The sequence below is a fragment of the Palaemon carinicauda genome, chromosome 10 (genome assembly GCF_036898095.1).
Source record: "Palaemon carinicauda isolate YSFRI2023 chromosome 10, ASM3689809v2, whole genome shotgun sequence".
NCBI lineage: Eukaryota > Metazoa > Arthropoda > Malacostraca > Decapoda > Palaemonidae > Palaemon > Palaemon carinicauda.
Window position 1 is genome coordinate 137,769,527 of NC_090734.1, and position 60,000 is coordinate 137,829,526.

Genomic DNA, 60,000 nt, shown 5'->3' on the forward strand with positions numbered 1-60,000 from the left:
TTTTTCTCCTTCAAGATGTTTTTTTTTTCTTTTTTTTTTTTTTTAAGAAATTTTTGATACCTAAATGAATCCAAGAGGAAACATCTCCATCACTGTCTTTATAGTTGGTGCTATAATATTTTAAGATCAGACTAAAAAATGTGATTATTCATCATCTCCTCCTACGCCTATTGACGCAAAGGGCCTCGGTTAGATTTCGCCAGTCGTCTCTATCTTGAGCTTTTAAATCAATACTTCTCCATTCATCATATACTTCACGCTTCATGGTCCCCAGCTATGGAGGCATGGGTCCTCCAACTCTTATTAGTTGTGATTATTAGAAGAGAGAAATCCATTCTATTGTCTTTAACGTTTAAATTCTTTGGAAATCTTCGATTCAACATCCTCTCGTTCCATTTATATTCCGATTAATTGACTGAAAAATATGTCCATTATTTGTCGTTATTGGGTCACCACAGTGTCCCATTAAGGTAATTTACACACTCAAGAGGGAATATAAATTATGTTCTCAAACTTAGGGTATGCTGTATACATTTGTACCGTGACCTTCACCGTTATTGGGCTTGCTACTCTTGTATGATGGCATGATCAAGAACGCTTTCCTCACTTATGTACTTATCTACATAACATTTAATTTAATTTAGATCTGTTTGAATATTGTTACTGTTCTTAAAAAAATATTTTAATTGTTCGTTACTTCTCTTGTAGTTTGTTTGTTTCCTTTTCTCACTGGACTATTTTTCCCTGTTGGAGCCCTTTGGTTTAGAGCATCCAGCTTTTCCAACTTGGGTTGTAGCTTGGATTACAATAATAATAATAATAATAATAATAATAATAATAATAATAATAATAATAATAATAATAATAATAATAATAATAACAATAATATTGTTATTTGTATTAGAATAAATTGTTTATTGTTATATACAGTATAATCAGAGCTATTTTCCTTCTTTGATCTTTTCTTTTTTTATACATTTGTGCAATCTATTCGATAAACATTCCTAGACGCGTTCATTGCCTTTCGAATAATACGAAATGTTGCATGGGTATTCTGAACATAGTAACACCAGCAATTCCTGGCACTGCAAACTGAAGAATCTCAAGATGTTGAAAAATAGTCGCATTTACATTGAACCTTCCGTTTATTTAATATATTGAGCTGTAGATTTAATAAAGTAACAAGTTTTGCCCAGTAAAATTAAAAGGAAAATAGTAATATTACAGAAATATGACACTGAGCAAGAATTTGGTGACATTCGGTACATTAATACAATATTTTTGCTTTATTTGCATGTAATCTATAGTGAGTTACAAGGTCAGTGACTAACAAGTAAAAATCGGATATCTTGTTCTCAGGACCCCTCCAAAAGCCTTAAAGCACTAAACAAGTGATCAACGATTCGTTAGATTAATAACGGCTTCATAATGGGATCTGTCGTCAGTAGGACAACTTGTTCGTAAAATCCCGTCATGATGCGTCACACAAAAACCCAAAGTTTCTGAGAAAGAGACGAAAAATAATGAGACAGAATGTCACTGAACTTCCCGCCACCAATTGCGCGCCAAAAGGGCCGCCACGGGGTGTCTACCCGTCAAGCTGTTCGCCACAAAACCCTGTCCAGGAAAATCAGTACGCATCCCTGGTTTCCTTAAAAATGGAAGACAAACATTTTCGCCGAAAATTTTTACATGGGCTCATGATTCTCAATTACTGAATACCGCTGATGAGGGAACAAGTGAATCTCCAAGGAAAGAGATTCATGGGTATATGTATTTGTTGAGAGGATGTCATCCTTGAAATAATCCACCGTAAAAGAAACCTTACTGTCGTCAGTCAGAAGGATGGGAATACTCTGAACTGGGGAGTAAATTAAACACCATTAGTCCGTATCAGTTGTGCCCATCTTCTCTTTTCTCATAAAATTGTGCAAAGATCGGAATGGCTGAAGAAACAGAAATCACGAGAAGCAGCAGGTATTTGGAAACGCTGGGAATAAAAGGCTTTTCTCTCTCATTCCTTCATTAATCAGGCGTAATGGGAATTTCTTGGGGGGCGGGGTGGTTGGTTTTGGGGTCATTTATGCCAAAGCTATTGAAATGTCATAATAGCATCCAAGTACAAATTTGGGTAATCACAAGAGACCATTATTTATGGCACAGTCGAGCTCCCATCCAGTAAGAGGGGAGAGGATGTATTGCAAGAATATTATTTTGTTTTTGTTCTGTAGTTGGGTTGCAGGAAAACATTTTTCAGCTCAATAATTTGGAGCTTTCTTTTCTTCTTTTTTTGTGAGGAAAGCCTTTCAATTCTTTTGAATTACTTTCAAGTCGTACTTCATACATTATTAATGACGTAGGGATTCCAGGGTATTTTTTAATTTGACACAGCAGCCAAATTATTTTGCGGTAATCGACGAATTTTCCTTTATAAATATAGCATTTGCAGTTCCTATATATTCTCCACAGATTATACTTATTTAATTAATCAAACAATATTTAAAATTAGTAACGGAATTCAATTATATCACAAAAAAAATACATTCGTTCAGAAAATTCTAATATTTGAATAAGTTGCTCTTTTGCAGTCTGAAATATTAGTTTAAATTCTGAAGTATCAAAGATTTGCTATGTACAAACATCTTTGCGGCCGCAATAAAAAAAAAAAAAAAAAAAAAAAAAAAAAAAAAAAAAAAAAAAAGATAGATAGATTAGAAGCAGCTTTTGGTCACTAGAAAGTATTAGGCGATAGTTTATTTGCCATTTCCTTATTTCCTTTCCTCACTGGACTGCTTTCCCTGTCGAAGCCCTTGGGCTTGTAGTATTCTTCTTTTCCAACCAGGATTGTAGTTTGGCTAATAATAATAATAATAATAATAATAATAATAATAATAATAATAATAATAATAATAATAATTAGGACTCGAGTTAAACAGTATTTCCCAATGTGAAAAAAGTCCCGATAGACAAAAATACTCAGCTATTGAGTAATCTTTGATTCTCATGCGGAATTTCTTTTATGCTATAGCCTAGTTCATTTTTTCGTTAAAGAACATAAACATTGGCATAAAGAGCTATGATGATTTTCTATACATGCTGCATAAGATTTTTCATAATTCTGACCATCCTTTACAGGCAGTACTGTCTTCCTCGTAATACTAGGTATGCAGTTAATTCTAATAGTCATGCCTTCTCCATCATAAGGCTGAATACTGCACAATATTCTAGAAGTTTTATTTCTGCTATGACCAGATTGTTGAACGATTTTCCTAATCAGGCCGTTGAATCGGTGGAACTTCAAGGGTTCAAACTTGCAGCGACTGTTTTTATGTTGAACTGGCTGGCATAAGTTTATCTTTATAGTTTACATATGAAATATCTTTTTCAATGTCGTTACGGTTCTCAGAATATTTTATTTTAATTGTTCATTACTTCTCTTGCAGTTTAATTGTTTTTCTTATTTCCATTCCTCACAGGGTTATTTTCACTGTTGGAGCCCTTGGGCTTATAACATCCTGCTTTTCCAACTAGGATTGCAGCTTAGCTAATAATGATAATAATAATAATAATAATAATAATAATAATAATAATAATTATAATAACAACAATAATAATAATAAAAAAATAATAATAATAATAAAATATCAACGTTAAAACACAATAACAAGTACTAATCATCGTATGATAATAAATAAACTATGGGATAATCAAATATAATAAAATAACAAAATAATTGAGGTTAAATATCATTACAGTTACGCTTATAAAATCGCCAACAACTAATAATTAAATGTACGGATTCAAATCATAATAAATCAACGCAAGGCATACTCATATGTATATGACAAGACCAAGGCAATGAAAGCAGCAAATAATTAATTTTGGAGGACAGGGTTGTCTAAGCAATCAAACACTCTCCTAAAATGGGCAGAGTTCTCCCTAACTATCAACATTTCTGACAAATAAAGGACATTACCTCTTTATAACTTGCAGCCAGCGTTCATATTATTCATCATTGCTGTGTAAACTCCTTTAAACTCTTATGCATGTTCACGTGTGTACATAAAATGTAAAACACACATAATGCATTATGTCGTATGGCGATGGTGAAGTGCAAAAATCTATATGTGAATGTAAGTGCAAACGAAATTGTTTGCAGTTGTGTATGAATGGCCGAATATGCGTGTGTATACATTCGCACAAATAAATTCGTACTATTTACTAGCTCTTTGGTTGCCTTATCAAAAAAATTCTACAATTTTTACAGATAAAACTAACCATTTTAATTAATATTTTCATACTTGGACCAAAATAACTCGGTGTATATTTCATTTAAGTAAGTTTTAATTAACAAAAGTGTTCATAAAAGATTTTTGCTGGAAGAATCGCAGGCCGTTTCAATAAATCTGTCGAGCAAATATTACGCCCTAGTTTCTTAGATAAACTATTGAAAAATTTTACCTACATTTTCTTTATGCTCAACATTTTCCTTTGAATTATTTGAAAGGTTTCACGTTTTTATTTCCAACCCTGGGCTATTCAGAATGGCAACAAACAACGCCGTAAAAAGCCCCCTTATCATCAAAACCCGCGACTACGAAAACTGGTTATCGCAATTCGTCTCTGAATACGACCTCAACCGATATAAATGGTAGTGCCATAGCCTCTGTACCATGGTCTTCCACTATCTTGAGTTAGAGATCTCTTCCTTGAGGGTACAATCGGGCACATTATTCTATCTTATTTCTCTTCCTCTTGTTTTGATAATTTCTTAGTTTATATAGGAAATATTCATTTAAATGTTGTTACAGTTCTTAGAATATTTTATTTTTCCCTGTTTCCTTTTCTCACTGGACTACTTTCCCTGTAGGCGTCCCTGGGCTTATAGCATCCTGCTTTTCCAACTAGGGTTGTAGCTTAGCAAGTAATAATAATAATAATAATATTAATAATAATAATGGAATATGATTCTTAGGCCATTTTCTTTTATCCATTTTTCCTCTGATGCAGAATTTCCAAGATTTAATAAAATAACTGATTCCAGTCTCCTTGCAAAGATACTGCGCTAAAAGTGATATTTTAATCTTGAACTTATAACTACTATATCTTTCTGTTGGGGTATGTATTCTTTGATTTCACTATCCACATAATTAGCAGATATTGCATTATTTCTGCTAAACTCCCTAAAATTATTCCAAAAATATCAATCTAATTTCATTCCCAATTTAACTTATTAATTATAATTATATTGTGTTTCGCAAGTGAGCTTGCATTACTACCCGTAAATGTTTTTTCTATATCTTAAAACTTGATAGATTTTTAACTTTCTTATTATTTCAACTCCTAATATTCCTTATGAAATTTCATAAAAGCGATTAACAAGAGAAAACTATACCGCATTTACATAAATCTTTCAAATATGAACTAAATCTTAAATATCATAATAACGATATCAATTAAATTTTGTAGTATAAACTAGATATGAAATTAAATGAATAAAAAGGAAAAAAAAAACAATAATGTTCAAAATGAGCGCAGTTGCCCGCCGAAGGTCGGCTATTGCGAATATTACGCGGGAATAAAATTTGAAGCAGCTTAACCTACGATTCAAAAGAAGCAAATAAATACAAACAGGAAATAACCGCGGTGGCAGGGTGCTATGGCCCACTACTACTACTACCACTATACAGTATAAATAAAGCGAAATGACAAAAGACACTACCAACCCTGTCCCCGGCCTCTCCCATTGATAGGGTACGCTGATATAACCTTAATTGGCCTTTCGCTGATCAGATAAAATGCCTCTTTTTTTAACTCTTGACAAAGATCTCTTTTTTGCATTTCGCCATGCATGTGCTACCATAACCATCAGCAGCTCGTCTTCATCGGTATTGCATAGTACTATTTAAACTCGACTGTTTTGCAAAGCTCTGTTGCTAGAAAATTACGATTTTAGGTCGAATCCTATTTAGGAAATGAGATAAGACTCGTAACCCCATTGAGAACCTGGACTGGGACAATGGAGGGCGGGAGAGGTCCTAAGACTGAAAGGGCTCCTCTTCCCCAAAAGGAGATTTCATTCTGCCCCAAACGAGATAGATGGGGCGATATTCAACGTATATGGCTATTATTGTATCACGCCAACAATGAAGGCTGGGGGCGCTAAAAGACTCACAGATGACTGAATTTTCTGTACAGAGAAGTACACTGGAAAGACCCTTTTTCTTCTTTTCCCTTTCATCTGTCTTCATCTTTTTTCTTTTTCCATCTTTTCTTAAATAACCAGCCATCTCTGGACGCTGGACAGCACAGACATAGTCTATGTTCTTCTGCAGGTCATCTCTCAATCATTTCATCCATTTCTATTCTGTTGCGGATAGAGTATATTAAATTGATTTTACTTTACCATTTTAATTTTCACAACTACCCAGTCATCTAGAAGCACTTTTTGGGTGCATCTCAATATCATTGAATAAACTTAATTTTCTCCCCACTGGTCTACGGTAAAACTAGTAGTGAATTGACTCCAAAAATAAGGTAACTGAAACAGAGGGAAATTTGCAGACGGCTGGTAATGGCCATGAACAAAGCTCTAGGTACTTTTTCATCAAAATACAGCCCTTATTTTATTAGCAACTTATGTCGTCTGTACCTACTGAATAAAAAAAAAATCATTATCAATCAGTAGCTGACTTGCGTTCTTCACCCAAAAACATTTCATTATTTACTTTAGTGTTTTCATTATTCAGATATTAAAAGCATTCAAAAGTGAATTGCAGATACACTCCTAAAAAATTAAGTAAATTGTATGAAGAGGAAAAAATGCGGACAGTCAAAGTCGGGCTGTTATTTTTCCATTCGACTGCATTTTGATTTAATTTGCTTGTGGGTTACAAATACCATTCGATTTGTGCGGTCTTTCAGGGATGCATTTGTTTTATTCTTCCTCACCGATCCATGAAATTCTCATCTTTTTACTCCGATGCTCATGTTATATTACCAGACAAAAGTGAAATGTTGATCGATAAATGATGTTCTCTTTCACAAAGACTTGCCGGAGAGGAAAGGAGCGTCTTTTAGTTTTGGGATGTCGCTCATGTTCTTCATTTGTTTTATTATGTCCTTTCATTAAAAAAAAGAAAAAAAAAACTTTTTTCATGGCCAGAGACGCACTTGTTTATAAAATATTTGGGTTGATGTGCTATCATAGCCAATATTGGCCAAACGACCGGTAATAACTAACGCAATTAAGTGGGAACCAATCAAACACGTAGCTCCATTGAACACTTTATTGAACATGTAAAACCATCAATAAAAATACAAAGAGCTGTTATCACAACTGGTTACAGGTTTGACCGGACAAAACTGCACCAGTAGACAGAACTGGTGGATCGTCCAGTTAAGTCACCAATGACGAAACCTGTCATATTGTGCCTCTCTCAAGTCACTACAATTTTATGCTTTCGATATTTGTCACTCATAAATGTCCTTTCCACTGGTTGGATTTTGCTCTATCCCTTCGAGGTATTCTGGAGCGGTCAGTTGTATACTTAATTCCAAATCGCTTAAAACCCCAAACCAAATCAAGTCCCTTTTCACCAGGATGCAAGACGTGATAGATTGTGCTTCATAACATTTTCCAAAGAATAAACTTGAGATTTTAAGTAAGAATTACCTCTTTCCCGGTTTCATTTGATATCAAAAGAATTCCTGATGCAAAGACTTAGGCAAAAAACAAATCAGCTTATTTTTTCCGCAGTAAAATTCTACTACTCTGCCTCTCACTTTCTTTGTATAATGAATATTTCTGCGTCAAGAATAAAGGAAAGAAGGTTCAAACAATACCTTTGGCAAACTATTCATTTCATCTTCAGCTGGAGGTAAATACTAATATTTCAACAATTCCTTTTATAAACGGGAAATTTTGCTTGCTATTCTTAAGTACTTGAGACCATATTTGAAACCTCTTTCAAAGTACTCAATCTTCGGTTTCTTTGTTCTGAAACTGAATGAAAGTTTTAAAATTTAGAACCACGCTTTACGGTATGCAAGCTTTAAAAAACAATAACATTAAAACAGACATATTTAACACTCATTTTACAACTGCTCTGAGTTAATAGTTGGATAAGGTCTACAAAATTTTCTGTAATAAACCCATCTCTCAAAAATAAGGTCTAAAAAGAAATAAAACAACAGGACTAGAACTACCCGGAGGTAAAGATCTGCGGATATAAGTGATTATCGTTGAGAACATAAGACAGAACTGATATATTCATACAATAATAAATTTTTTTTGACAATAAATGTACATAATTTGCTTCTAATAATAACGTCAGCTAAATTTTAACATACTTAAAATTATATTTTTATTTTATATCTCAGTGAAAATATGGGATCCTATTCGACAAATTTATTAACCCTTTTATCATAAAAACTAAATTGCTTTGATTTACGGTAATAGAATATTAGTTCTAGTTTCAGTAATATTACCGATTAAACTCATTTTTCATATTACCTAAAATAAGTTAATGATCAATAGATGTTTTAACCCAGAAATAGGCAGTCCTATACCCATCATATATATATATATATATATATATATATATATATATATATATATATATATATATATATATATATATATATATTATACATATATATAAACAGTATGTTAAATATCTATAATTTTCGTGATATAATGAAACCCAGTGATTTTTATTTTATCTTTTTTCTTGAACATTTTTATTCTTTTTATCTGGCACAGAGAGAGAGAGAGAGAGAGAGAGAGAGAGAGAGAGAGAGAGAGAGAGAGAGAGAGAGAGAGAGAGAGAGTCTACTTCATAAAGCAAGTAATATTTTTATTGAAGGCAAATATATAATGGTAGGTAAACACAACCGGCATCATAATGGTTTGTTTTCAGATTTTTGGACATACATAATTCAATACTTATGAAAGCATTCAGAAATAAAGTCATTCTAACTTTACACACAGTCTGAGCACGAGAATTCCATTTTTTGTCGTATTTGTTAGGTAAGTACAAAGCCACCAGCAAGGTAATTATCTAAGCTAAATTTGCCTTGATAGAATTCACCGATTTTTTAATTCCTTCCCTCTTTAACAGTCTCCTCTCATCTTTCTACCATTTTCACATTTTCCATAATTACGTTGCTGTCACATAATCGTTTCCAACCACTCAAATATATTTCACTCTATATGTAGACTTTTTAGTCTTTTGTACCTTCAATTAACGTCATTTTGCAGTTAAATTCGCTCACCTCAGCACTTCGTCCTCGACGTTTCATTGGGGTTGGCACGTAATTGAAATGAAACAGAGGTCACTGAATCAAATAAAAAATAGTGTTCCTACTTAACAAGGGATTCTATAAACGGGCTGATACTTCTAAAAGGACACATGATACATATCACCAAAGACTGGCCCTTCTTCGGACATAACCCCACGTGGTGATTATGACACACAATAAGTTATTTAGTATTTATTATTGTTATTATAATTATAATTATTGTTTTATCATAAGACGAAGACGGGACACACAGCGTTATGGAAGAGTGAGGGAACAGGGCTGAGGGGAAGGAAGCATTATTCATAACTACGGCGACATCGGATATCACTATATACACTATTTACAGTACATGCTCTAGCACGGTTGTTCAGGTCACTAAGAAAGTTGCAGCACATGCCACATGAGCTGAGAGAGAGAGAGAGAGAGAGAGAGAGAGAGAGAGAGAGAGAGAGAGAGAGAGAGAGACGGGGAAAGGAATTAAGTAAAGACATTAGGGAGGATTCAGTTTCTTTACATGAACAACGTATTTTGCTTGTCACAAAAGCCTTTCAACTGGTCATGTAGAAATGTGTAGTCTTTCCTTTATTTATCGCTCCATTCTGTTTACCTTTTTCCATTTAACAGTGCTGGATTGTCCATTAGTTCATTTGTCACAATATATACAATGAGGAGAGAGCACGATCGTCTTAATGCTGAAAAACAACATTCACCTTTTCCGTTTTTATTCAGACATCAAACCGAGAAAAAATAAATAGAACTGTTTCACCTTGAGTGCCCTTTAAATAAACTTTTTTTAATAAACTGAAGATAATACGACCAAAGGAATACCACCAAACAGATGTAACGATTGAAATTAAATTACAAAATTGGGAAGACCCCGTGAGAGGGATTCATTCACATTCATAAAAAACGTCTTTTATTTAATCGGCACTAGTGATCAGTTACCGACAATTGCGTTCATGTCAGTGATGAAAGTGTAGGTCACGATGAACGGGGATGATGATAAAAAAAAAGAACAGGAGGAACACGTAGGGATTGGGGAATGGAGAAGAGCGGAGTTGGAGTTGCTCGGGCGCGAGCTCGTTCATGAGGGTTAGTAGCAGTAGCACATGGAAGAGTTTCCTCTGCCCATCGTAGGGAGACGATATTATTTTTACTCCATCGACAGACGAACATATATATTTTTTATGCATTTCCCCTGTATCTCCCACATTCCAGGATGTGGTTCTATGAAGTCCAGCTTTGCCGATCAATACGGCTGGACCAACCAAATGGTATGTGTTGTCCCAATCTCCTGACGCTGACTTCGCCTTCGACTTTTGGAATTATTTCCAAATTAGAGCTCTATTCGGTGAAAAAGATATTTTATAATTCGTTCTCAGAAGAATTAGGATTTCTTTGCATAAGGCTCGAAGATAGAATTACATTCATAAGGTAAACAGCCAGCAGCGTATATCTAAGCCACAGTCAAAGAGATAGTATTCGGACGCGAACCCTCGAGCTGAAGGGCCCTTGAGGAGGCCGGTGTGCGCTCCATGGAAAAACAACATAGCCGTGACAGCACCATCACTACCACCACCGCCCCGGCCAACCAACAGCTACCACATGGGAGACAAATTCCAGCTTCCATTCCTTTTCTGGCCACTGTAGAGCCACTGGGCACTCACACTTCCACTAACGATGGGAAGGACGACGAGAAAATTTCATCTCAGCTTTTACTAATTACTGACGTTCCGATTTACAAGGCTAACAGTCGTCGTAAGATTCAATCAGATTACAAAATCCTACATTCATGACGCCCACTCGCTGAAGGGATGAATGGTTGTGAAGGGAGAAAGGCAATGAAGGGAAAAGGGACACAGCTCAATGAAGGATGCGATAGATAAAAATTAAACAAGACATTATAAAATGTGGTAAAACCAGCCAATGATTCCACATTTCAATTCTCATTTTTTGGAAAAAGGAAATAAAAACTTGATGGGACAAATCTATAAAAGATATTGATAAAGACATTTCTAGCTATGTTCATCGTTTAAACGGTAAGAAGCGAGTAGACGATTTCTCCATCTCTCCTTCCTTCCTCTTCATCCGCGAAACATCTTGGTGCACCTTTAAAGGCCAAACCAAGAAAAATAAACATCCTTGACTATCTCGCCACGTCACTGTTATCACTTCTTGATCCTGTACAGTTGTGGTATGAATACGTAACGAGGGATAATCTCGAAGCGAGTCACGTCTAGTCGACTGCCACATTATACCAGATCACAAAAGTTTTAAATACTGAAAGTCACAAGTTCACAGCTGCTTCGGATGACTGTAAATATCTTCCCTTTGTTACCATCAATCAGCCTCCAACTCCAGTCCTGCCTGATCCATTTTTAAGAGCTGGAAAGGAAACGAGACTGGAATACTAATGAGTCATTTTACTTTCAAGTGATTTTGCTTTATTTTCAAACGTAGAGTTCGCTGGATGGATCAAAGTGCTTACTTTGTCCACCAAGGCTGGTGGATTCTCCCTTCTGTGATGCAAGGAGGATTTGTTTGCACAAAGATCATTTTCCATGTTCCAGGGCTGATTCATATGCAGGTGTTATCCAGGTATTTGTAGGAATTGATAAACAAAATGACCAATGGAATGGTAGAGATTTAGATATTTTTTTTCCAATGTTCACTATCAGCTTTTACTTTCACAACCAACCTTTGGCCAAATTATTGGTCTCACTCAGTGAAATGGTAATGTGTCTCGCCTGGAAGTTCGAGTGTCACATCGTAGCCCTTATAGGACCTGATGTCCCTTCGAAAACCCCTGCTCCTGCTCCTGCTCCTCCTCTTCCTCCTTCGTCCTGGAATGCGTTAGGAGAATTCGAAGGGGTGTTGTTTACTTTCGGTGCGAGTGGGGTAACCAACGAGAATCTACCACGCGCGTTGATGATGGAGATAAGCGTTATTGGCGTTGTGATGAAGGGGCGTCATGGATGGGAAGGCGGAGGCGTTGACAGGCGTTCCAGACCCTTGACTGCGGAAGTGGTCAAGGGGCCCCGCCGAGTCACAAGTGAGATGTGCCGGAAGGAGACTGGAAGTGTTTGAGGCCACGAGGCTGGAGGAGGACGTGGAGGAAGTCTCTCGATGATGTCCCAATTTTCCCTCTACGCCACCTGACGACGACGACGAGGAGGAACCTTTAGTAGCATTTTCTTCCTTCACTAGGACAGGGACCGAGATGCGGCGGGGAGATGTGGCACTCTGAAAAAGAAATCAAAATCGGAAGTCAGTTCACCGTGCTACAATGAAACCATAATTAAGACTTAAAAGGCCTTATATCTTAAAGCTTAGTTAATTACCTCCGTGACTGACCTTTTTTTTTTTTTTTTCAAAAGAAAAAGTTAATAAATTTTTCCCTCTCGCATTTACGTACTTCTGCATCAACATGAGGCTTCCATGCCTAAGTTGATCTAAAATCAATCATCAAGAAATCAATAAATTATAACGCGAAGCCGGCTATGATATATAGATCAGATGGATATGATGGACCAATTATCTATCTATCTAATTATCTATCTATCTATCTATATATACATATATATAATATAATATACATTATATATATATATATATATATATATATATATATATATATATATATATATATATATATATATATATATATTATATATATATAAGGTACATGTGCTGTATATGCATATATTATATATACATATATTTAAACATATATGTATATTATACCCACATACACACATATATACATATATGTACATACATATATATATGTGTGTGTGTGTATTGTATATAGATAAGGGACTAGCCATCTAAACCCTATAAACTGGCTGAAAAGCAAGAATGCTGTACCCTTCAAATCCAACCTAACCAGGTGCACGAGGAAAAATATTATACATGGATAAATATGCTTGCAGATTGTAGCAAACCATCATGATATAATAATGAGTTGATTAATGGTTAAAGGTCACATTACTATATCCGTTTATCATCACAACCTAAAATGTAGATGTAAACTAAAGGACGCATTTGAAAAGCGAATACTGAAGCATCCAAACTTAGCAGCTGTTGAGAGACTGTGGGCGTTTGACAGAGCTATTTGTTTTATTGGGGAAATTGCTACGTACCCACACGTCGCAACTGAATCTCAGCTTTGGTGTCAACTCGGCTGCAACAGGAATTCCTATCTGACAAATTAAATTCCTGCCTTTCAAATGGCTTCCTGTACATGAGGTTCCTTTAGAGCAGTAAATGTATTTTATGATAGCCACTGCTTCAAGATTCTATAAAGCAATATACAATTTGAAGGTGATGTCACAACGAAAATTATAGCATAATATTCTAAAAATTTATTTTCATTTGAATGGTATTTTGTAAGACGGCAAAATCCCCTTTAAAACATCATGTGATGTATAAAAAAATATCCCTACAGTTCAAGTTACGATCTAGGTCCTCTCCAAGATGAGAGGAAAGCCTCAAATAATTAGGGAATTGACAAAAAATTTATGTAATGCCTTGAATAATTTGTCCTTTGCAATTGAGCGAGGCCGGAAGAATATTAAACTATTACTTCTGTTTTTTCCGCCAACCTATGGCGTCTTATTGACTTTTTTTTCTCAGTTCATTTAATCCATTTCATTATACCACCTCTTTTACCTTGCCATCTTGAGAGAGCTGGCTTACACAAAATCTCTTAATGCTACTCTAGATTAAACTGATGTATACCTACAATATACATAGTCTAATACCAGACTAACATAACATGACTCTGCGAACATTTTTATATATCCCATTCATTTACCCATTTAGGTAATGAGTGAATCACATGCAAAATGCCATCACTCTTGCAATCACAATTAAACACATTGGTCGTAAATTTAGAAAACAACATCAAAGGGAGATAATTTCTCAGACCAAACAAGTTATATGGCTCTCTTACCTGACTGTTTGATGACGAGTTCTGCTCTGACATAGCTTTCTCCTTAGCCGCTCTCTTCATTTTATACCGGTGATTTTGAAACCATATTTTGACCTGTAGAAAAAAACAAAACGTTAGTCATAATAATTTTACAAAAACTAGATAGTCTTTACACATACACACACCCATATAGCCTATATATATATATATATATATATATATATATATATATATATATATATATATATATATATATATATATATATATATATATATATGTATATATACATATATATATAGATACATATATATACATATATATATAAATATATATATATATATATATATATATATATATATATATATATATACATATATATATATATATATATATATATATATATATATATATATATATATATATATATATATATATATATATACATATATAAAACTAATGGACACCTGTTAATATCATGGCAGAGATGCACTAAGACTAAACTTTAGATAAATAGTAAAATAGTATTAAAAGGCATTTTTTTCGCTGTTTTTTTTTTTTTTTTTTTTTAAAGGAAATTGTTTGCTCTCGCATTCGGAAGGGCTGCATTGCTATAGGCATATGTTAGAAGTTCTTAAGCCATGGTCCTTTTGCGTACACTGATTTTTAAGTTATAGAAGTTATTCAAGGTCAGAATACGGACAAGTATACTTATAAGAATTATGAAGGAATACATGAAATAATTCTGAACTGATACAAACTTCACTACTGAGGGTCATTCGCACTTATATTAAGGTATTTAGAAAAATAATGTTGAAAGCAATATATCTGGTGGGTTTACCACACAAAAGATCAGTTTTACATTTTGTGTTTGCGAGGTATAAGTTTTTGAATCATGTACAAGCCGCAATGGAACTTTCGTTCCTCATTGTAGTTATTATGCATTGTAAATGTCCAAAATTATTAATAACAAAAGAACCAAAATCAGGACAATAAAAGAAAACTTTTAATTTTTTTTTCCAAAATAGTTCATTTTTCATTTTTCAAGGATATCTCGTCTATAGCCAAAATTCCAAAATCTCGAGAAATTTCTTTACTGCTGATATATTAAGAATAATTAAACCATTTGACTAGAGAGTATTCTTTTCTTTCGAAAGTTTATTCTCAATGAAGTCCTAGTTACTTAAGGCTAATGTCTGGAAAAAATAAATATGACCAATAACGATTCAACTCCATATTGGATATGGTCTAATACTCAGCAATATCACTTAGGACATGCGTGGCATTTACAAACTAGCTAATTTCTAAAGTAATTTCCTATATTTCATCCTTTACATAATTAAAATAAGGAAAATATGGCATCAAGCAAAAAAAAAAAAAATGATTTACCCTAAGAGGAAGTAAACTAACAATTTAAAACAAAAATCACCAAATTATGAAAAAAAAATATGAACTATATATATTCGGTGTACAAATCCTTATTATAATCATAACCAATAATTTTACGCTTGAGAATTTAAAAACCCCAAAAGATCCTCGCCAACAAAGAGTACTAAAAGATGAACTGCTCAGTATGCTTCCTCTCCAAAGAAAAGCAATCATGTACACATCAAAAGGCCCCTTGCCCACAGAGCTTCCTGCTTGCTTCCCCTCATAATGACAACCTCTCAGAAATCCCTGTGGAGTCTCTTATCCCCTTGACGATCGTGCAAGGTGGCTGTTTATCCCCACTATCTTGGCCCTTCTCTCCTTTTTTTTCCTTTTGGCCTTAAAAAGAGAAAGAAGCCGCCCCCTGAGATGGAATATGTCAAAAGATATTGCCGTGGTGGTGGTCCCTTCCTATTGGCACAGAGGCCTTCATTTATTGCAGAGACAATCTCTTGTGCGACACGGATTCGCCACCAATTGCAGCCCTAATCCGCCCGGTGACAATGTCCTGGATGGGCTTTGATCCGCCGACTAGACAAAGGAACCGCTTCATCTGCCTCACCGCTGGACGCCCCCAACACCACATGTTGCAGAAACGGTGATGCTCTCTCTCTCTCTCTCTCTCTCTCTCTCTCTCTCTCTCTCTCTCTCTCTCTCTCTCTCTCTCTCTCTCTCTCATTGTTCAAAGATGGGTCTTCAATGAAACCAACCCTCGCCACCAAAATTAATAAGAAATAGAATACGCTCCTAAAATGCATAGTATTAAAGCACCCTGAATATCCTCTTATACTTTAACTGAGCATTTTATTTGCGACATTCGAAAAGTCGAGCCAGGTAGGCATCCATAAGAGAAAACAGAATATTCCTAATTTCAATCATAGGCATAAATAATAATAATAAATTTATATCTGATATACTTCAAAAGGTTACAAGAATGCTTCATATAAACAAAACGGAAGGTGCCCAGAATATTTAAAAATTTAATTCAAAAAATTTAATTTAAAATTGTATCATTCATCATAAATAACAGTTAATGCAATTGTTAACAAAATCAAGGATAATTTTATCACAAAATCCTATTCTATTATCTTTCTTCTATTTAACTGAACTGTTTCGGAGGTCAATGCATACATAATCATACACAATGTCTTAATAGTACATAATTGTCATATTCTTACACCTAAAATAGATATAATTCAAATCAAATAGAGGAAAATTACAAATTTTCCGACCAAAGGCAGCAATAAAAACTCATGCCAATGAACAATATAAGTTCACCGAAGAAAACAATCATGTGAATGGGACAGGAATATAATCAATGCCGCGAAAGAAATAATAAGAGGTATGGAAGTATCCTGGTAAGGTATATTCAAAATTTCCAAATTCAGATTATATAGTCCAATGGTAGTCTTAAAAAATTCATGAACATGTCTACGAATATATGTCACATATATTATCATCATATCCTACGCTTATTGACGCAAAGGGCCTCAGCTAGATTTCGCCAGTCGCTTCTATCTTGAGCTTTTAATTCAATACTTCTCCATCCATCATCTACCACTTCGCGCTTCATAGTCCTCAGTCATGTAGGCCTGGGTCTCCCAACTCTTATAGTGCCTTGTGGAGCCCAGCTGAACGTTTGTCACGTATATAGGTAAATATAAACACACATAGTGAATAAGGGATAAGACCTTTAATGAGTGACAGGACAAAAACTTAAGTCTTTCTATACTGATGGTAAATGATAGTTAGCTATCACAATATGTAGAGGAAAACCTAGGCAGGTGAAAAATGAACTATCGAAGTATGTGTGTATGAAATGGGTGTAACACGGGAGCATTTGAACTAATGAATGGGTTTCCACTATCTCCGAGGCAATGTGGAAATTATATTGCTACAAATTACACGGGTGTCAAGTTTTAGCTCCTAAATTTATTAAACACAGGTAGCTACTCAAAGGTCACTTGTCAAGTGCTCTCATGATTCTTTTTCTTATCATGGCGTCAATGAATTCATTCTGGACTTGAGAGGCTAAAGGGTAAAACCTCATAATGTAATGAATCCCTCTTTTTCTTTTTTATCCTTTAAGAAGAATTGATAATTATTTGGGCCGTTTCCAGCGACATCAAACAAATGATTTCACAATAATGCGATAGCAATGCTGGAGGAATATAATTAGAGGTAATTTTCATTTATTTACTAATTTGCTGAATATATCGCATTCTCTGCTACGGATTTATATTTGAACATCATACATTTTATATACAAAACACTTTTCACCCTAAAATTAGAAAATAACAAGCAGTTCAAAAGTGTTAGTTTCGATAGACGCCAGGAATACTTCTTATGCGGGATATCACTAACAATGATGATACATTTCCTTTAAAAAATACTCATTCAAATGTAGGATGGCATTGAACTAATACCAGTTTCAATTTCATAATCAAACGCTCTTACGAATTAAACTGAATGCATTATCAAGGCATAAAAATATACATTATACCCAAACGATACTCATGGCTTGGTGGTACTACTTATAGAAATGATTAACAAGAACTTTTAATTGAAATTCAGGGAAATAACAACAAACAGATATGAATGATTCCAATCGAAACTCCATTCAAACATATAATAGCCGTAATTAAAGCATGAATAAATACCTGTCAAGAAATACGAAAAAATCTCAAGGAAATAAGAAAAAAACACATGAACAAGTCTCGTGATCATGATAAAAGTTCAGTTCATCCGAACAAGAGTTAGAGAAGAAGTTGGAAAACATGAACGAAAAAGAAACGGAAGACAAAGTCGTTGCTAATCTTCGACTGAATGGCTCTATTACGCTTTTTATTTTTGAGCAAACATTTATACGCAGAAGAATGCACGTTGCTAAGAAGAAAAAACTCCCGCTGGTTCATAATGCATACTATAAAAGCTATTGAATGCATAATAAATTTTTCACTCTCATAAGTCCAATTGTTCGACCTCCTAAGACTATAAGCCTTGCATTTATAGGTAGAAGGGTTGGTGCACTACCCGGCCAATCAGACGTTGAGCAACAATGGTCCACCCATGGAGCAATGCTCCTCTCTCCTATTGTCAATGGGACGTGAGGTCACTTGTCCCCATCGTTTGGTAAATAGATTCCGGTGCAGGTATTCAAACACTTTTGCAAAAGACATGGAAAATAATTCTTGGTTAGAAAAATCTGCAAGGAATACCTGCTGTTGTGTGATAATGGGAGACTCTTCAGATTCGTTCTTTCTAATCATCTTTGCTCGTCCTTTCATTTGCATTGTTGACGACAACGGAACTCGGAAAAAAATATTCGCTAAATGGGAGCGAGAACGATTTTTTCCAATCTCTAGGAGACAGAATGGTTCTCACCCTAAGGACAAAGAATGTATACACGAATTTCCTTTCACCTGTCCTTGTCGCACTATCACTCCCATTATCCGAATGGATTAAAATGCATAAAAGATAGTACATGAAGAACCAGCCGACTGGTCAGGTGTGGGAATGAAGCTGCATCTGAGCTACGGTGATAGAAGCAGACTAACACTTCTCTACAGGTGACTATTATGAGTACAGAGACAGGCCTTAACGAACGAATTCTTCAGTGATCGACCTCTCCCTGTGTTTTAGTGGGGGCCTCTTCAAGCAATCCTTCGAACCCCCGATGTTCCTTGTATGGGTCCTATTCCTAAATCTCAGTGGTTCGGTTCTCTAAAATGGAAAAGAATGACGCTATGGGTGTCCCATTCCAGAGGGCACGAAGGTGTTACTTCGGGCAGCATTTACTTCTGGAATCGGTATTTCATCTGACAAGAACTGATACATCCATCTACGACTAAGAAAAATAAGAGCAAATTTCAACGAGGTCGCATAAAGAAGAAGAAATAAGCAGTTTAACAGATGAAGGTTATGCAATGCCCATTATTAATCCAACTTCAAGGGCGAGTTCCCAAAGCAAAAAGATAGCTTGAACTCCCCGGCGGTGTCTACAATTCCAACTGCGTCTCCGAGACTGCCTGGAGTTTCCCTTTAAAAAAGACCAACAGCGTACTCATCCCATTGTAAGAAAAACAATAGAGTAGCATCACCTGGATGCCAAACCCCGTTTTCTGTTGAGCCGTCTTCATGTGGGTCCTGATGTGCTGGTGATTAAGAACACATCTGTTCTCATTTTTCTCTCTTTATTCTGCACTATCAATCATTTTTCATCCTCCCTCGGTGCTTACGGTCATGTGAATCTTCTCATTTGGTTATATTGATGAGCCTTTTTTCTTTAGGGAAGAAGCAATTAAGCAACCAGCATTGCTGTTAACCGATCGATTGTTACTTGAAGCATGCAGGATAGAAGGAGTACAAAACTCAGTGCACTAAATCGTCTGCCAAACGTTTCAATATTATTTATTTACATAATGAGAGAGAGAGAGAGAGAGAGAGAGAGAGAGAGAGAGAGAGAGAGAGAGAGAGAGAGAGAGAGAGATCAACGGGGAAAAGGGAAATCATTAATGGTGACCATGAAATTATTGTTAGTAAGTAATGCGCTGTGAGATGAAGGACATCGAGCTAGACTAATTCTTCGGCTAACAAACAAAATAAACAAAACCAAAAGTTGACCAGATTTCATATTTTTCACTAACGTAAATACATAAAACTTTTATAATTAGCGTTTAGTAAAGTAACCAAAATGTCTGCATTTCGAACCAAATTTGAATTTGAATTCTTTAATAGTATAGTTTGATAACTTTCCCGTGTAAATATATAAGTTAAAATCCTATTGTGACAGATAGAATGTAAGTATTTTTAGAGCTTGTGTCTACATTACACTCCTATCATAAAGATAAAAATCCTATGAATGGTTTCGTGGCATATCAGAAATTAAAACAAGTATAAGAGCAAACCAATGGCCATACAAATCTGTAGATACTCAATCGATTACCGTAACATTAACCTCTATTTTATATTTAACACCAATACATGAATGTTGAAATGAAACTTATGAGAAAGGAACTTCACCATTCTGAGATATATATATATATATATATATATATATATATATATATATATATATATATATATATATATGTGTGTGTGTGTGTGTGTGTGTGTGTGTGTGTGTATATATGTATGTATGTATGTATGTATATATATTTATATATACATATATATATATATATATATATATATATATATATATATATATATATATATATATATAAAACACATCAACCGTCCAACTTACTTCCCTTCCACATGAAATATTAACTTGGTATAAGCAAATCTAATTTACCAATAGCCAGTAGGAACTCATTGCTCGCAAAATATCAACTCACAATTATAAAAGTACTCTTACAGCTTTGGCTTATTTCACTTTCTCACACAGCTATTCCTGAATCAGTTCTAGATGGGCATCCCGATTATTCATAAATACCCAGATAAGCCTTGACAACAGGAAGGGTACGTAATATTCGAAAAGGGTTAACACCTTCCTTCTCCTTATTGATTAACCGTACAAGGGAAGTACCACCAACCGCGTTAGTCTCAACGCATGGTGATCCGACGAGCATAACTCATCGTTTGTAAACACGGCATTAGTCTTGGTAATCTTCTTATATGGCCTCTGTTCGCAAACAGAATGGGGAAAAAGAAGCTTCGTCGGTGATATTAGGATATCTTTAATACGGATGATTAGGAAACAGGAAAAAGGTAATTCGGGGTTAAAATATCCCCACACTTCCTCCGGAAAAAAAATAAAAACTTCAAGTAATTCTTTTGATCTATAATTAAACGGGTATGACATTAACTTATTGCGTAGAGTAACTTCATGAAAGTGAAAGGGAAAAGTTGATATCAATATTCATAAAATCTTAGGACGACATTTATAACAGTTCCTGAGGATATCAATCTGCTACTGCTGTGGGAGAGATTATAGATGGACTCTGGGAGCTTGGCTAATGATGCTCTCTAATGGGTAGACGGAATAGCTAAGAGCCAGTCGACTGGAGAGGTTATCGGAGAAATCTATCAAGATGTAAGATAGCGACGAAGAAAGAGAAAATGATGTAAAGTAACAGGGGGGATGGGGGGATGCAGTAAATACTCTGTATACTTCACCAAGGCACTTAATTTAGCTCATGAAGCATAACCATGAACTATCTCAGAATTTATGCTCCATATTATTGGAGAATATAACAATCAACATCTATAATCACGACTTCGAAGATGACTAGTTTTCTTCCTTTTTTCTACAAAAACATTTAGCCAGGAAAACTATACACTGAAATCACAATAGTTAATCTTATCAAAAGTCATAACAATAAAAACACCTCCGATATTTGCCAACACCAGAAACCTGAACAGACATAATAGAAAAGATTGAGGCTTTAAAATCTTCACATCTGTGGAAAAAATCTTCTGGAGAGAGAGAGAGAGAGAGAGAGAGAGAGAGAGAGAGAGAGAGAGAGAGAGAGAGAGAGACTGGCTCTGGCTTATAAAACTAAGATATAGATCAGAAACGCTAGCAAAATAATTTTGAACTCATTTCTTACGAAACACATACAGAGGATGCAGATAAAAAAGGTTAAAACGTCCCATACGTGCAATATCAGCCAGTGGCATCGAACAACCGCTCCCTCATTGTCCACAAGTTCTAATGTCACAGGTATCATGTTCCTACCGCCCCCACCCCCCCTACTCCATCATCCTCCCCCTGCCACTATTACTGCTATTCCTCCTTCTTCCATCATCATACTCCAACTCCACCTCTATTTTTTTCTTCTTCTTCTTCTTCACATCCGAAAATAGAATTCATCCAATAGCAACACCAGGTTTTGTCATTCTTAAAGTTGACCACATTTGATGATAAGGTCGGTTTTCGTTCAAGGTGATACTGTGACTTTCGTTCTTGCACGTCAAGCGGATTAACTCGTTCTGAGCGGACTACCAGGATGCGGATATCTATCAACGCCATCTGTGACGGAGTGAGTGAACTAAAGATGAAATCTTATGTCTTGTAATATGGTTGGCTGAAGTGTGCGATACCTATTTTTGAAAACTTGATATCAAGTGGCGATTATATTCAATCTTGGACATTGTAACATCCTCAAAACGATCGCTAAATCTAGACTGTGAGTTCAAGGAAGTTCTTACTTTATCTTTTCGCAAGAAGACGAGAAGGAATTTGGAAAACTTATATAAAGGTATTGTTTATGCTTTCATGTTCCCTTCTTGTTATTTGTGAATTAAAATCTATCTGAAATATGGTATACACCTTCAACGATCTTATATTTTTTACGTTGTTATATAGGCAAAAAAAAAATTATGTGACTTAATAAAGGTCGCTATCTAAAGGTTAAAGGTGTATGGTTTCAGTTCCAGTTTCATCAGTATTCTGATGTTCACCAGAACGTCAGCCGGGCAAGCCCAAAACCCTACTGTGGTGCCCAACCACGCAGCGGCCTCCCCAGTAAACAGCTTAAACTCACGGTCCCAGACGGGGATCTATCTGCCGTCATGCAAATGCTAGGCAAACACGCTACCACTGCACTAGCCAGGTGGCTATAACCCTGAACAATAAAGGAAAATATATCAGTGCATTGACAACTTTGATTTTTGTCGTAAAACAATGAATGAGATCAACCCTCGAACGATTTACTCTACGTGATTCTTTTTTATTCTAATAGACATGCATTTCAGAAATGAAACTAGCAATCCCCATAAGTCGGAATTTCTTTTAAACATCTTCTATGAGTTGAAATTCATTATAAAAGGTATTTTCCTCTTTGTAAATTAATCCTGAATTTTATAAGATCGAGAAGGCACTAGAATGAAGCAACTATAATTCACATACATGTACAACGCAATGTGTAGATATCAAACTATAGTTATTTTGGATTTATGAATATGCGTCATAAGGCCCGGTGCTGGAGACTGGTAACTCAATCAACGCTAAGGTGTAACTGTAGGGATAATCCAGCATTTGCGCTGTTAAGCTAAAGTTGAAATAGATTATAAAGAAGGAAAAAAAAAGAAAGGTACTAAGAACAATAGTAGCCTTAAAGCAAAAGGCTAAAAAGTGGGTGTATCTAGGGCCAGAGGGGAGGCTGCTTACATTGTATATGAAAAAAAAAGAAAAAAAAAAATAAGTTCGGTTATGTTGGATAAATTGTCTTGTGTTTTCAAAAGCCGAGACCATTATACCCAGAGAAAAAATCTATCTCTGGGATACTTGAATGTATCAATATAACATACATTTCAACATTAGCTAAGACCGTGTCTGCCATATGTGTGTCATTAGTAGTAATAAATATACACTTGAAGCGAGCAGGAAACTCAACCAAGCCTGATTTAAAATGTAGGCAAACGCTAATAGCACAAAACGCCAAAGAAAATTAATTAAAAAAAAAAAGAAATAAAAGACATAAAAATGAACGCCACATAAAAAGAGGAAAAAGAGTCCCAGCTTCGTCGTTAATGCTAATGGCTTATTGCAATGATAAATCTCTGATAACGGTGGCGGGGAGCAGGGGGGAGGGGAATTTCATTAATTAATATGGTGATGAAGTAATTTAGCCTCTCGTCAATTATGGTGCAAATGGAAATGACGTTCAATGTTTAGGCAGAGGGTATGCATTAGCATCACATTGGCAGATCAATAATAATAATATCCCTAGCTGGCATCCGCACTGATGATGATGCCACAGAGGCGGCCTTTTCATTTGTTTGATCGCTTTCTTTTATAATATGTTCTATGAGGGATTACTGGTTTCACCGAAGGAAGTATTTTCTTTATCTGATGTAGGCGGTCTGGTCGACGTTCCTTGTTAGATTGTGTCTGGAATAATCCGATGATGAAATGATAAATATATATTGAATGATTTCAACGACAAACATTATTAATCATGGCTTAAGGTCCATTTCAAAAGAGGGTATACTTTTAATTATTCACTGGAAATGTAAAGAAATATCCCTGCAATAACATGAAAGCATTAATAAAACTTATTTTTCAACGATAATAATCTATTTAACAAATAATAAACCATGATGACGAAAAAAAAAATATAGGTATGGAATCATAATACAAATTTTGACATCATAATAGAAAATACCACACATAGCACTCGTACGCCTTCCTAAGGATTCATTAATCGTATTTTGCAGTTATGTGTTTTCCAGGAGTGTTATATTCTTATATGATTATTTATCAATATGCAAATCCGTTGTGGTGAATTCAGATTGGCTAAAATTGCAGTGCACTCTTCAGATTTTTTTTTTTTTCTGAAATGCATATCGACAGCTTTAACTATGGATGGATAGAATTTCAATTGGTAGAAATTCCAATTACTAAATTCTTTACACTCTGAAATATCAAAAGCATAAATATTCCATTTTAAATTCTTTAAAGAACAAAAAATATTAGAAGCTTTTGGAAAAAAAATCGTATGTGTACTATACATAGACGACATCAATATTTGACAAATTTACCCTTCTTTCTAAAACGACGGTTATATAAGAGAGGGTTGGGACGGTAAGTTTCGACTTTCCGTACATTACACTCTCCCCAAGCTCTGATCACTTAGATTACTTATTTAAGGGTTAGTAGTGAGCGAGTTGGGTCCTGACAGGACTACAGAAATCTTAAGTATTTCAATTGGTTTGGGGAAAAGGATAGGAAAATTAATAGAAAGTTAGCACGGTTTTAGCCATAAACAAATTCTCCAAATAATAAAACAGGAATGAAGCTATGAAATATGTATCCAAGTTGATTATCGACGGCTAAAACAAAGTCATTTTAATATCAATGTGATGGTAATTAACATAATCCAAACAAGTGTGTTATGTTCCTAAAATCTGAGGCATATAACGATAGGGAATGTTACAAGTCTCGATACCTAAGTATGCTTTCCATGATAACGTGGGTAAATCTAATTTTATACCTAACCTGATTCATCTTTTTATAATACTTTGAGTGTGAGGCTTAAGGAAGACACCAGGAAGCACACACACCAGCCAAGGTAAACAGATGCTCATTTAAACCCGGCCCCCTTTCCTGAGAAATGCATATACAATATTGTATCTAAAGCCCCTTTGACATAGGATGACAACATTGTCCTCACAACTAACATCGAAATCTATCAAGAGTATAACCAATTTATTAACCATTACCAGAAAATAGTTATATAAACGCATTTAAATCGTTTATCAGAGAGAGAGAGAGAGAGAGAGAGAGAGAGAGAGAGAGAGAGAGAGAGAGAGAGAGAGAGAGAGAGAGAGACCTTCCTTTAGAAAGGCCACAAATGATACTTCAGTCTCATGACAGTGAGAAGAATACTCATACTAGTATCAATGACATCTCTAATGACTCTTATTTCAAGAACCTGACGTTTTAAAATAAACTTTAATGAAATAAAAATTAGACCAGCTGATCAACGTTATACACACTCCTTCGAACTGTAAAATAACCAGGTGCTTTGAATACCAGAACTTCATTAATGCTTGTTGTTTCAACTGCTTCACATGCCATTCAATATTAAATTCTATGTTATTTTGCACGAATATATCAAAATATTTACAACGTTGTATGTTTATTAATTTACTTTGTTTTAAAACGTCCCGCTATTTCCGCAATTATAATCTCATATAGAAAAATTCGGAAACATTTTACGCGCTATTAATTGGTGGAAAAGCGGTGTCATATTTCTTAAATCAATTTTCCAGCATAGTTTTTCCTATAGATATCTCATATATTGCTTCATTATTACTTAGTAAATCACTGTATTTTCCTTCTTAAATTAACCCCACGAAAACAATTGCATTTAACAATGCTTATCTACAACTCACAGCAGAAATTCGAGCATGATACATTGAATTACTGCAAAACCGTTCACAGAAGATATAAAAGAACAGCATAAAAAATAGATTATAAAAAAAATGAGGGGTGAAATAATGAAGACGCTGCTCCCAATTGCGAATTATGCATTGACAGTACTGTTATTCAGCTGTCATGTCCTCTCTTACAGCTGCCGTCCCACCAGGGGACCCACCTCCCTGGTCCCAGCTCGTCGGCAGGTAGCCGTAGATAAGCTAGGGCGATAAGCCACACACCGCTGCCTCTAATGCCACAGTGCTACTGATAAAACCAACACGATAGCACGCGGTCCTACACGATAAGGATCCCTGTCGCCATTGTAGAGCGTGGGAGCTTCGCTGTGTGGAAGGGACATGATAATGTGTTCAAACAAATCGCCCTTATGTTATCAGGGGAAATCATCAGGGGTGATTAAGGTTATAATTGGAGTTAAAAGAATTAAGGTCTGTGCTACCCTCATCGGACCAGAACTTACGACCGATAACTAGCCATACCTCTCCCCTCACCCAGAGAGAGAGAGAGAGAGAGAGAGAGAGAGAGAGAGAGAGAGAGAGAGAGAGAGAGAGAGTCGGCAAATAATAAAAAAAAAATTCCCTAAGCCTCTCAATTCCCAACCGTCAGTTAATCAAAAAACAAAAATAACGAAAATGGGCAATATAACAATCAAATTTCATCGTAATAATAATAATGAAGACAAATACTCCGTGGGTAAGAGATGCCATTAATACTGACTTGGAGTCAATAAACCATGTAAGTGCTCGAATACATCCCCATCCTCATCTCTCCTTTTTTATTTGCACCACTAAAAATTCGGTTAACGTTCCCTTCCTAATCATCACCATTTATCATTAATAACAGACTCAGATGAGAGAAGAAAATGCCTACCCTCCTTCAGCTCATCATCCTCATCCTCATCATCATCATCATCATCCTCATCACCATCATCACTCCCGGGTTTCTTTTCTGGGGGTGAGTTGACCAAGCAACTTTAAGCTCAATCTTGTGTGGACTTTCACCCCGTCGCCACTACGAATGCTAAATGGCTTCATTGCGAAATGGTTCCACATAATGGAGACCCGAGGTTAAGTAGAATGCTTTCGGTGCATTTTATTCTAACTTTTATCGGCCGGATTCAAAGTAACGCAACGCAGTCTGGAATGGGTTTCAAAGGTTATTCCTTCTGAGTCTTTCGACTTTCCTGATTTGATTTTTCTCATGCGCAGTCATGAAAATGATACTTAACGCCAAACAAAACCACGTAAGAGGAACTCCACCACGAAAAATTTAAGAGAGAGAGAGAGAGAGAGAGAGAGAGAGAGAGAGAGAGAGAGAGAGAGAGAGAGAGAGAGAGAGAGAGAGAGAGCAAAAAGGACAAACGCAAAAATCTAGAGACAAACTGAAGAATAAATCTTAATACAGAGGCAGGTGTTTTTAATAATTAGAGAACTGTGTTCTGGGCCTTTATTAACATTTCAAAGCAAAATTACGAATCTCCATATACTCAACTAAGGGATAAACACATTCCTATAACGATTATAAGGTTACAAGTTAACAATAGAATCTATAAAAGATTAAAATATAGAGGTAAAACGCTATTAAACAGACACCACTAAATTTGATTCATAATAGGTAACCTTGTTTGTGGAGGGATGTAAACAGGCTTGATGAACCGAAAACAAATTATGTATACATATATATATATATATATATAATATATATATATATATATATATATATATATATATATATGTGTGTGTGTGTGTGTGTGTGTGTATATATATATATATATATATATATATATATAGAGAGAGAGAGAGAGAGAGAGAGAGAGAGAGAGAGAGAGAGAGAGAGAGAGAGAGAGAGAGAGGCTACATTTTTTTCAGAGCAAATGTTCACATATAAACTTGAAGTAAAATATTCCTCAGTCTCTATACACAACCATATTCATACATACAGGCGTATATACTGCGTGCATAAATATGCAGTCACCAATAGATGCTCTAAGTCAAGAAGCCAGGAGACTCGCCACACACATACAGGAGGGCCTTGCTTTGATATTAGAGTGAGGCTGTAAGTTTCAACACGTTCCGCTAATGCACATATTTGTTTCTATTGACCTAACGAGTCGATAACGTCCTAGCGGTTTGTCATGGTGAAGGAGGCCTTCAGGCTATCAACCTTAACCCAAGATACTGACTGTGCTTCTTAAGAACTAGACGAATATCCCTTTACATGTACATTTGAGTGTGTGATGGTTTGTAGGTTTATGCGTGCTAGCGCGGACGTGTATGTGTGTAGAACTTAAGACTTAAAAGGTTGCAACACAAATTTTAGAGAAAAAAAATGTCTCCATGAGGCGATTATTAGATCTGCATCTAATGGGAAAACAAGTGATATAAAAAAAAATCTTAAAAGTAATAACTGCAGCACCAGAGGGTATGGCAAACAATAAATTAGACGTTTTACCACTAAATTCCTATAATTCAACAAGCATGTGAGGAGATAAAAGGATTAGTAGAAGTTACATTATCAAAAGATAGGTAGCAGTGCTCCGTTTTTAATAATTGAAAGTCTCTTAGGCCTGAAATATTATAAGCTACGGAATGGTCTTTTCTAATCCGAGACTAAGACTACAAATACAATTGCAATATTTATATATACAATACATAAGAAAATAGACACTACATAAGGTGTGTGTGTGAGATAAAGAAACAATAATAATTTATCTATGAAATCAGAAAAAAGAAGAAATATACTATGGATGTACAGTATATGGTAAAACTAAAAAACTTAAATAAGAAAAAATATAAATGTAAACAAACAAAACCAAACTACACATCTAAATGGGCTATAGACAATAATCGCATCTGCAAGTGACTCATTGTAGATGTAATAAATGGTATCTGTAGTCCTCCCTAGCTCAGCATCCCTGCCAAAAACTCAGCATGTCAAAAATAGTTTAATCTTACCTGGGTTTACCTTCGCTCTTTCCCATCGGTTATCAATCTCGCCACCCTCCAGACGCGGTGTCAGAACGTGTGTCTGATCACCTACGACAATTTTAATAGTTTGCTATCAGTCACCCCATCGCGTGGAACGAGATGTACTGATGACGGAGCGGAAGGGATGCGAGGGATGGTGGGGGATAAATGGCTTATCTTCTCTTGCAATCGTTTACTTGTATAGGCGCCGACGATTGGTACAAGTCCGTATTATTAATAGTTGACTTGAGAGAGAGAGAGAGAGAGAGAGAGAGAGAGAGAGAGAGAGAGAGAGAGAGAGAGAGAGGAGAGAGAGAGAATATCACCCATCCGGTGGGGAGAATTTTTTTTTACCGTAGTCAGATATTAGTCTCGCTGGTTAACGCTGTCGTGATTTTATTCGCTATTAATTTGAGTTGCCAAGAGTGCAGGCAACAATTACTATACATGATCACACTTAGTTTTCTCTTTTAGATAATACCAAGACTGTAAAATTTGTCCACTTTTCTGTACGAATATATATATATATATATATATATATATATATATATATATATATATATATATATATATATATATATATATATATTATATACACTATATAAATACACACACAAAAACACACACACACACACACACACACACATATATATATATATATATATATATATATACATTGTTTTTTTTCTAAATCTATTCAAATCACATGGGATAATAAAACATTGGCCGCTGTATTTTTCTACCCACTCTACATTTCCAGTCACTATGCAGTTACGGTCTTTTAAATCGTAACTCTTATATTTCTGAGAACATTCTTTCCCTTTCACAAAAATTACAACACTCCTATTCCCTTGTATGGTGAAGAGTTGTAGGACACACATGATCAGCTCTTGATTAAAACTTTTCTAAATAAAACAATAGGATCTCATATTTAAATCCAACTCCTGAAGCTCTGCCTTTCAACTTTTTAAACTTGCTTTTAAGTATGTAATAGCTACTTTCATAACCATATAGATTCTAAATTTTTTTCTCTCACCCATACTGAACTAGCCTTCACAATAATTACGTTTCTGATAAAACGTTTACCTTATCTTCCTATTTGTTAGCGAACAAAATTTCTCCCTACTCCTCTGCATTTCTTTTCGAATTTTTAACACGTATTTTTCTCTAACTTTGTTCATAGTTTCTGCAGTATATTTTTAACATCAGTTATATTATACATAACATTTTCAATGCGGACAGCACCCCTTAACGCTATCACTACAAACCTCATTCCCCTATCCTTTTAACTTCACAGTCTCCTCCTTAAGCGCATCCTTCCTTCATCCTTTCAAGATCTCCCGTTGTTTCTACTGTACCTCTTCTAGATACAAAATCCTAATCCTTTCGTCATCTACTGTCTCGTTATGCACCAATATAACTTTCTCCTAATGGCTTAATTTACACTTATAACTTTCTACATTTATTTTCACTTTTCATTGAACTAGACTATCATCTATAACCACATATCGCCGTTACATGTATTCATTTATTGCCGTATCTAGTGTGTATACAAGAAATTTATAAAATAGCTGATCAACCTTACCTATATTTGTACAAATTTTGTATGAGAAAATCAAATCAACATTTACAATAGTCAAAGCCTTTTTCACAACACACCAGATTTCTTACCAGTTTCATCCATTCCAAACCATTCTAATCATACAAATCTCTCTCTCTCTCTCTCTCTCTCTCTCTCTCTCTCTCTCTCTCTCTCTTTCTGTGTGTGTGTGTCAACATACACCCAATCATTATACGGTAGGCTCTCTCTCTCTCTCTCTCTCCTCTCTCTCTCTCCTCTCTCTCTCTCTCTCTCTCTCTAATACCCTCAAAACAAAAATATGTTCGATTTTCCTATTCCAAAACCATCATGGCAGATTAAAAATTCACATCATTCTCCTTCTTTTGCCCCGTACATGCAACACAAACATTCAGTACTTCTCTCTCTATTCCAAACGTAAAAGTCTACATCGAACACATTAAATTTCGAGCCTTTTTTCCCACACCCCTTCTTTCTTTACGGCGATTAAAGACATGTTTCCTCAATTTCAAAAGAAATAAAGGAGTGATAACATACTGAATGAATATTTTTGGAGGCATTAAAAGCGGGCGAAATGATGATGCATCAAGAGAAAAGATGCAGTCAGGGTAAAGTTAAAAATAGTAGTAAAGTTTTGTGGAATTGAAAAGAAGTTAGATAAATAGTAGAGAGTGAGAGTTTAAGGACAGGAGAAGTTATTTAAAAAAAAAAAAAAAAAGTAACGTGTAGTTAAAGCAGAAAAAGCGGCATATGGTAAGAGCATAAAATAACAGTTAGAGCATAATTGAATGATCATACGAAATGATGCAAGCCAATGCCTTACACAGCGTCGCGAAATTTGAGGTCTGAAAAATATTTTTTAATACAGTTGATATCTCGAAGATTATCAAAGCAATCGTGTATTTTGGTGTTATGTGAAAATCTTTTCACTCTCTTGTTTATGCGTTTCAAAAGAAATTATCATTATTGAAACTGATATTTCGGTTATTTTAGGGGATATAAGTCATCTTTATCATCTTATCTCTCCCATAACCCGTTATGAATCAAATTTCCTTTCCATTACAACCTCCGTGAGTTTTATTTAATCATCTCTCTTTTGTAATTTGTCCCCAATTCTAAAAACCATCAATTCACAATAATTGTCCTTTTAACAAATATACCACACCTTCTATAAATGCACGTATATGCACGCTCTTCCATTCTACAGTCTATGTACAATACAAAATCTTAATATTACACCCAGGTTCGACCATAAGAATCGAATGCTAGATCAATAGATATATTAATTTAAAGATTTTCCTGACGATATCACCTATCTGCAATTGACGCTGGTATCCATTTTAGTTTCATTGATACCCTATCTATTGCTACAATTGGACACAGGGATTCCTAGTACACTATCATATTGAGGAAGCGTACCCTTTCACACCCTTACTGCGCAGCGAGTTCCTGTGTGTATCCCTGCCCATCACCTCTGCCATCTCTCCATACACTACCTGTTTGGTTACTCTCCGCGTAGTAAGGGTGACACATCCGTGCCATAAACTTCTGTGTCCAACTGTACCTTCTCAAAACCTTGCAACAATCTCATTACGTAACGCATGAAACGCCAACGCTTAAGTTTCATTATCGTTATTACCGACTTCTTCCTACGCATCGATTGTTATTCATATTCCTTTCTTTGTCAGAGACACGTGATCCTAAGTCTGACTCATTTCCCAACATTTCTTATCACTCGATCTAAACATATGCTGAAATTCACGGAGCCCAATTTTACCATGCAACTCAGTGATACATATGAGCTTAAAATTTATATCTATGAATACTCCTTGTATAAATCTTGTATTTACATATATGAACGAATAAGATTAAATATAAACAGCTTCAAAATGCACAAGTAAGGGCAATTTAGACATAAATAATAATAATAATAACAATAATAATAACAATAATAATAATAATAATAATAATGATGATGATGATGATGATGATGATGATGATGATGATAACAACAATAATAATAAAATTTACTATAATTATCACCATTATTACTATCGTTAATATATTATCATCAATTCCATCATGAACATTTACGAGAACGTACTAGATGAAACAAGACTAAGAAACCAATAGGATTCCAAAAGATGATAAAAAGCACAGCGAAGTCAGCCAATGTCAAATATAGATAAAAATAGCATATTACCAAATAATACAAAATACAAATATGAAAAAAAAAAGCCATGAAACAAAAGGACAGAGAGCTATATCGCATAACATTCTACTTCTCTTTGAGGGCGATGAACAAAACGCAGCACCGATAGAGCTTAATAAATCTCGGTAAATTTGCGTATTCAGGGATGATCCTAAAAAGATCAGTTTGGCACTCGGCTTATCCGCATCACTAAAACGTGTATATATACACCAGCGATCATGTGCATATACTCTCATGGACCAGAGAGTGTGTGTGTGTGGGGGGGGGGGGAAGGGGGTGGAAAACAGATGTGTTTTCACACCCAGAAAAGCTATACATGCAATAACGCGCGAATAAGGGGACGTGCAAAAAAAAATCTGTATATACTCATTTTATAGTGAAGTTGGAAGCGAGAGTGGGATCAACAATGCGTTCCAATGTTGAAAAAAATTTTTGTTTGCAAACATACAGCCTCTCATACCTACATATAAACGCACACAAAATTAAAAGCACAAATTTGAATGTGAAATCTCTCTTTTAAAATAACCCCTGTGCTGGGACTCATGCGCGTAAACGCATCAGAGAATATTCAAATAAATGTGATATGTCGATTCAACGACCGGTTTGTTTTCTTATGCGACAAAATCAATACTTCATTTGGTAGGTCGTCCAGGTTCAACAAGCAGCTACCTTCATACGACTTCAAGTGACAACAACCCGCTCATTAATAGAGAAACTGGAAATTGAAGGAAAAACACAAAATACCCGAGCGAGTAGCCTATATGTAAAGTGTATTTTGTATGAGCGTATATAAGGATTCTGTATGAAAGTGTATATTTGCACATGCTACCAATATGTGAATTATATCTTTTATCTGCTTATATGAATTTTCAATATTTAATGTTCACGAATTTTCCTATTCAGTTAAGAAAAATCCTTATAACCTACCTTTGGATTACATCAACGTTATATTTCACCAATGATTTCTTAAGAAAAAAAAAAAAACATCTGGACTTTATCTGATATTTTCCCGGACTAAAATACACATTCCCCATCAAAGATAGTTGTCTGACATTTGTAAATAAATGTCAACTTACCTGTTGAGGTGTTAGGTTTATGAGGGATGCCAGGTGTTCCCGTTCGGGCGCCGAAAGGTACTTCTGCTGTTTGAACCGTCTCTCTAATTCGTACACCTGATGAGAAATTTTACATTTATTCCATCAATGGATAAAAATCAGCTTCTAATGCTATGTTATAACTATTATCTACACTGTTAAACTATGAAATTGTTATTTCATCGGAAATTAAATCATTCATGTAATTTGTAATATTTCAGAAAATAATTATTATTATTCGAATGAAAGACATTTAACGATTATGATTAAAGGATTTATTATGTTCAACAATTCTTAACAACTTGACCGTTTCTCGTCAGTCAACTCAAGTGAACGCCAATGCGATTGTAAATTTCGATTAAGCTCCTTTGAAACGTTTATTTTTACAGTTGTACAATTTACATCTTGATATCTGTTACTGCTCAAAGCAATCGCAAACCTTAGTAAGGCATATTTTTCGCCTTTGCTCAAACCTGATCGAATGACTCAAGTGGATAACGAATGAAGTAATATCATACTTTACAATTCATATTAATCTACATTCACTTTACCATGTTTTTACAATAAGATCAAAGAAATGAGCAAGCACCCTCAATGTGGAAACCTTCCATTGATTTGAAACGAAAGTGGTTTCACTACTGGGATAGGATATGTTATGAAAGTTAACAACTTAAACTATATTAAGTGTCATGGATTTATCTTTCAAGATGCAATTTGCGAACTATATTCTAGTTAAAGCTTTCACTGCCATATCTTACATCCATAGTGTTATTGCGTACCCTTTTACTTTTGCAGTATGATCTAGAAGTTTTAACGCCAAAGTGAATAACAAAGAAACAGGAGGATACAAAAGGATCTCCACAAAATAACCAAACTCACCTGAGCTTGAGTGAACAGAATTCTCCGTTTTCTTCGTTGTGAGAGGGGAAACTGCATTGCCTTATTGTCGGCCATACTGCAAGTTGAGAGGGATGTAACGTTACCCATATTCATATTCATGTTGGACCCTCCCATGAGCCGAGAAACTGAAAAGAAAAGATTCAGAAGTTTATTAATCAACTTAATTTAACAATATATTTGTTGCAAAACAAAAGATGCAATCGACATTTCTGTTAATACAGGAAAGTATTAAAATTATTTAGGTATTTGTATACATTTTCTTTACCAGAAGTAGCAGGAAAATGCCTAAATTGTTAGAGCACGTTCTTTATATCATATATGAAAAGACTAGGAAAAACTAATGTAATTTGGACGTAAAGCTGATTCCACAGAAAGGACAGTGCAACAGTTGCTAGAGGCGATTGTGGTTGTCAACGGGGGCAATTGCCAACCAGTCATTCCCTGGGGACGCCGAACTGGTAAACAATACTTTTAAATTACCAGCTTCTAACAAGAACCACACCAACAGCTCAACGACCCCACATGTGTAACGAGTACAAGAGCTGTATGTTTTCATTTTGCACTTAGTTTCGAATGCAATAAATGGTCTTTAATAGAAATAAAAATACAAAAAGATAAATTAAATGTGATGAATTCTTTCTGCCTCTTATACTTTCAATGAATATTGGCAACGATATTACTGGCGTGACTTGAAAAAAAAAAAGTATGAAATAAGCTCTTGGGGATAAAGAAATTATGAAAAACTCTGAAAGGATCCATGGAATGCCAGCAGCAAATCTCATTTCCATTTCATTTTGTGAGATTCCGAAGAGCCAAAAGGCAATGGATCAATTCACTGCGAGCGGAGAAGGAATCAGCAGACTATGAGCTTCTGATCCCACCTAAATAAATAAAGAAAAAAAAATCCCAGGCATTTTCCAGACTGCAATGAGGATCTAATTCCAAACGGGCAACGGACAGGTGCAGAGAGAGAGAGAGAGAGAGAGAGAGAGAGAGAGAGAGAGAGAGAGAGAGAGAGAGAGAGAGAGGAGACTGCATATCCAATCTCATTAGTAGCACCAGGAACCCTACAGTGGAATGATTTTAGACAGCAGTGTATCTGTTTGAGGATCTGTAATTCCTCAAGCCACAAACTTTAGCTTCCTTGAACGCGTAAGAGCATATCGTTGTTTCTTGGTACATTACCATACTTGTACATTCATGCATCGCACTGCACTTAATGAACCTAAAACAATCAGTTTCCTTTTTCCTTTAGACAGTAGACTGGCCGGGTGAAAGGATGTGCAACGCTGAGAGTGCAATGAGCAAGTGAGTTTCATATAAGGGGCCAGAGGAGTAGGACCAGTGATAGGTGATTATTACTCACAAGGGCTCTCCTCTCATATTACGGCTTCAGCTACCTCCTTAATTGCTAAAACTGTTATTTTTCTCAGAAGTTAGAGAGGGGCGAGGGAATGAAAGGGGATTGCGATGGGGAAGGGGGTAGGTAAGAAGTGGATGGTTGTTGAGGAAGATATTGAAAAGGGAGAGGCGAGAGATGAAGAAGTAAAATTAAAGGAAAATAATAATTGTACCTTTATTACACTTTTAGCAATTGTTCAGTTTTGAGGTGGAGCATTCAGGTAATACATAAGACCAAAGAGAGGAACTGTCTTGAAAGATGCAAAAACTATATAAAACGTCAATAATTAAGCACAAAAAACTTCCTTTGCCAAATGATATAAAAACTTTCTCCTTTGTGGATTTAATCTAGACCATGGAAATCACTTTTAAATGTGTAATATTTTCAGTTCAAATAAAGCAAAATCCTTTTCAAAAATATAGAGAAAACGTATTTGAACAAAATCTTCCTTGCTATCTAATCAACAGGTTGGATATTAAGTACTAAGTAAGAATAAGGGAAAAGTGAAACTAATATAATTATCGGTGATAAATAATCAAACTTTAAAAGTAGTACTTTTCTTACATGAAAATAACTACAATTTTAGAGTGAATATGATTTTATATGCAGAGTTCCATATTACACCGTCAGTTCATTTCTATTATTTGAAAAAGGTCCACCGTATTATAAATTTTACTTGATATGAATCAAACATTCATGCATCAGTCGTATGTATTTGCTCAATATCCGCTGTTTACTCTATAAAAGTTTTTTATTTGCTTATCAGATAATAAATTCCAAGAATACACCTCGACAATATTCATACATTACTGGCAGGGATCATATTTATAGGATTTAAACATATTCAGAAAAGCGACGATCTTATCATAAAGACAATGAGTTTGTCTTAATTTTAAAATACGAGAGAATCTTGAACGAGATCTGCATACAGTTCGAAACCCCGAGTGAAGATGAATATCAGTCGTACTTCTGGGGAGCTATCAAACTACCAAAGGCGTCTCCAGGTTGTCTCCGAATTCACTTCCCCACTCTCTCTCTCTCTTCCCCCGTAGTATCGATCGCCAAATGAAGAGGTGGTGGTTGCAATTGCAATACAATATGTGTCCATGGAGACCGACGCGATTTAAACGTTACTAGGGGATTAACTTTCAAGTTCAGCGTCAGTTTCGAGTATCACCGAGACCAAAGAAGATGCATTTCTACATTAGCGTTCTTTCCTTAGCAGAAAAACAAGGCGAAAACATACTCACTCGAATTCTGATAGCTTTATACAAACTTGAATGTAAAATAATATGCATTAAAGTATGATTTTTTTTCAAACAAATTTGTATATATACACATTCACCAGGAGAAACCAATATTGTATTACATAAAGAAATCAATATATGCCAGCAGATTCTCAGACATTATGTTGAGGTTTTGAATAAGATATCTAAAATTAAACAATTTAATGTGGAAACCTGTAAACTAAAATTCATGATAGAAGTATAGTACTGCTCAAAATATTTTATGTTCATTCTTAATGTATAGTATGAGAAAAAACTAAGAATCACTCAAATATATATATATATATATATATATATATATATATATATATATATATATATGAAATTTATATATATATGTATATATATACACACATATATATACATGTACATATATATACCTGTATATGTATGTGAGAGAGAGAGAGAGAGAGAGAGAGAGAGAGAGAGAGAGAGAGATATTGTCTTCACTATACATTGCAATTTATTTTTATACTTACAAGAAGAATGATTGATAAGTTCATATACTGTATTATGTACTTTTACCCGCCCATGTCACTCTGCTGTATATAGTATCGATGTGATATTAAGATTGTCCTTCGAGTGTATGGTTACTTTGAGGAAATTACTCATTTTGTGTGCAACGATAAAGGTACATTTTCCACTTATAATGTAAGTGTCTTACCCTGTCTTGCTCGACGAACGTGATCAATGACTTTCAGTTGAATGCACTCTCAATAATGTGTCGGAACTGACTTTGTCTTATGTAAATAACATATATCAGTCAAAATTCCCCACGAGTCATTTGCTAACTCGGGAAGCGTGTTAAGTGATCATTACCTTTTAATCAAAAGTACTCCATATTTTTCACTATAGGTAACAAACCTCACGTGATTTAACTACTTTTATTAAAAATTATTCGTCACAATTTGCTTGAGCTGCAAGTTTATGTGATGAATGATATTCAGCCAAGAATACTTGAACAAATTTACATGAGCTGACAACGTAATATGTGATGAACGACTTCCAGCAAAAAGGGATTGAAATAATTTGCAGGAGCAAACAGTGCATTATGTGACAAATGATTCTCAGTCAAAAGTACTTTAAAGAATTTGTCGGAGCTGATAGTATTTGAAGTTGACTTTGTTGGACCGATGTTTGTAAAATATTATTACCCATTTTATCCTGACCTACTCTGATTCATCACTATATGAGTATTTCCATTCAAATGCAGCAGTCATAACTAACAGCATCTTGTCTGGTCTTGACTTTCCAACGTTACCGCAAGATATTAAAGAGAAAGTGTCTAAGACTGGATTGAGGAACATAGATCATTAAGGACCAGTACTAGGGCCTGAGAGGCCATTCGGTACCCATGCCCAGCTTGGGAACCCCACACAGTAGCAACATGAAGTAATAGTTAAGAGGCAGACAGCATGTTTCAAGTTGGGAAGTAGGAATGAGGTATAGCTGAAGGCAAAGAAGCGAGTACTGCTCATGTAAAAAGAACGTGGCAAAGACTTTCAGATAATGCCAATTTATAGTGGATTCCTTCAAGGCACTGTTGACACCACCACTCTCAGGAGAAAAGTTCTTGACATTTGTGTATACTATCATATTAGAACAATACACAACTTTTATTTAAAGCAATAATGCAGTTTAAAAGAAACAACCACTTTTAAGAATAACCAGAGAGAGTAGATAGCGTAATAAAGACTTTTTTTACGAAGAGATTTTGAGAAAAATCATTCTTACTAAGTCGTCTTAATGCGCTCAACACCGTCTGAAAGTGCAACTTCGTCTACTAATGCAAGCTATGTTTACGAGAGATTGATGCCAAAACTCGCTTTTAATCAATTGCAATTCGACGCGCTTTGAAATGCGATATTGCTGTTTGATAGGATTAGTGGGGCAAAAGATCCCGATAGGGGGAGAGGGAGAGAAAGAGGGGGAGAGAGATAGAGAGATGTAACCAAACATGGGTCTTAGTGGAGTGTAAAAAAGAAAATAAAATAGAAAAAAATACCTCTGAATATCTTTCTGATAGTATTTTGAAATTACTCAGAACCAAGCTTTTGCTACTATTGATATATGAAGTTTAGAACATCCAAATTATCATTAACATATCCATATACAAATGGAATGCCGGAAAAACCAAGTTAAAAATAAAATAGAAGCCCTTGATCCAATTACGTCCTTTCTCATATAATAAACCGCAGTAATACTTTCTTATTCTTCATGCTTGGTTCACCAGCTCGAAATGGCTTTCAACTTATCGAATGAACTGCCCATTAAGACCCGACGAGACCTTACCCTAAAAATAGCCCCAAGTGGATCTCAATATCCCCATAAGTTCCCCTAAAACTCCCTACTCCCCAAATCTCCACCCTATAAGACCCAGCTGGTAATTATTCACCAACCATTAATTAAGAGCAGCTAAAAGCCGGTCAGTGAGCCTATTACCTCCCCATGGAGATCAGTCCCGTTTAAGCCCTTGTTCAAACCAGGGGGAAGACCGGGCCGGGGACTTACGGCCGACAGGGTTGGTCTTATTAAAGGTGAATTGGACCTCGGCACATTTTGATAAACTCTGGACAATGGAATCATCTACAGAGCGAAATTTAGATGGTTCCGTTCAATAAGAAAGTGACTTCTAAGGATAAAGTTTTATTAAAGGCATGCAGCATTTTTAAAATCATCTTTTTAATTTCTTTCCAGTGTTATATTTTCATGGCCGATACATAAATGAAGCATAAATATTATATCAAAATAAGAGTAGTACATCTTCCTTCAATTTCTTATTCTTATGGAAATCACTCGTAATGTAAAGAAATATTTGTAATTTTATTTTCAGACATCGTTACTTTATTTTCATTATCCGTTAACTTCCTAGTCCTTTTTGGCACAATTTCCTCATAATTCCTGTAATCTAATTGATAACTGTCTTCAAGACCCGAGCAATATAATCTTAGACCTTGGAAACGAGTAACAAGAAAAAGGAACTGTAATTCGAATTCTTCCGGTTCATTTTAACGTGACCAACAAAAGCATTTTCCAGAAATGAAAAAGAGAGGATGGTTTATGTTTGGAAGCAACGAACTAGCCTTTGAAGTGAGGGAATATCATAAGCCCCGTACGATGCAAGTAAGAAAAGATTTCCGAAGCTTAACGGTAGAAAGAAAAACTGTTACTCAGCACTGAAATATAAGTTTAGGTGACATCAGATGTCAATGCTTGGCACGAGGAATCTCCAAAAGCTCAGAGAGAGAGAGAGAGAGAGAGAGAGAGAGAGAGAGAGAGAGAGAGAGAGAATTATTCATTCATCAGAACTGCCTTTCATTCAATATAAAAAGGAAATTATGAGACAAATATTCCAAACTGAAAATCCTACAGTCTACTTTAATTAAAACTTTAATAACTCACACACATACGCACAGATTGCCTAGACCTTATTTCCGGACGGGGGCTCTTAGACAGTCAGTAATAGACTTTAATAACTGATATGAATAAATGCGTTGGAAGCATCTTCATAATATTACCGGAATTTTTAAAAAGAAAATTCACCCGTTTAAGCTATGATCTCTACAATACAAGTCTGAAGACACCTAAACACTTGAAATATTTAAATAAGAAATTAATCACATTGTTTGTCACTATTTCGATAAATTTTACCATACATATGACTTACCAACAATTTATTCCCACAGCTTCTAACTGGCTATCTTTCCTGTCAGCCATCAAAATTTACTGTCATAAAGAAGAATCAGTTCAACAATTCCTTTGTAATATACAGGTAAAATTTTGCTTCTATATCCATATCTCTTCAACTTGTTTACAGAGGCCCTACTTACTATTACATAATTCAATTCTTCCCTCCTTTACAAACACCTATTTCAGCAACAAGCCATTCGAATTTTCTCTCATACAATATTCCACCGGCTTTCACTTTCCCTCATGGTATTACTTTGGTTAAATTTCACTTTTATAATATAACTTTCATCTCTCAAAATCTTCTTCGCCTTTTCCATAAGTCTCTGAATCTTTTCTTCATTTTCATCAATAAGCATATCATCATCTGGAAACATTATCAAACACAAATTGTACAGTATGAATGACCCATTTTCTTTATCCATAGAATTACACCTTCATCTTGCCTCATCCATAAAAGTCATGAAACAGCCATATAGACATAGCACCATTTCTATATAAAATCAGTCACTCATAAATCTACATATTTTAATAAAAGTGTCATTACCATCACTATAACTTCCAAGTGCTCTCACCCATTTTTCATTTATACTATACAACCTTACCTAATTCTCCCTAACTTCTTTCGCTTCTGGCATAAGATCGGTTCTTATCTATTAAAATATGCCATTAAAAACCAAAACAAACTCTTCTACTTCAAAACCTACAAAACCATACCCTATACTTCAACAGGTACGCTAGGAATTAGTATGCCCCTACGACTATTACCCTTTCCTGCATACAAAGGAAGAACTCATCTCATCCATTTCTCAGAAACATTTCTTATACAATCTTACTATCGTCAACCACTTGATTATACTGTTACTACTATATCAAAATGCTAACTTTTAACCTCTTCAACTCCTGGAGGATTTCTGTTCTTTAACCGCCTGCAATGCATACTTTATAATTTCAACAGATACTTCCGCAATTATTCTAAACTTCAATCTACTCCTTACACTGTTGCAGCAATCAGGCCTGTCTCTTGTCTATCATCTACGTTTAACAAAGTATTCTAAACCCTCACCTCCACACGTAGGAATGTATTCGCTTCAGCAAGTATCCTTCCATTTACATATCACATACATATCACATTCTAAAAAAATTGTTCATTAATCGTTTTCCCATCTTTGATTCGTGTCATTACAACTTCTCCCCGCCTTGAATTACTTGCTCAGAATTATTCATAAACATAAATAAAAAAAAAGTTACATCCATTAACCCGTCATACATATTGTGTTTTTTATTTTGTTTCGTCAAAGCTTCTTCTTTTTATCAAAATAAAGTGAGCATAACTACATTTACCATGCTTAATGCTGTGTAAAAATATTAAATCTTATCAAATATGTTCAACTTACGCATTTTAAAATCGCAGAATTGAAACAATGTAGGTAGATATAAAATCATCAGAGTTATTTTAACTAAAAAGATATTGTAATTTCAGAGAGAGAGAGAGAGAGAGAGAGAGAGAGAGAGAGAGAGAGAGAGAGAGAGAGAGAGAGAGAGAGAGAGGTGCCACTTTTGGTATAGGTCGTACACTCCCCCACACGCAAGCCAATCACATTCGCTTTCAATCCTATCCCGGGCGAGGTGAAAATCAGACCAGGTTTACTTTATTAGAAGAGATAACTACCATAACCACCCAATCAATAGACAAACACACGAGATGTGCGCATTCATGTGAGCAGGACGTCGTAATACTGTTCCCATACGTTTACTTGTAATCATAACCAATATTATTGCGGTATCAGCCATGTTCTTAGCATCGATGGTATCCATTAGTACACATTTTCACCTATTCCCTTCATTTTCCACCAATTAAGTATCCCTTTCAGCAGTTCTAGCTACAGTTGTTGCCGAATCTAATCTCTCTTGTCAGTTAGGGAGACTGTCTCTTCTCTTCCCCATTCGTCCTTAGATGTAAATTGACCCGCTTAGGGTATTTTGTCATATCTCGAAAACCCTTAAAACTTAACCACAATAATGCAATTCATTTCGATTCGAAATCAGACCTCTAAGCAATAGGAGAAATCTAGAACCAAGTTTACTATTTTCTTTAGGTTTCTAAATATAATTCATCAAAAGATAACTTTCTCAGTGCAACGTCCTTTCTTTGTATTTTCAAGATGAATAAAAATGTTCTATTAAAAAAAAGTACTGCGTCGAATTTCCAGTATATTCATTATTTTTCAATCGTCATTTTGATATTTCAATACTGGGCCATTATAGCAAACTAAATCGATACATCGTAACAATAATAGTATTACAGTCGTATGATATCATAATTTCCGCTACTTTTATATTTATTATACCGTAGCCTCGCCAAATTTATTCATTTCACAACTGCCAAAACATATCCGGTATGAAAGAAAAGTAATATTGCCAAAACATATAGGACATGGGCGAAAAGTAATATGGTTTAAAAGACTAGTTCTCTTTTTGTAATAATACAGGTCTAAATCTTCAGTCAAACTTCACATTTATAATCTTCTACTTACAGTATCAACTTGAAGAGATACTTTTTCCTTTCATCACTAAGCAACTTTCTAAAGATTATAAATATCTTCTTTACGCTTAGCATATACAAACATTTCTCAACGTCTTCTAAAGATAAGCAAGAATCCTATTCGCCACTCACTAACAATAACACCACAAAACTAGGCTTTTCCTGCAGCAAGTTTTGCGATTTCCACTGATATTCAGTAAGTTAAGGTATGAATCTATACTTGAAAGACAAATATAAATTTCCATAAGCGGTAAACATATTTTAGTTATGCCTGACTGAAATGAAAACAGTTAACCAACAGCAAGCAATGCGTAGTGCAAAGAATTGTGACCAAGTATATTCCCAAGATGTTTAGCTTACGTTTTTTTTTTTTTTTTTTTTTTTTTTTTGGGGGGGGGGGGGCTGTTTTAAGAGATATAAAATGAGGAACTGGGGTACACTTAATCAAAGAAAAAAGGAAACCTATGGTTCCCATAAGAAACAAATTATTCTGTATTAATGAGAGAGAGAGAGAGAGAGAGAGAGAGAGAGAGAGAGAGAGAAGGGGGATGAGGACGTATAGAACACCGAGGAGTAAATATCAAGAGGAGCCAGGGAATAATTCGGGAGAAGTCAACATTTACATTGACTTCATACATATTAACGACCTTTATGTTAATGATTTGTGTTATTGTCCGTCTCCCTCTTAATGATTTGCGTTATTGTCCGTCTCTCTCTTTCTCTCTGTTTATCATTCTCATTCATTCCTCCTGTTTGCTTTACTCATTTTATCAACTTTAGAAATGACTATATATATATATATATATATATATATATACATACATATATATATATATATATATATATATATATATATATATATATATATATATATATATATATATATATATATATATATATATATATATATATATATATATATATTATAACTAGCTAAACTACAACCCTAGTTGGATATGTAGGAAGCTATAAGCCAAAATACTCCAACAGGGAAAGTAGCCCAATGGGGAAAGGAAATAAGCAAGCAGATAGAATAGTGTGCCTGAGTGTACACTCAAGCAAGAGAACTCTACCCCAATACAGTGGAAGACCATGGTACGGAGGCTATGGCACTACCCAAGACTAGAGAACAATGGTTTGATTTTTGGAGTGTCCTTCTAGAAGAGCTGCTTACAATTGAGTCTATCATACCCTTACCAAGTAGAAAGTAGCCACTGAACTATTGCAGAATTTTTAGGCTATCTTAGTTTGTCAGGTGTATGAGGAAAGAGGAAAATGTGTAAAAAATAGGTGTATGTGTAGACAAAGGAAAAATTAGCTGTATCCAGAGAGAGAGAGAGAGAGAGAGAGAGAGAGAGAGAGAGAGATCCATTGTAGTACTATCTGGCCAGTCAAAGGATCCAATAACTGTCTAGTGTTAATTTCTTAACGGGTGGCTATGATAGATAGGTAGATAGTGTGTACATAGATAGTGTGTACAATGGTCATAGTTCATATATACATACACATTCACTTATACATATGTTTGCATGTATAATGGTAGTAGATTGAGCTTTAACGGTATACCGCACAAAATATACAACATTCTAGTTACATCTTCCAATGAACCATCAAGCCTCGTCAGCAATATTTGCATTTGAGAAATTAATGAAAAACATCCAGCATGCCATTGAAAGAAGCTTACTTAATTCACAGTAAAAGGTGATTAAAACCACTCAATCGTATATAATTTCCTCACCCAATCCATTGCCTTCAGTAGAGCCCCACCAAACCCAAGCGCCGAAATCAAGGAAAGAAAGAGAAAAAAAAAATCCTGTCATTTTAATGAGGCAATAAAGTTGACAATTTACAAGCCAGCAAATGAGCAAGAAGGCCGTGAAGGGACTAAGTCAGGAGAAGAAGGGCACTTGCAAGGGGTTGTGGAAAGCAGGTAGGATAAAGAGATAAAGCCAAGGTGAAAATGTGGGAGGAATTAGTCAGAGCTTTCTGCTGGAGATATATCTGGCGGAGATGGAGAAGGATGAAAAGGAGGAGTGGTGGAGTAGGCAGAGGTGGTAGGGCGCTCGTGTTGGCGGTGACGGAGGGTGGCGCCATTATCTGCGCCTAATTACCCATAATCCCCCACACCAAACAAGTGCCATATGAGGTCTGCAGCGTAAACTCCGGCTCCCCTCCCATTCCCTGTGCCACTGGGTCCCTTTCTTCATCCTCCCCCTCCCCGCCCCCTTTCCCTTCCCAATTCTCCTCTTTCTCTCCCATTAGCAGCCACCGAGGGAATGATTAAGTAATGCTTCGATAACTCTTCCTCCATCATTTCCAAGTCGCTGGGGCCTCGAGGAGGGAGTTACTTCCTCTGTTGGTGCGATACCTCAAGTGAGAAAAAGAGGACCCCTTTCCCCAGCTCCTTTCTCTCAGGTTTCTCCATCCGTCGCCCACCCAACCCCCCTTTCTGGTAATTCAGCCGGGAGTAAAATTCGAAAATTGCATTTTACTGGCTGGCCAAATCTTTATACAAATGAGATGCTGAAATGCCCTGAGCTGATAAATAGGCTTTTTGAGAGACGGGGAAAAAAAGCAAAAAGGAAAAAAAAAAACTAAAGCGAGGCAAAAAGACTTTTAATTAAGTTCACGTTTCATTGTAACTTGACGTTGAAAGACAGAGGGAAAAACCTAAAGTTTTAAGGTGAATTCCATGTCATTTGATCAGCCACTAAGAGTCTAAAAATTCTTCCCCAACTTCAATTCTTTTCTTTTTTCCTTTCTTATTTTATTCTCTTCTTTTCCCTTACATTCCATTGGCTTGAGTAATTTAGTTCTCATTTCACTTAGTGAACCGCTCCTTTTACTTGTGTCTTTGCCTTTGAGTGATGAAATATGCTGCAATACTGCCAACATCAGTAAATATGTATTCTTTCTTACCTCTATATATATATATATATATATATATATTCACGAACACATAAACACACACACACATATATATATATATATATATATAAATATATATATATATATATATATATACACACACACTTTCTTGATCCTCTATAAAAGATTCTGATTACGAGAAGATGAAAAAACTGTGTAAGATTCGCAAGAAAATTTTGTTGCGAATGCTATAAGAATGTTATAAAAGAAATGAATGGTATAAAAAGAAAGAAATTTTTACGAAATTAATGCCAAGAAATTGGAGGACATCTTTTATTCCTTTGCAGTCTACCGTCTTTATCAATAAAATGATATTATCTCCACCATATTTGCTCAAACAAATACAACCTTGAATTAATGCCAAGACAAGCGACATTACCCTCATACAATTATTGCTAACTTGCAAAAAAAAAAAAAAAAAAAAAAAACATTGCGAGCAAATATAATTCTAAGTGGGCTGTGTGGTCGTAATAAAATAGAAACATAAGGTAAGTAAATTAAAAATAATCGGGAAGGCGGTCCTTTCACACTTACACGAACAATTTTAAAACCCTCCTTGATTATGCTTATTCAAAAATCCCGTACAGAAATGAAAGATTCATATCCAGCAAGCACAATATCAACACTGCCTTTCGATTTCAGTTAGCGCACTATAGATATCTTTCCTGGTATACCTGCACCTCTCGACTTTTTGTCTATCCTTGGATGAGAGCAACGTTACAAATAACTCCACCAGTTATTTATGCTCACAAATTCTTCCCAAGACTTTTTTCAAATAGCACTAACTAGAATTGGATGAAAACAACATTGTATTTCAACCTGTATACAAAATTGAATTGTTGACAGACGTTCCACTGCCTTCCATTTATTCCAAACAATTTCCTTAGTCTCGCAACGTAAAAACACGATTGATGCGGAAACGTTTTAAGATTTGTGGTTTTTTTTTTTTTTTTTCAAATTTCTCCAGTTTTTTTTTTTTATTTTCTATGGCGGTTTAGTCTTATATGGAGTTCGCTTTCACCATTTCGTATTTCTCTATAATAATTGAAGTGTTGACCCCACAACTACTTGGCTTTTCTCACTAACTTCGGAAGTTCCTTAAGTAACTAAGAGTTCTTGAAAATTCGATAAATGATTGGATTCCGTACTTTTTATACAAATGATAATATGAGATCCCTATTTCTGTGCTTTCTTCCCTTAAGTGACCCTCAAATGTTATTTCTAACGCGGCTCATTATTTACTTTGCTATCTCATAAAAAATGCTTTTGATATAAGGCGAGGATTTGGTGATAAAACCAAAGCTCCAATGATTCTTATACTGAGAGAGAGAGAGAGAGAGAGAGAGAGAGAGAGAGAGAGAGAAAGCAAGCTACAACTAAGAGCCCATCGTCTTCTGACAAAAAGAAAAAAAAATTATAAATGTTTTTAATATAATTTTCATGACCCATATTAACTCTTATTTCTCTCTTGAGCTTCCATAATAAACAAAGCCAAGTGGCCTCCCTCCACATATTGAAAGGCAAGTTTGACAGTTTTAAAAATATATGATTTATTTTATTACTAGAATAAACACATCTTTATAGCAATGTCCGTAACTGAAAATTTCAGTTTTTCCCTTAAATTTTAAAATTTACAAATCCACTATTTTCTTGCCTCTCCGTATTAGATGGATAAATTTGTGCATATGACTCATGGTGTTTAATGACAGGCTAACTGTTATAACAAGAAGGAAGTTCATCAATGCAGAAAGTAAATAATATGAATAAATGATTAGGCAATTAAAACAAATCTAAAAATACTGGCTACTTGAAATTCTCTTGCTAAACATGACTTCTCATAAAGGCTCATACATACAATACCAATAAATCTAAGAAAATGCAGGCAACATAAGAATAAAGGAACTCCAAGTGTAATCATACTATCAGTAATTTGAAATAAAATTATGTGTGATGAAGAAGACCAGTATTTTCCAAAACTCCAAGCTTGAACTGACCTTCTCTCACTACCATCCTCGTCCTGGTTCAGAGTTATAAACTAAAGTTCAGGACAAGCTCCGAGTAAAGCCCCATAAATTCCAAAAGGCTTGAGCAATTACCATAATAAAAGCAGTGCTTATACAGCCAATCATAACTCCCATATCATTTGTATGATCTTTTCTGAATAGGGAATTGAATTAGGAATGATCTCTATTGATACTAAAACGTCTTGTCAAAGTTTATTCTACCTTCGTAGAGCCTTTACCTCCATGCTACAAAGATCCCTTCTTAATTTCTGCAAATAAGGCGAATATACATACTCTGCAGGTTATAACGGTATTTTGCTATTTAGCATTAATTTGGAAATTTTACTTAAGAAACTATGAATGATTATAGAACGATAGATAGGGGGCAGAACAGCGCGGGCTCAGGCAAGAAAGGTGTATTGATCCCAATTCTACTTTGCCCAGATTATGACCCACAATCCACGAACACGGTTCAAATGAGAATTTTAAAAGCGTAAGGTTAACAAACTAAGCTCCCTGAAATACTAATTCTAAAAACGAATTAACAACGGTTCTTTTAACTCCTATTTACCTAAATAAGTTCAGAATCGTGTACCAAGAAGCTTTACATGTTCTTTTTCAGGGAGGGGGGGGGATTTCCAGCCTTAATTTGGAAAACTTGAAAATAATAGGCTCTGATTAATCTTCAAAAGCTTGGATACCAATTATAAACAATTTATTTATTTATTCATTTATTTTGCTTATGTAATACCTGTATAATGCCATGACAAATCTGTAACATTCATTAAAACTTTATATTGATATGTTTAAACATACAAAATCCAGGCATCCGTGCAATAAAACATGGGAAAACTTTTGCCCATTAACTTACTAAACAATAATTCGATATCTAATAGAGAATAGAAGCTCCTTTTCACGAATACTAGGGATCATTTCTCATCTTGTTGACCGAGTACTAACAAAGCCAAGTAGACATACATGGACACCCCACACCCCAGCACACACATATACAGACGACCAGCGAACTATTTGTATGCAGGTGACAGGTTACATTAGTTTAAAAGTTCAGCGTGGTCCAAGTATCATTCTATTTGAAACAATCCTATGCAAATAAATAACTAAGATTTTTTCTAATGATTTAATTGGAGCAAAAAATATTACAAATATTAAAAAAATATAATTACCTTCAATCCTTGGCTGGAAATAATAATCTAATTAGTCTCTAAACCTATTCTCTTACAATATGTCCCCCACAAATCCTTGCCCATTAGTTTTTATTTCTTTTTTACTTTTTGCTAATTTTTTTTTCAACACCCTTAATGACATCACACTTTATCTCATTAAAAGATTTTATTCAATGTAGTGCTCTCTCTCTCTCTCTCTCTCTCTCTCTCTCTCTCTCTCTCTCTCTCTCTCTCTCCTTAATCCTCTTGTCAATGATCGAGCATCTCTCGACAAATGTTAATTGCTCATAATCTAGGAGGCGGATAATTAGTAATGCGGCCCATTAATCTCTCTATATATGCATATATATACCCTAAGGACCTTTTTGATTATCAGTAACATTAATTACATATCATAACAAACGCCAGACCGCGATTCCCACTAATTTCTGGTTGAATTAAGTAGCTGTTGGTGTTTGCTATCTCGATTCAAGCGAATGCCGAAATCTCGTTTGGGTTCAGGTTCAAATCAAGAGGAAGGAGAAGAGCAGAATCCGCTAATGGCAAGGATCAACACTGGCGGTCCTGACTGCCATGTTGATTTTTGCCGTACGAATCATACTTTCTTTCGGGAAGGCATTATCTGTAGCTATTTGTTCTGTAAAACAGAGCGTTCTGCATTAAGAAATTTGGAAACAAAGAGACTTATTAACACTCAAGTAGAGGAAGAACACGTTCTCTAACTCCTTCAGCTATGAAAATAGGATTTAAAATAAAAACATCGATGGCGATTTAAAATAAAAACACAGATGACGATTTAAAATAAAAACATCGATGGCGATTTAGAATAAAAACATCGATGACGACCACCAATAAAGAAGAAAAGTAAAATATCCAAGAATTCTGGGTTATTGGAAACTTAGTTTTGATCTCGATTATACAGTATATATCCCTCAGATTATATACCATACTTCAGAAAATAGCAATGTAGTTTTGAGTAATAAAAAAAAACTGCTAATAACAATCAATCATAATATACCGCATTTCATTTATATGGAGAAAATGAACACCTTTTTTTCGAAATTTTAGTCTGTAAATACCTTTCTCGTAATCATTAGTTAGCTTTTATCACTGGTGAAATAATTCTGTTTTACATCTATAATCCATGATTTCACCACTGATTTCCCTTTCCATAATATCGTTCAAAGTATAGCAATAAATAAAACTAGGGCTAATAGCGTTGTCATTATATTCCTAAAAATAATAACAATGATATTATTGAATTCATGCACACTTACACAGTGTTAAAGTATTGTATACACTTCTAAGTCATTGCTAGTTTTAGACTTTTGGAAACCTCATTGTTTAACAAGGGTATCAGCAAAGAATACCAGTACATCTTTCCCAACGTTATCTTTACATTAAGGGGTCGGTTGCCGCAACAGGCATGGTTTATAATTTGGAAGATGGTTTTCACCATGGCATGCCCTTGCAGTCATCAACCACAGCCTTTGTCTAAATAGTCCAACTACAAGGCAACAGTTTCCACAGCTGTTGGTAGTGGGCCTAACCATTTGCTAAAAAGCAAAACTGAAAATCAGCAGCTGTCGCTTCATTCGCTTTCTACGTAAGGTGGTAGTTTTCTTACACGCCTACCAGTACATATCAAATATCAAAATATCAACCACTCAGAATAATGCCTTTTTTTATCCGATACAATTTATACAACTGCAAATAGCTATGAAATCGTGTCCCTCCTTCTGACAGGGAACCGCATTATCAATCATGCCATTTTGATCTCAGTTTCAATAAGCAAGGGAATTGTTCCGACCACGTACCAGGAAGTCACGTAGTAGACCACTGGATCCTATGGTATTTATTACTTAAGGTCATCTCCTCAAATCTGTAATTTTCTTTCTTTTGTACTTGATAGATTCTTGGCGATGCTGTTGGCTTATATCTGAAAGGTAGGACTCATTGCTCCCATAAGGTGTTAGAACATTAATTCTTTCTTTCTGTTTCTATTTCTTGAGTTGCAAAAGAGACTACAAGGTCATTAACTCTGCTAAGATTACTTTAATAAACAAAAAACAATAACATAAATGAAAAAGGTAAAAAGAAGAAATTCTCGTCACTATTCAGACATTTCATAACATGATGGGTTTCAAAAACTTTCAGCATATGCAATCTTGTACGTTTATCACTTATGGTTAAAAGTTTAAAGGTGTAATTTCTTTAATAATGGATAACTGGAAAATACGACTAAAACTTTTAGAGTAATGATAATAATAAGTAACAAGAACTATCAAGTAGTAATAAGTATGTCTTTTCTCATTTTCATAAAATATCCTGATAATAAACTTCTAATTAATAAAAAATAGATTTTGCGATAACTATTATCAACATTGTTATCACTATTGTGTAACCTTTAATAGCTGGGTTGGAATTCGACAACGAAAACACTAAACGGTGATACAATTTCAACCTTTCATTGTTGTTACTATTTGTCACTGCGGGGACACTTTGGAAAAAGTACGAAAGCTGTTGACAAGAGACAAAATATACAACATAAAATTGAGGATTTTTACTATCTATTTTCATTATCCTTATCCTCGTTGTTATTACTTTCATAATTATCATGGTTTTATTTGTAGCAATTTGTATCTCACATAAATGTAGAAGAGAAATACACGATCTACGAGTCCTTCGACAATGACGATTTATCAGTAAATGAGGAATACATGATATGAAATGTTGAAGACTCTGAACGAACAAGATAAAATGACAGTGGAGGTCCTGTAGAGTAGGGTTCCCTTGCTGTATAGGACCGGAAAAACAGCCGTCAAAGTCATTCTTTTTAACAATACCAGTCAAACCAGAGAGTGGTCATTTAATAAAAAAAAAGAAGTTAATACACTTTTGGATTTACCTGTGTGTTTCCCGATCTAATACAATAAGGGAAAATAAGGATGTATATGTCAGCATAAGTAATTAAAAATCAAGTGATATCAAAGCATGTGCATCTATACTACAAATTAAACAAATAATGCAAACTCGATTAAGACGGGAACATAATGGAATTTTTCATTTGACCTCGATCGGCTTTCAAATGAAATCACTAAAACTCTAAAAGTCATACAACCCATAAATGCCCATAGGGCAGTAATCTGCTATTATGACCTGAGAATGTCATCAGTATTAACGAGTCTGTTCGTAATTCATGCCCATAATTTGGTGACTTGATGAAATTCCATTGTGTGTTAGTGACTGAATGTCATACAAATTGATTCTGGCTATCTCTGGAATTGTGTTCTTGAAAGCTTGTTATCACTTATATCATTCACTAACCATATCTTCCCATTGCACAGGATAACATTAAATTTGCATGTGCGGTTTCGAACATATATTTTCAAAATCATATAGGCAATTTCCTAGATTATGAAACCATATTTTCCGTGAAGTATCTCTTAACACTATGATTTTTCTCCCTTATAGCCATATTTTATAAAAATGGAAGCGTCAAACATATATATTCCATTCAATATATTTGAGACCTTTGAGATTATTTTTACTAAGGTTTCCAGATAAATACACATATTTCATTGTTTTACTACTACGGGACACTGATATCATCATAACATTACTGAATAGAGGCAAGGACGTCGAACGGCTAATACAATAGCTGCAGTCACCTACGACAAAAGCGTTTCTCAGAGCCTAATTCAGAGAAAATGACACCATGACGACTGCAAGTCTTCCTCCCTTGCCCACATTCCTATAGTTTCTCTCGCTATCAAGTTTCTCCAAAACTCTCATTCTCCCTCTCTCTTTCTCTCTGCCTCTCATGTCACTTCCAGGATAAGGGGAGACTACATTTATTGGTGGAGGTGAGGGAGTGGGGTGGGGCCAGGAGACCTAAAGGACTTAAACAGGGGGCGCGTCGAACCAATACACCAATTATGTAGTTTGGGGCAATGTAATTGTTCCCGTGTAATTCCCGCAAGGTCGAGTATCCGGTATTCGCCGAGGGATTTTGAATCTTAAGGGAGAGACAATCATAAGTCCGTTTTCCAGCGGTATTGACACTTTGATGAGGCACGTGGCATGACGAATAATAATTGATGGGTGAATATGAGGTAGCGATGTTAGAAAGGGGGAGATAGGGAGGGGAAGGAGGGAAAATGATAGGGAATAAGGAAAATTATGCTAAATGAAGGAAACTATTTCAATAAGTGAAAATGTCCTTAAAACTTTCGATGCCATGACCTTAAGTGTAAATTCGTGATAAAAAGTATATTAAATATATTGAGAGAGAGAGAGAGAGAGAGAGAGAGAGAGAGAGAGAGAGAGAGAGAGAGAGAGAGAGAGAGATTTCTGAGCTAGAAAAGGAGCACAGGGATCAAGGAAATGAATATTTGGACAAACGCGAATAAACGAAGACTGAATCTGGAGACGGAGGGAAGAACCAATTTTGGCTGAGAGGGAAAATGCACCTAAAGGGAATTGGACGCTGGAAGGAAAAGGAGGGAGAAATAGATAAAGAAGACACTGTGAAAAAACGGAAGGGTGACTAATGGGAAAGAGGAATAACGGAGGAAATTGAATTGCGAGAGGTCTGTTTCATGTTTCTTAGATTTCATACACACTGTATTCTCGTTTGTGAATTCATGGTTGCATTCGAGGAACGTTTGTATTTATTATATACATAAGATGAATTAAATGTTATCCTTTTTCTATTCTGTTAAGAGCATCACACAAAAGATTTTATTCGGACAATATTGCTTTGTCGCACCTATCAGTATTACTTAACATATTCTGTACAATTGCATTTGTGTACATTTTATTTATCTCTGTACTTCTCCTTATCTTATATATATATATATATATATATATATATATATATATATATATATATATATATATATATATATATATATATATATATATATATATATATATATATATATATATATATATATCATCATCATCATCTCTTATGTCTTTTGACGCAAAGAGCCTCTGTTAAATTTCCCCAGTCCTCTCTGAATTGAGCTTAATTCCACTCTTCTCCATTCATCATCTCCTACTTCAGGCTTGTTGTCCTCAGCCATGTAGGCCTGGGTCTTCCAACTCTTCTAGCGCTTTATGGAGCAGAGCTAAATATTTTGGGGACTAGCTATATATGTATGTATACATACATATATATATATATATATATATATATATATATATATATATATATATATATATATATATATATATATATATATATATATATATATGGCACATCAATCGGATCAGTATAGAAATACCTCTCTGTAAGTCCAAGTTCAACACCAGTTTCAGCTGACTTGGAGAAAAGAGCATGGGAGATGTGGCAGACTGATTCAGAGTTTAGGGATCATATTCGATCCTAGCTATCGCCCAAAAGTCCGCCTATCTGTACATGAGTACTAGGGTCAAGGAAAATAATTGAATGAGGCTATTAACTTCCCCCTATAAAATCTTGCTGAGATACCAGAAAACTGAACTCGTTTGGTGTCATCCCCTTATTGGAGAAAAAGGCGCTTGATGAGAAAAATATAAATATTAAATCGAGATATATATATATATATATATATATATATATATATATATATATATATATATATATATATATATACATATATATATATATATATAAATATATATATATATAATATATATATATACATATACAGTATATATATACATATATTCATATATATATACATACACACACACACACACACACATATATATATATATATATATATATATATATATATATATACTGTATATATATATATATATATATATATATATATATATATATATATATATATATATATATACAAACATTTCAAAATCAGAGAAAATGTATTGAACAGCTAAAAATATTTAATGTTAACATGTGAGTATCTGCAAAAATACTCAGTTAAGCTATATTTATGAAGTTGCGAAACAGACCAGCCTTCGAGAAAACAATAGGAAATCCAGATTATCGTGTATAAAGATTTGTACCAAAAAAAGAGCAGTCTGTGACCCAAAATAAATTTCAAGAACTCTCTCTCTCTCTCTCTCTCTCTCTCTCTCTCTCTCTCTCTCTCTCTCTCTCTCTCTCTCTCTCTCTCTCTCTCTCTCATATATATACACACACACACATATATATATATATATATATATATATATATATATATATATATATATATATATATATATATATATATATACATACATATATATATATATATATATATATATATATATATATATATATATATATATATGAAATGTGAATAACTGACATAACTCGATCAAGGCTATCTAGCTGACCTAGCTCATAGTCTAGAAAAGTACATAAGGCTGGCAGTTCCTTCATTTGAGACTTGAATGCTGAAATACTCTATTATCGTGGTACCTTCAATCCTGGGAAAATCCATAATAAATATATATAATATATACATATATATAAATATATATATGTATATATAATATATATACGCCCGCGCACACACACACACACACACACACACATATATATATATATATATATATATATATATATATATATATATATATACATATACATATATATATATATATATATATATATATATATATATATATATATATATCTATATATATATATATATATATATATATATATATATATATATATGTATACACGAGAGCGTATGCTATCCCTATCGAAAGTGACTTCAAAGGCGTTACCCTTCCGATTCTACACCGGCCTATCAAGTACATATCTCACTTTCTAAACCATAAGAGCACTAAAGGTTTAATTGAACATGTCCATACACACCGTCATCATCTGAGGCTCGGAAGTAAGGCTTCTCACTAGTGGTGAGTATATATCTTCGACACTACCATACACAGTACGTCCCCACACATACAGTATACACACACACACACACACACACATATATATATATATATATATATATATATATATATATATATATATATATATATATATATATATATATATATATATATATATATATATGACTGAGCTGCTATCTTTACAACAGGATGGTTTCAGAGGAAAAACTAGTCACTGCTACATTCATCCATGATCTGCTGAACCCTGGATGAACCCCTGTCCAGTAGAACTTTCACAAAATTATCCAATTCATTTAATTTGACAACCCTTACGGCACTTCCTGGATACTCGGTCCCTTATTTTCCAGTAGCGTTACGACATTATTTAATCAGCACTATTGATGATTTCCTCACTTCCTCCTTTCTAATAATTTTAGATTAAATATCAGCGATATCGTTCCGTTGTTCCCTTCTGCATTCATAATATTTTTGCATAAACCTCGCTATCTTTCTGTCTGTTACGGTTACTCACTCATATTTCTTATTACCTTACCTTTATCCATTACGTTCGGATCCAAATACCAATAAGAATTAAACAATTTCTCCTTCCAACCTCTAAATATCATTCTGTGTTCCATCTTCCTGTTATTCCATTTACCATAATCACCTTACTTGCTTATTTGGCTTTCAAAGATTCTCCATTCACTTGCATTTTCAGTGTCTTATCAATACCCTATCATTACAGCATCACCTACAAACATTAGTCATCTACTGACCAAACACTTCTTAGTCGTAAACTTTTGCTTTCTTTTAAATCTAATTATTTTTTTTCTGATTTTTCACATCACTCCTTCCTTAGTCATTTAACAACCGCTTAGTCTTACCTTTACATTAAGCCAGTCAATCTCACGTTACATATCGTATCACATGCTTCACTTCAATTGGATGTTTTTCAGACATTCTCAGCAACACATTTTCTACATCATCAACAGCTATATCAATTTTATAATAAGCCTTTTCGAGTCCATGTATGCCACTTACATTTTTCCCCTTTACTTTTAAATTTTTCCCATGAATATTTCATAACAAATACTTGATCTTTAAAAGTTCTTGTCCGTATAAACCCAGGCCAATTTTCCTATTACAAATCATACCAATCACATCACGTTTAAACCGTGTAAGCCAATGATTATTATATATATTATAAGAATAATTCTCACTTTCCTTCGGAATCTTTCCGACTTCTATACTTTGAAAATCTGGTCATCCACTAAATTCTATTCTAACCAACACACATTACCACCTCACTTGTAATCCAAGCAACCTTTGGTGTCATGCCATTTTACAGCCCCCGGGGCTAGTTGTCTTCTTTATCGTTAAAGATCATTTAGAATTTCTTTGGAGATCCAAAATAAATAATGAAAATAAAGTACTGTAACTCCATACATATGGTCCTTGCTTCCTTATTATATATATATATATATATATATATATATATATATATATATATATATATATATATATATATATATATATATACACACACACACACACACACACATATATATATATATATATATATATATATATATATATATATATATATATATATATATATATATTTTACACAAGTATGGCAGTTTCAAAACCTATTTGAATGATGGAAAATGCTGTGGTTCAATAGTTGAATTTTTCTTGTCGAGAGGTTTTGATCTCATATATTAGTTTTAAGTGAATATTCAATCCATCCATTTTAGCTCTTTTCGACTGAGAAATCCAAGCCTTGCTCCTCTTACGCATGCATGTACTTGAAATTTACTATTTCTATTAAAAAACTATGAAAATTCCAATATTCATCTACACTTAATTAGGATTTTAAAAGATTTACATAAGATATTATGTTACTCATGCTCATAAACACATGCTTCATTTATAGGACTCCTCATTCTCTCAAATGTATAATTAGTAGTTCCCCGGGTAAATTCTTTAATTGTATATCCTTTCATATATTCCATTCATATCTATTTGGTTTCTCGTCCTTAGACTAAATAATGAAATATACCTTTGGCACTATTTGTGAACATATTTTTTTCTATCGGCAATAGAAAAATGAGACGTTTTTAGGCACAATTTCAACAGAACATAAAGAGTTGATATTCATAAAAACACAGACAGATTGCAACAGAACTATTTGACAAATAACGAGATAAATCTGCCAAGAGGATTTGCCAGCATATGACGCAAACTTAGAATATATGTGTATGCACTATATATACACACACATATACATATATATATATATATATATATATATATATATATATATATATATATATATATATATGTATATATATATATATATATATATATATATAATATATATATATATATATATATATAATATATATATATATATATACACACACATAGTATGTAAACATAAATCACAGGTGACTCATATTTTCAAATATTACGCCACAAATAATATTTAACATCGAAATCACCTGGACTCGCGGTTAATGTAATCATAGGAAAATTCATGTATGTATAAAGCAATGATCAGGTTTGAAATATACTTATGTTTGTATACTAGCCTGGATAGATTCACCTACCATACATGAATTCCCCTTTGGGTACGTTATTACTGGGGCAAACTGATTTTGAGATTAAAATTCTCTCTCTCTCTCTCTCTCTCTCTCTCTCTCTCTCTCTCTCTCTCTCTCTCTCTCTCTCTCTCTCTCTCTCTCTCTCTCTCTCTCTCTCTCTCTCTCTCTATATATATATATATATATATATATATATATATATAAATATACATATA

General features: G+C 34.6%; 1 protein-coding gene across 1 annotated transcript; it reads right to left on the reverse strand.

Moving 5' to 3' along the window:
* Nucleotides 1-8,772: 8,772 nt before the first annotated feature.
* LOC137648816 (thyroid transcription factor 1-like) lies at nt 8,773-35,428 on the reverse strand. Its single transcript, XM_068381973.1, has 4 exons — nt 35,281-35,428; nt 34,384-34,479; nt 14,258-14,350; nt 8,773-12,546 (listed from the first exon to the last, which is right to left on the reverse strand). The coding sequence occupies exons 1-4, from the start codon at nt 35,413-35,415 to the stop codon at nt 12,217-12,219; spliced, it is 654 nt and encodes a 217-aa protein (XP_068238074.1). The 5' UTR covers nt 35,416-35,428; the 3' UTR covers nt 8,773-12,216.
* Nucleotides 35,429-60,000: the final 24,572 nt, after the last annotated feature.

Bases quoted from the DNA above. Each gene is read 5' to 3' on its own strand.
- LOC137648816 (XM_068381973.1), bottom strand. From the start codon at position 35,415: ATGGGAGGGTCCAACATGAATATGAATATGGGTAACGTTACATCCCTC. The intron at 14,351-34,383 runs GTAAGTTGACAT...TTTTTTCTACAG, and splicing joins TAAACCTAACACCTCAACAG to GTCAAAATATGGTTTCAAAA. The intron at 12,547-14,257 runs GTAAGAGAGCCA...TTTCTTTTTCAG, and splicing joins ACTCGTCATCAAACAGTCAG to AGTGCCACATCTCCCCGCCG.